This window comes from Petromyzon marinus, chromosome 80, assembly GCF_048934315.1.
Source record: "Petromyzon marinus isolate PM22_M1 ecotype Great Lakes invasive population chromosome 80, UKy_Petmar_22M1.pri1.0, whole genome shotgun sequence".
In the NCBI taxonomy this organism is placed as follows: domain Eukaryota; kingdom Metazoa; phylum Chordata; class Hyperoartia; order Petromyzontiformes; family Petromyzontidae; genus Petromyzon; species Petromyzon marinus.
The window spans coordinates 2,139,302-2,208,043 of NC_133746.1; the positions used below are offsets into that span (position 1 = coordinate 2,139,302).

Below are 68,742 nucleotides of genomic sequence, written 5' to 3' on the forward strand. Positions count from 1 at the left end.
TGTGGGTCTCTGTGTGAAGTTAGTTTGTGGGTCTCTGTGTGAGGTGAGTTTGTGGGTCTCTGTGTGAGGTCTGTCTGTGGGTCTCAGTGTGGTTAGTATGTGGGTCACAGTGTGATGAGTATGTGGGTATCTGTTTGGTGAGTCTGTGGGTTTCTGTGTGAGGTGAGTCTGTGGGTCTCTGTGTGTGTCTGTGTGTGGTGAGTCTGTGAGTCTCTGTGTGAGGTGAGTTTGTGGGTCTCTGTGTGGTGAGTGTGTTGGTCTCTGTGTGAAGTGAGATTGTCGGTTTCTGTGTGAGGTGAGTTTGTGGGTCTCTGTGTGAGGTGAGTTTGTAGGTCTGTGTGTGGTGATTGTGTGGGTCTCTGTGTGAAGTGATTTTTGGGTCTTTGTGTGTGGTATGTTTGTGGATCTCTGTGTGAGGAGTTTTTGGGTCTCTGTGTGGTGAGTTTGTGGTGCTCTGTGTGGTGAGTCTGTGGGTCTGTGTGTGGTGAGTGTGGGTGTCTGTGTATAGTGAGTCTGTGGGTCTCTGTGTGTGTCTCTGTGTGGTGAGTCTGTGGGTCTCTGTGTGAGGTGAGTTTGTGGGTCTCTGTGTGTGTCTGTGTGGTGAGTCTGTGTTTCTCTGTGTGAGGTGAATCTGTTAGTCTGTGGTGTCTGTGTGAGGTGAGTGTGGGTGTCTGTGTGTAGTGGAGTCTGTGGGTCTCTGTGTGTGTGTGTGAGGTGAGTCTGTGGATCTCCGTGTGTGTCTGTGTAGTGAGTCTGTGTTTCTCTGTGTGAGGTGAGTCTGTGAGTCTGTGGGTGTCTGTGTGAGCTGAGTGTCTGTGTGTGGTGAGTTTGTGGGTCTCTGTATTTGTCTGTGTGTGGTTAGTCTGTGGGTCTCTGTGTGAGGTGAGTTTGTGGGTCTCTGTTTGGTGAGTGTGTGGGTCTCTGTGTGAAGTGGGTCTGTGGGTCTGTGTGGTGATTATGGGTGTCTGTGTATGCTGAGTCTGTTGGTCTCTGTGTGTGTCTGTGTGTGGTGAGTCTGTGGGTCTCTGTGTGAGGTGAGTCTGTGGGTCTCTGTTTGGTGAATTTGTGGGTCTCTGTGTGTGTCTGTGTGTGGTGAGTCTGTGAGTCTCTGTGTGAGGTGAGTTTGTGGGTCTCTGTGTGGTGAGTGTGTTGGTCTCTGTGTGAAGTGAGATTGTCGGTTTCTGTGTGAGGTGAGTTTGTGGATCTCTGTGTGAGGTGAGTTTGTGGGTCTGTGTGTGGTGATTGTGTGGGTCTTTGTGTGAAGTGATTTTTGGGTCTTTGTGTGTGGTATGTTTGTGGATCTCTGTGTGAGGAGGTTTTGGGTCTCTGTGTGGTGAGTTTGTGGTGCTCTGTGTGGTGAGTCTGTGGGTCTGTGTGTGGTGAGTGTGGGTGTCTGTGTATAGTGAGTCTGTGGGTCTCTGTGTGTGTCTCTGTGTGGTGAGTCTGTGGGTCTCTGTGTGAGGTGAGTTTGTGGGTCTCTGTGTGTGTCTGTGTGGTGAGTCTGTGTTTCTCTGTGTGAGGTGAATCTGTTAGTCTGTGGTGTCTGTGTGAGGTGAGTGTGGGTGTCTGTGTGTAGTGGAGTCTGTGGGTCTCTGTGTGTGTGTGTGAGGTGAGTCTGTGGATCTCCGTGTGTGTCTGTGTAGTGAGTCTGTGTTTCTCTGTGTGAGGTGAGTCTGTGAGTCTGTGGGTGTCTGTGTGAGCTGAGTGTCTGTGTGTGGTGAGTTTGTGGGTCTCTGTATTTGTCTGTGTGTGGTTAGTCTGTGGGTCTCTGTGTGAGGTGAGTTTGTGGGTCTCTGTTTGGTGAGTGTGTGGGTCTCTGTGTGAAGTGGGTCTGTGGGTCTGTGTGTGGTGATTATGGGTGTCTGTGTATGCTGAGTCTGTTGGTCTCTGTGTGTGTCTGTGTGTGGTGAGTCTGTGGGTCTCTCTGTGAGGTGAGTCTGTGGGTCTCTGTTTGGTGAGTTTGTGGGTCTCTGTGTGTGTCTGTGTGTGGTGAGTCTGTGAGTCTCTGTGTGAGGTGAGTTTGTGGGTCTCTGTGTGGTGAGTGTGTTGGTCTCTGTGTGAAGTGAGATTGTCGGTTTCTGTGTGAGGTGAGTTTGTGGGTCTCTGTGTGAGGTGAGTTTGTGGGTCTGTGTGTGGTGAGTGTGTGGGTCTCTGTGTGAAGTGAGTTTTTGGGTCTTTTTGTGTGGTATGTTTGTGGATCTCTGTGTGAGGAGTCTTTGGGTCTCTGTGTGGTGAGTTTGTGGTGCTCTGTGTGGTGAGTCTGTGGGTCTGTGTGTGGTGAGTGTGGGTGTCTGTGTATCGTGAGTCTGTGGGTCTCTGTGTGTGTCTCTGTGTGGCGAGTCTGTGTGTCTCTGTGTGAAGTGAGTTTGTCGGTCTCTGTGTGAGGTGAGTCTGTGGTTCTCTGTGTGAAGTGAGTGTGTGGGTCTCTGTGTGTTTGAGTTTATGGTTCTCTGTGTGGTGAGTCTGTGGGTCTGTGTGTGGTGAGTGTGGGTGTCTGTGTGTGCTGAGTCTGTGGGTCTCTATGTGTGTCTGTGTGTGGTGAGTCTGTGGGTCTCTGTGTGAGGTGAGTTTGTGGGTATCTGTGTGTCTGTGTGGTGAGTCTGTGTTTCTCTGTGTGAGGTGAGTCTGTGAGTCTGTGGGTGGCTGTGTGAGGTGAGTGTGGGTGTCTGTGTGTGGTGAGTCTGTGGGTCTCTGTGTGTGTCTGTGTGTGGTGAGTCTGTGGGTCTCTGTGTGAGGTGAGTTTGTGGGTCTCTTTCTGGTGAGTGTGTGGGTCTCTGTGTGAAGTTAGTTTGTGGGTCTCTGTGTGAGGTGAGTTTGTGGGTCTCTGTGTGAGGTCTGTCTGTGGGTCTCAGTGTGGTTAGTATGTGGGTCACAGTGTGATGAGTATGTGGGTATCTGTTTGGTGAGTCTGTGGGTTTCTGTGTGAGGTGAGTCTGTGGGTCTCTGTGTGTGTCTGTGTGTGGTGAGTCTGTGAGTCTCTGTGTGAGGTGAGTTTGTGGGTCTCTGTGTGGTGAGTGTGTTGGTCTCTGTGTGAAGTGAGATTGTCGGTTTCTGTGTGAGGTGAGTTTGTGGGTCTCTGTGTGAGGTGAGTTTGTAGGTCTGTGTGTGGTGATTGTGTGGGTCTCTGTGTGAAGTGATTTTTGGGTCTTTGTGTGTGGTATGTTTGTGGATCTCTGTGTGAGGAGTTTTTGGGTCTCTGTGTGGTGAGTTTGTGGTGCTCTGTGTGGTGAGTCTGTGGGTCTGTGTGTGGTGAGTGTGGGTGTCTGTGTATAGTGAGTCTGTGGGTCTCTGTGTGTGTCTCTGTGTGGTGAGTCTGTGGGTCTCTGTGTGAGGTGAGTTTGTGGGTCTCTGTGTGTGTCTGTGTGGTGAGTCTATGTTTCTCTGTGTGAGGTGAATCTGTTAGTCTGTGGTGTCTGTGTGAGGTGAGTGTGGGTGTCTGTGTGTAGTGGAGTCTGTGGGTCTCTGTGTGTGTGTGTGAGGTGAGTCTGTGGATCTCCGTGTGTGTCTGTGTAGTGAGTCTGTGTTTCTCTGTGTGAGGTGAGTCTGTGAGTCTGTGGGTGTCTGTGTGAGCTGAGTGTCTGTGTGTGGTGAGTTTGTGGGTCTCTGTATTTGTCTGTGTGTGGTTAGTCTGTGGGTCTCTGTGTGAGGTGAGTTTGTGGGTCTCTGTTTGGTGAGTGTGTGGGTCTCTGTGTGAAGTGGGTCTGTGGGTCTGTGTGGTGATTATGGGTGTCTGTGTATGCTGAGTCTGTTGGTCTCTGTGTGTGTCTGTGTGTGGTGAGTCTGTGGGTCTCTGTGTGAGGTGAGTCTGTGGGTCTCTGTTTGGTGAATTTGTGGGTCTCTGTGTGTGTCTGTGTGTGGTGAGTCTGTGAGTCTCTGTGTGAGGTGAGTTTGTGGGTCTCTGTGTGGTGAGTGTGTTGGTCTCTGTGTGAAGTGAGATTGTCGGTTTCTGTGTGAGGTGAGTTTGTGGATCTCTGTGTGAGGTGAGTTTGTGGGTGTGTGTGTGGTGATTGTGTGGGTCTTTGTGTGAAGTGATTTTTGGGTCTTTGTGTGTGGTATGTTTGTGGATCTCTGTGTGAGGAGGTTTTGGGTCTCTGTGTGGTGAGTTTGTGGTGCTCTGTGTGGTGAGTCTGTGGGTCTGTGTGTGGTGAGTGTGGGTGTCTGTGTATAGTGAGTCTGTGGGTCTCTGTGTGTGTCTCTGTGTGGTGAGTCTGTGGGTCTCTGTGTGAGGTGAGTTTGTGGGTCTCTGTGTGTGTCTGTGTGGTGAGTCTGTGTTTCTCTGTGTGAGGTGAATCTGTTAGTCTGTGGTGTCTGTGTGAGGTGAGTGTGGGTGTCTGTGTGTAGTGGAGTCTGTGGGTCTCTGTGTGTGTGTGTGAGGTGAGTCTGTGGATCTCCGTGTGTGTCTGTGTAGTGAGTCTGTGTTTCTCTGTGTGAGGTGAGTCTGTGAGTCTGTGGGTGTCTGTGTGAGCTGAGTGTCTGTGTGTGGTGAGTTTGTGGGTCTCTGTATTTGTCTGTGTGTGGTTAGTCTGTGGGTCTCTGTGTGAGGTGAGTTTGTGGGTCTCTGTTTGGTGAGTGTGTGGGTCTCTGTGTGAAGTGGGTCTGTGGGTCTGTGTGTGGTGATTATGGGTGTCTGTGTATGCTGAGTCTGTTGGTCTCTGTGTGTGTCTGTGTGTGGTGAGTCTGTGGGTCTCTCTGTGAGGTGAGTCTGTGGGTCTCTGTTTGGTGAGTTTGTGGGTCTCTGTGTGTGTCTGTGTGTGGTGAGTCTCTGAGTCTCTGTGTGAGGTGAGTTTGTGGGTCTCTGTGTGGTGAGTGTGTTGGTCTCTGTGTGAAGTGAGATTGTCGGTTTCTGTGTGAGGTGAGTTTGTGGGTCTCTGTGTGAGGTGAGTTTGTGGGTCTGTGTGTGGTGAGTGTGTGGGTCTCTGTGTGAAGTGAGTTTTTGGGTCTTTGTGTGTGGTATGTTTGTGGATCTCTGTGTGAGGAGTCTTTGGGTCTCTGTGTGGTGAGTTTGTGGTGCTCTGTGTGGTGAGTCTGTGGGTCTGTGTGTGGTGAGTGTGGGTGTCTGTGTATCGTGAGTCTGTGGGTCTCTGTGTGTGTCTCTGTGTGGCGAGTCTGTGTGTCTCTGTGTGAAGTGAGTTTGTCGGTCTCTGTGTGAGGTGTGTCTGTGGTTCTCTGTGTGAAGTGAGTGTGTGGGTCTCTGTGTGTTTGAGTTTATGGTTCTCTGTGTGGTGAGTCTGTGGGTCTGTGTGTGGTGAGTGTGGGTGTCTGTGTGTGGTGAGTCTGTGGGTCTCTATGTGTGTCTGTGTGTGGTGAGTCTGTGGGTCTCTGTGTGAGGTGAGTTTGTGGGTATCTGTGTGTCTGTGTGGTGAGTCTGTATTTCTCTGTGTGAGGTGAGTCTGTGAGTCTGTGGGTGGCTGTGTGAGGTGAGTGTGGGTGTCTGTGTGTGGTGAGTCTGTGGGTCTCTGTGTGTGTCTGTGTGTGGTGAGTCTGTGGGTCTCTGTGTGAGGTGAGTTTGTGGGTCTCTTTCTGGTGAGTGTGTGGGTCTCTGTGTGAAGTTAGTTTGTGGGTCTCTGTGTGAGGTGAGTTTGTGGGTCTCTGTGTGAGGTCTGTCTGTGGGTCTCAGTGTGGTTAGTATGTGGGTCACAGTGTGATGAGTATGTGGGTATCTGTTTGGTGAGTCTGTGGGTTTCTGTGTGAGGTGAGTCTGTGGGTCTCTGTGTGTGTCTGTGTGTGGTGAGTCTGTGAGTCTCTGTGTGAGGTGAGTTTGTGGGTCTCTGTGTGTGTCTGTGTGGTGAGTCTGTGTTTCTCTGTGTGAGGTGAATCTGTTAGTCTGTGGTGTCTGTGTGAGGTGAGTGTGGGTGTCTGTGTGTAGTGGAGTCTGTGGGTCTCTGTGTGTGTGTGTGAGGTGAGTCTGTGGATCTCCGTGTGTGTCTGTGTAGTGAGTCTGTGTTTCTCTGTGTGAGGTGAGTCTGTGAGTCTGTCGGTGTCTGTGTGAGCTGAGTGTCTGTGTGTGGTGAGTTTGTGGGTCTCTGTATTTGTCTGTGTGTGGTTAGTCTGTGGGTCTCTGTGTGAGGTGAGTTTGTGGGTCTCTGTTTGGTGAGTGTGTGGGTCTCTGTGTGAAGTGGGTTTGTGGGTCTGTGTGTGGTGATTATGGGTGTCTGTGTATGCTGAGTCTGTTGGTCTCTGTGTGTGTCTGTGTGTGGTGAGTCTGTGGGTCTCTGTGTGAGGTGAGTCTGTGGGTCTCTGTTTGGTGAGTTTGTGGGTCTCTGTGTGAGGTGAGTTTGTGGGTCTGTGTGTGGTGAGTGTGTGGGTCTCTGTGTGAAGTGAGTCTGTGGGTCTCTGTGTGTGGTATGTTTGTGGATCTCTGTGTTAGGAGTCTTTGGGTCTCTGTGTGGTGAGTTTGTGGTTCTCTGTGTGGTGAGTCTGTGGGTTTGTGTGTGGTTAGTGTGGGTGTCTGTGTATAGTGAGTCTGTGGGTCTCTGTTTGGTGAGTTTGTGGGTCTCTGTGTGTGTCTCTGAGTGGTGAGTCTGTGAGTCTCTGTGTGAGGTGAGTTTGTGGGTCTCTGTGTGGTGAGTGTGTTGGTCTCTGTGTGAAGTGAGATTGTCGGTTTCTGTGTGAGGTGAGTTTGTGGATCTCTGTGTGAGGTGAGTTTGTGGGTCTGTGTGTGGTGATTGTGTGGGTCTTTGTGTGAAGTGATTTTTGGGTCTTTGTGTGTGGTATGTTTGTGGATCTCTGTGTGAGGAGTTTTTGGGTCTCTGTGTGGTGAGTTTGTGGTGCTCTGTGTGGTGAGTCTGTGGGTCTGTGTGTGGTGAGTGTGGGTGTCTGTGTATAGTGAGTCTGTGGGTCTCTGTGTGTGTCTCTGTGTGGTGAGTCTGTGGGTCTCTGTGTGAGGTGAGTTTGTGGGTCTCTGTGTGTGTCTGTGTGGTGAGTCTGTGTTTCTCTGTGTGAGGTGAATCTGTTAGTCTGTGGTGTCTGTGTGAGGTGAGTGTGGGTGTCTGTGTGTAGTGGAGTCTGTGGGTCTCTGTGTGTGTGTGTGAGGTGAGTCTGTGGATCTCCGTGTGTGTCTGTGTAGTGAGTCTGTGTTTCTCTGTGTGAGGTGAGTCTGTGAGTCTGTCGGTGTCTGTGTGAGCTGAGTGTCTGTGTGTGGTGAGTTTGTGGGTCTCTGTATTTGTCTGTGTGTGGTTAGTCTGTGGGTCTCTGTGTGAGGTGAGTTTGTGGGTCTCTGTTTGGTGAGTGTGTGGGTCTCTGTGTGAAGTGGGTTTGTGGGTCTGTGTGTGGTGATTATGGGTGTCTGTGTATGCTGAGTCTGTTGGTCTCTGTGTGTGTCTGTGTGTGGTGAGTCTGTGGGTCTCTGTGTGAGGTGAGTCTGTGGGTCTCTGTTTGGTGAGTTTGTGGGTCTCTGTGTGAGGTGAGTTTGTGGGTCTGTGTGTGGTGAGTGTGTGGGTCTCTGTGTGAAGTGAGTCTGTGGGTCTCTGTGTGTGGTATGTTTGTGGATCTCTGTGTTAGGAGTCTTTGGGTCTCTGTGTGGTGAGTTTGTGGTTCTCTGTGTGGTGAGTCTGTGGGTTTGTGTGTGGTTAGTGTGGGTGTCTGTGTATAGTGAGTCTGTGGGTCTCTGTTTGGTGAGTTTGTGGGTCTCTGTGTGTGTCTGTGTGTGGTGAGTCTGTGAGTCTCTGTGTGAGGTGAGTTTGTGGGTCTCTGTGTGGTGAGTGTGTTGGTCTCTGTGTGAAGTGAGATTGTCGGTTTCTGTGTTTGGTGAGTTTGTGGGTCTCTGTGTGAGGTGAGTTTGTGGGTCTGTGTGTGGTGAGTGTGTGGGTCTCTGTGTGAAGTGAGTTTTTGGGTCTTTGTGTGTGGTATGTTTGTGCATCTCTGTGTGAGGAGTCTTTGGGTCTCTGTGTGGTGAGTTTGTGGTACTCTGTGTGGTGAGTCTGTGGGTCTGTGTGTGGTGAGTGTGGGTTTCTGTGTGTAGTGAGTCTGTGGGTCTCTCTGTGTGTCTGTGTGTGGTGAGTCTGTGGGTCTCTGTGTGAGGTGAGTTTGTGGGTCTCTGTGTGTGTCTGTGTGGTGAGTCTGTGTTTCTCTGTGTGGGGTGAGTCTGTGAGTCTGTGGTATCTGTGTGAGGTCAGTGTGGGTGTCTGTGTGTGGTGGAGTCTGTGGGTCTCTGTGTGTGTCTGTGTGAGGTGAGTCTGTCGGTCTCCGTGTGTGTCTGTGTAGTGAGTCTGTGTTTCTCTGTGTGAGGTGAGTCTGTGAGTCTGTGGGTGTCTGTGTGAGCTGAGTGTCTGTGTGTGGTGAGTCGGTGGGTCTCTGTGTTTGTCTGTGTGTGGTTAGTCTGTGGGTCTCTGTGTGAGGTGAGTTTGTGGGTCTCTGTTTGGTGAGTGTGTGGGTCTCTGTGTGAAGTGGGTCTGTGGGTCTGTGTGTGGTGATTGTGGGTGTCTGTGTATGCTGAGTCTGTTGGTCTTTGTGTGTGTCTGTGTGTGGTGAGTCTGTGGGTCTCTGTGTGAGGTGAGTTTGTGGGTCTCTGTGTGAAGTGAGTTTGTGGGTTTCTGTGTGAGGTGAGTTTGTGTGTCTCTGTTTGGTAAGTTTTTGGGTCTTTGTGTGTGGTGAGTCTGTGGGTCTCTGTGTGAGGTGAGTTTGTGGGTCTCTGTGTGCTGAGTTTGTGGGTTTCAGTGTGGTGAGTGTGTGGGTATCTGTTTGGTGAGTCTGTGGGTTTTTGTGTGATGAGTTTGTAGGTCTCTGTGTCGTGAGTGTGTGGGTCTCTGTGTGTGTCTGTGTGAGGTCCGTTTGTGGGTCTCTGTGTGTGTCTGTGTGTGTTGAGTCTGTGGGTGTCTGTGAGGTGAGTGTGGGTGTCTGGGTGTGGTGAGTCTGTGTGTCTCTGTGTGAGGTGAGTCTGTGAGTCTTTGTGTGGGGTGAGTTTGTGGGTCTCTGTGTGTGTCTTTTTGTTTTGAGTCTGTGGGTCTCTGTGTGAGGTGAGTTTGTGGGTCTCTGTGTGGTGAGTGTGTGGGTCTCTATGTGAAGTGAATTTGTCGGTCTCTGTGTGAGGTGAGTTTGTGGGTCTCTGTGAGTTGAGTGTGTGGGTCTCTGTGTGAAGTTAGTTTGTGGGTCTCTGCGTGAGTTGAGTTTGTGGATCTCTGTGTGAGGTCTGTCTGTGGGTCTCTGTTTGGTGAGTTTGTGGGTCTCTGTATGCTGAATTTGTGGGTCTCAGTGTGGTGAGTATGTGGGTCACAGTGTGATGAGTATGTGGGTATCTTTTCTAGATTTAAAGCTTTCGTGACTGCAAGGATCCATACTCTTTGGTTCTATTCGGTAAAGTCACGTAGGTAAAAAATGAAACAACAAAAATCAGACCCACAAACTCATCACACAGAGATGCATAAACATACCACACACAGAGACCCAAAACTTCACTTCACACAGAGACCCACAAACTCACCTCACACAGAGACCCACAAACCCACCTCACACAGAGACCGACAATCTTACTTCACACAGAGACAAACACACTCACCACACAGAGACTCACAGACTCACCTCACACAGAGACAAACACACTCACCACACAGAGACCTACAGACTCATCATACAGAAACCCACAGACTCACCAATCAGATACCCACATACTCTTTGGTTCTATTCGGTAAAGTCACGTAGGTAAAAAATAAACAACAAAAAATTACGACGTTTCGGCCACAACACAATCGGCCTTCATCAGGTGAAGGGATCAGGCTGTCTCGAGGACAGCGCTGGAGTAGAACACAGCCACGCTCAGACAGCGACCTTTAAGCTGTGTGCGAGGAAACAAGGTGCCTTGACAAAGGAATTAGCATCATAAATTAGCATTTGATTGCCCAACTTAGCATAGAAGTGGTGTACATGCAAGTGCACATGCCGGTTGGCGTGGGGGGGGGGGGGAGTTTCCCTATTGATGGTATGAAAAGGGAATTTAAGAGCTGCGAAAGTTTTGGGTACCACTACTTGAAAAATATACTGTAGCATTGAAAATTAGTTTAATGTTTGGTTCGATTTAGAACATCTTTCCAATGGTTGCTTAATTTGAAACCATCTTCTCGGTTGAAATTATGTCTGTCCTTGTAGATCTGAATTGCCTCGTGAACAAATCTCTGATAAAAACCCGTGGGTTTGCAAAGAACCTTGGTATCGGAGAAAATTATATCGTGATCACCCACAGCGTTGTAACAATGATCAGTTACGGCAGCAGAATTTGTTTTACCGTGTTTGAAATCTGATTTGTGCTCGCGAATTCGGTCAGAGACATGTCGCTTTGTCTCCCCGATATAGCAATCACCGCAGGTACAACTCAATTTGTAAACCCCTCGGTACTGTAAGTCAAAAATGACATCCTTCACGGATGGGATCAGATCACGAATTGTGTGTACTGTATTGAACCGGACCTGCATCTTGTGTTTGTTTAGAATTTTGGAAATCCTTTTAGTAACGCCTGCTATATACGGTAGTGTGATGGTTTTGACCGGAGTATCAAGTGGTTGTTTCTGTATGGAGGGAGAAACAGCTTGGCGGATATTACGGTCAGAGTATCCATTCCTTTTGAAGGCCAGGTGTACATGTGTAGTGTAGTAAAAGATACGCATGGGTAAATTGGCCATATACAGTACATACAGACATACAAACAGTGTGGGTCACATAAGATCGAGCAGGTGGTGAAGTCACGGTTGGCGTAAACAAACCAAAGTAATTAAGGGAGTCAAGGCACGAGGGCTGTGATTGGTCGAGAGGCTGTTAGCGTTGTGGCGGCGTCACGAAGTCTGGGCCGTTGGACAGGTGCGAGCTGGCGGGAAAATGCTAGCGAAGCACGTGGCAATTAATTAAGGCTGATTGGAAAGAGGATAAAACGCTAGGTGATTTGGACGGGGAGTTGAGTTGTTGTTGTGGAGTTGTTGGCGAGAGGTGGAGAGAGCAGCGAGAGATGCGAAGAGGGGAGCCGGCAAATGTTAGTGAAGAATATATTGAGAGCCGAACCCAGAGGACAGTAAATACCGATAGGGAGAGTTAGCGTTAGCAGAGTGGTAGTTACGGTAGAGATAGGTACAGGGAGAGTTAGAGATAGATAAGTCACTGTGTGTGAAGAGATAGACAAGTCACTGTGTGTGAAGAGATAGACAAGTCACTGTGTGTGAAGAGATAGACGAGTCACTGTGTGTGAAGAGATAGACGAGTCACTGTGTGTGAAGAGATAGACGAATCACTGTGTGTGAAGAGATAGACGAGTCACTGTGTGTGAAGAGATAGACGAGTCACTGTGTGTGAGGAGATAGAGAGAGAACCCCTGTGTGTGCGGGGAGTGAAGAAGAGACCGTGTGGGGAGACAAGGAGTATGAGCGGACGGTGCTGAGGGGAATTCGTGTGTTTGAGTTGGCGGAGTGTGGAGAGGAGGAATTATAGTGTGTGTGTGTGAAATTATAGTCTGTGTGTGTGTGCGGAACGATGGAAATAAAAGTGACAGTGGAAGAAAGGCGATTGTCGTCCGAGTGAACCCACGACACTACACATGTTTTAATTCACTGGTCAGGTGGTGTTGGTCCGAAATGCAATGAGCCCTATGGTATAAAGTTTTGATGAGATAATTCTTCTGGGCTGGGTGGTGGTGGGAATCAGGTTTCAAGTAGGAATCCGTGTTGGGTGGGTTTCCTGTAGACAGAATGCCCCAATGAGCCATCAGGTCTCCTCTCAAACAGAACATCCAAGAATGGTAGCTTGCCATCTTTCTCCACCTCCATGGTGAATTTGATGGCGGGATGTCTGGAATTGATGTGGTGTAGGAAAAGGTTCAGAGCTGGGAGGCCATGTGGCCAAATGACGAAAGTGTCATCCACATATCTCTTCCACAGGGAAGGTCTGAGGGTGGAAGTCTAGATGGCGTCTGATTCAAATTTCTCCATGAAAATATTGGCTATCACTGGTGACAAGGGGGATCCCATGGGGGTACCCTCATTTTATTTGTAGAAGGAACCATTCCAGATAAAGTAGGTATTGTTGAGGCAGTGCCTAACCAGTGCAGGTGTATCGGGGTCTAGTCCATGTTGGACCAAATTTTCAATTATTTCAATGGTATCAGGCACTGGGACCTTGGTGAACAAAGAGACCACATCGAAGCTGACAATGATATCGTCAGGGGACAGTACAACGTCTTTGACCATAGAGACCAATTGGGCTGAGTTAAGTACTGCTGAGGAGGTCTTGCCAGTGAAAGGCAGCAAGGTATCTGACAGAAAACGGGCCAGTCTATAGGTAGGGGAGTTGATCGTGGATACGATGGGTCATAGTGGGGTGCCTTCTTTATGAATCTTGGGAAAACCATAGAATCTAGGGGGTCTTGCAGCAGAAGGTTTTAGGGAGGGACGTTTAGTTGGGTCGATTAGGGAGGTCGAATTTGTGATGATCTTGTTGGTTTTTATCGCTAGGCTATTGATAGGGTAATTTTTAATTTTTGAGTACCTTCCATCATTGAGCAGATTCTGGATTTTGTTGTTGTATTAATCTTTATCCATAATTACAGTAGCGTTGCCTTTATCGGCTGAGAGGATGACTATATCACTTCTGTTTTTTTTTAAATTCGCGAGTTCAGAGCGTTCATTTTTGCTGATGTTACTAATGGGTTTCTTAGCATTCTTAATAATAGTGGCTATTTCAGCTCTCGCAACGTCTGCTTGGATGTGTCCCACGCCTTTGAGGGCTACATCGACCTGAGAGATGATATCATCTACTGGTAAGTGTTTTGGGGTGACAGCAAAATTCAATCCCCTAGCCAGTACTGTTTTCTGATTGTCCGAAATCGGGGTGCTACTCTGATTTATGACGATTTTGTTAATGTCTAGTTTTGTTATATGTGGAACTGGGTTTTTCTTTGATAGGTGATTGAATTTAGAAATCAGGTTAGCTTTACAATTGACTGACAGTGAATCAGCAGAAGAAGCAGTCATGTTGTCTACGTGATTCCAATCAGAAGGTGAGATTTTTTGTGTTAACATTAAATGAGCTTGTAGGAGAGTCCTGTCTAAAGTATCGAGTTCAAATCAGAGTAGCCTTATCCTCTCTGAGATTAAAGATAGGCTGGCCTTAAACAGAATCTGTTTAGAATTCGGAGAAGATACAGCAGCAGAAGTGAGTGTGAAAGCGATGGGTATTACCTTGTGATCGCGGCATCTTTTGAGGAAGGTCAGCGTCTCAATGAGCTGTGACTTCTTGTCCCGTTGTCTGTTAAAAGCTCTAACAGATAGGTGAAAGCCCTCCCCGTAGAGGTTATCAATTCTAGATTTAAAGCTGTCGTGACTGCAAGGATCCATACTCGTTGGTTCTATTCGGTAAAGTCACGTAGGTAAAAATTAAAACAACAAAAAATCACGACGTTTCGGCCACAACACAAGCGGCCTTCATCAGGTGAAGGGATCAGGCTGTCTCGAGGACAGCGCTGGAGTGGAACACAGCCACGCTCAGACAAGGTGCCTTGATAAAGGAATACGATTTTGATTTAAAGCTTTCGTGACTGCAGCAATTCATATTATTAGCTCTTTCGGTAAAGTCACGTTGAAGTGAAACAATAAAATAATAAAATATATATAACAATACAAATTCTCACTACGTTTCGACCATGACACAAACGGTCGTCATCAGGTGTGTCGGTTTGCATTAATTTATTTATTTTTTAACGGTGTATTTATTCATTTATATAAAAAAAACGTCAGCACCACGCGCAGCGATTTGGCAGTTTATTTAGAAGGACTAGTCCATCTATGTTCTGAAAAGAGGAGGGGGGAGACGAAAAATTATTGTATGCTGTCTGAAAGCCACGATAAGCGTGAACAATCAAGACCTGAAATGGTTAATCAAATCTTTCCAATGATTGCTAAGCTAGAATCCATCTTCTCGGTTGAAATTGTCTCTGTGCTTGTATATGTGGATAGCCTCATGAACGAATCTCTCATGGTAGCCAGATGGCTTACAAAGAACCTCTGTCTTGGAAAAGTCAATGTCATGTGAGCCTACTGAATTCTAACAATGATCTGCCACGGCCGAGGTGTTGGTCCTACCGTGTTTAAGGTCTGCTTTGTGTTCACGAATGCGGTCCGAGACATGGCGTTTTGTTTCTCCAATGTAACCACTACCACAGAGGTAACATAGTTTGTAGACACCAGGGTACTGTATGTCTGGAATCACATCTTTTACAGATGGAACCAGATCACGGATTTTATGTAATGTGTTGAAACGAACCTGGATCTTGTGTTTATTCAAGATTTTGGAGATCTTTTTGTGATCCCCGCAATGTAGGGTAAAGTGATGGTTTTGAAAGGCTCCTCAAGAGGGTCCTTCTTCATGGTTTTAGTGATAGCTTTGCGTATTGTATAGTCGGAGTAACCATAAGCCTTAAGAGCTTGGTATACATGCTTGAGTTCACTGCCTATGTGTTCCTGGTCGGATATGCATTGGGCTCTATGGTACAGAGTCTTGATGAGAGAATTCTTCTGTGATGGATGGTGGTGGGAATCCAGTTTTAGATAAGCATCCGTATGGGTAGCTTTCCTGTAGACAGAGTGGCTCATTGAACCATCAGGTCTTCTTTTAATTAAGACATCCAAAAAAGGTAGCTTGCCATCTTTTTCGACTTCCATGGTAAATCTGATGGCTGGGTGTATGGAATTGATGTGGTCGAAGACTTGGTCTAGAGCAGGCCGGCCATGTGGCTGGATGACAAAAGTGTCATCCACGTACCTCTTCCATAAGGTAGGGTGCAGAGTGGCAGTCTGGATGGCGTCAGTCCCAAATTTCTCCATGAAAATGTTAGCTATAACCGGAGATAGGGGGGAGCCCATTGGGGTGCCCTCAGTTTGTTTGTAGAAAGTTCCATTCCAAGTAAAGTATGTATTGGTTAAAGTGTCTCACCAGGGAGGGTACCTCAGTGTTTAGTCCTTGATGAACCAAGTCTTCAATGATTGCGATGGTGTCAGGTACAGGAACCTTGGTGAATAAGGAAACTACATCAAAACTGACAAGCAGGTCGTCTGGGGACAGGGAAACACCCTTGATTGTCGATATCAGGTGAGTAGAATTTTGTACCGCAGAGGTGTTTTTTTTCCAGTGAAAGGACGCAGGATTTCAGACTTAGCATAGAAGTGGTGTACATGCAAGTGCACATGCCGGTTGGCGCTGGGGGGGGGAGATCCCGATTGATGGTGTGAAAAGGGAATTTAAGAGCTGCGAAAGTTTGGGGTACCACCACTTGAAAAATATACTGTACCTTTGAAAATTAGTTTAATGCTTGGTTCGATTTAGAACATCTTTCCAATGGTTGCTTAATTTGAAACCATCTTCTCGGTTGAAATTGTGGCTGTGCTTGGAGATCTGAATTGCCTCGTGAACAAATCTCTGATAAAAACCCATGGGTTTGCAAAGAACCTTGGTATCGGCATGTGCACTTGCATGTACACCACTTCTATGCTAAGTCGGGCAATCAAATGCTAATGTTTAATGCTAATTCCTTTGTCAAGGCACCTTGTTTCCTCGCACACAGCTTAAAGGTCGCGGTCTGAGCGTGGCTGTGTTCAACTCCAGCGCTGTCCTCGAAGGCCGCTCGTGTTGTGGCCGAAACGTCGTGATTTTTTGATGTTTCATTTTTTACCTAGGTGACTTTACCGAATAGAACCAAAGAGTATGTGGGTATCTGTTTGGTGAGTCTGTGGGTTTCTGTGTGATGAGTCTGTGGGTCTCTGTGTGAGGTGAGTCTGTGGGTCTCTGTGTGTGTCTGTGTGTCTCTGTGTGAGGTGAGTTTGTGGGTCTCTGTGTGAGGTGAGTTTGTGGGTCTGTGTGTGGTGAATGTGTGGGTCTCTGTGTGAAGTGAATTTTTGGGTCTCTGTGTGATGAGTTTGTGGGTCTGTGTGTGGTGAGTGTGTGCGTCTCTGTGTGAGGTGAGTTTGTAGGTATCTGGTGTGTCTGTGTGGTGAGTCTGTGTTTATCTGTGTGAAGTGAGTCTGTGAGTCTGTGTGTCTGTGTGGTGAGTCTGTGTTTCTCTGTGTGAAGTGAGACTGTGAGTCTGTGGGTGTCTGTGTGAGGTGAGTGTGGGTGTCTGTGTGTGGTGAGTCTGTGGGTCTCTGTGTGTGTCTGTGTGTGGTGAGTCTGTGGGTCTCTGTGTGAGGTGAGTTTGTGGGTCTCTGTCTGGTGAGTGTGTGGGTCTCTGTGTAAAGTTAGTTTGTGGGTCTCTGTGTGAGGTGAGTTTGTGGGTCTCTGTGTGAGGTCTGTCTGTGGGTTTCTGTTTGGTGAGTTTGTGGGTCTCTGTATGCTGAATTTGTGGGTCTCAGTGTGGTGAGTATGTGGGTCACAGTGTGATGAGTATGGGGGTATCTGTGTGGTGAGTCTGTGGGTTTCTGTGTGATGAGTCTGTGGGTCTCTGTGTGAGGTGAGTCTGTGGGTCTCTGTGTGTGTCTGTGTGTCTCTGTGTGAGGTGAGTCTGTGAGTCTCTGTGTGAGGTGAGTTTGTGGGTCTGTGTGTGGTGAGTGTGTGGATCTGTGTGTGGTGAGTTTGCGGTTCTCTGTGTGGTGAGTCTGTGGGTCTGTGTGTGGTGAGTGTGGGTGTCTGTGTGTAGTGAGTCTGTGGGTCTCTGTGTGTGTCTGTGTGTGGTGAGTCTGTGGGTCTCTGTGTGAGGTGAGTTTGTGGGTCTCTGTGTGTGTCTGTGTGGTGAGTCTGTGTTTCTCTGTGTGAGGTGAGTCTGTGAGTCTGTGGTGTCTGTGTGAGGTGAGTGTGGGTGTTTGTGTGTGGTGGACTCTGTGGGTCTCTGTGTGTGTCTGTGTGAGGTGAGTCTGTGGGTCTTTATGTGTGTCTGTGTGGTGAGTCTGTGTTTCTCTGTGTGAGGTGAGTCTGTGAGTCTGTGGGTGTCTATGTGAGTTGATGGTCTGTATGTGGTGAGTCTGTGGGTCTCTGTGTGTGTCTGTGTGTGGTTAGTCTGTGGGTCTCTGTGTGAGGTGAGTTTGTGGGTCTCTGTGTGAAGTGAGTTTGTGGGTCTCTGTGTGAGGTGAGTTTGTGTGTCTCTGTTTGGTGAGTGTTTGGGTCTCTGTGAGAAGTGAGTTTGTGGGCCTCTGTGTGAGGTGAGTTTTTGGGTCTCTGTGTGAGGTGAGTGTGTGTATCTCTGTGTGAAGTGAGTCTGTGGGTCTCTGTGTGAGGTAAGTTTGTGGATCTCTGTGTCATGAGTCTGTGGGTCTCTGTTTGGTGAGCTTGTGGGTCTCTGTGTGCTGAGTTTGTGGTTCTCAGTGTGGTGAGTGTTTGGGTCTCTGTGTGTGTCTGTGTGAGGTCCGTCTGTGGGTCTCTGTGTGTGTCTGTGTGTGGTGAGTCTGTGGGTGTCTGTGAGGTGAGTGTGGGTGTCTATGTCTGGTGAGTCTGTGGGTCTCTGTGTGAGGTGAGTCTGTGGGTCTCTGTGTGTGTCTGTGTGTCTCTGTGTGAGGTGAGTTTGTGGGTCTCTGTGTGGTGAGTGTGTGGGTCTCTATGTGAAGTGAGTTTGTGGGTCTCTGTGTGGTGAGTTTGTCGGTCTCTGTGTGTTGAGTTTGTGGGTCTCTGTGTGGTGAGTTTGTGGTTCTCTGTTTGGTGAGTCTGTGGGTCTGTGTGGGTCTCTCTGGGTGTCTGTGTGTGCTGAGTCTGTGGGTCTCTGTGTGTGTTTGTGTGTGGTGAGTCTGTGTGTCTCTTTGTGAGGTGAGTTTGTGGGTCTCTGTGTGAAGTGAGTCTGTGGGTATCTGTGTGAGGTGAGTGTGTGGGTCTGTGTGTGGTGAGTGTGTGGGTCTCTGTGTGAAGTGAGTTTGTCTGTCTATGTCTGAGGTAAGTTTGTGGATCTCTGTGTGATGAATCTGTGGGTCTCTGTTTGGTGAGTTTGTGGGTCTCTGTGTGCTGTATTTGTGGGTCTCTGTGTGGTGAGTCTGTGGGTCTGCGTGTGGTGAGTGTTTGGGTATCTGTGTGGTGAGTCTGTGTGTCTCTGTGTGAGGTGAGTCTGTGAGTCTGTGGGTGTCTGTGTGAGGTTAGTGTGGGTGTCTGTGTTTGGTGAGTCTGTGGGTCTCTGTGTGTGTCTGTGTGTGCTGAGTATGTGGGTCTTTGTGTGTGTCTGTGTGTGGTGAGTCTGTGGGTTCTCTGTGTGAGGTGAGTTTGTGGGTCTCTGTGTGAGGTGAGTTTGTGGGTCTCTGTCTGAGGTGAGTGTGTGGCTCTCTGTGTGAAGTGAGTTTGTCTGTCTCTATGTGAGGTAAGTTTGTGGATATCTGTGTGATTAGTCTCTGGGTCTCTGTTTGGTGAGTTTGTGGGTCTCTGTGTGCTGTGTTTGTGGGTCTCTGTGTGGTGCGTCTGTGGGTCTGTGTGTGGTGAGTGTGGGTGTCTGTGTGTGGTGAGTCTGTGGGTCTCTGTGTGTGTCTGTGTGTGGTGAGTCTGTGGGTCTCTGTGTGAGGTGAGTTTGTGGGTCTCTGTGTGTGTCTGTGTGGTGAGTCTGTGTTTCTCTGTGTGAGGTGAGTCTGTGAGTCTGTGGTGTCTGTGTGAGGTGAGTGTGGGTGTCTGTGTGTGGTGGAGTCTGTGGGTCTCTGTGTGTGTCTGTGTGAGGTGAGTCTGTGGGTCTTCATGTGTGTATGTGTGGTGAGTCTGTGTTGCTCTGTTTGAGGTGAGTCTGTGAGTCTGTGGGTGTCTATGTGAGTTGATGGTCTGTATGTGGTGAGTCTGTGGGTCTCTGTGTGTCTCTGTGTGTGGTTAGTCTGTGGGTCTCTGTGTGAGCTGAGTTTGTGGGTCTCTGTGTGAAGTGAGTTTGTGGGTCTCTGTGTGAGGTGAGTTTGTGTGTCTCTGTTTGGTGAGTGTTTGGGTCTCTGTGAGAAGTGAGTTTGTGGGCCTCTGTGTGAGGTGAGTTTTTGGGTCTTTGTGTGAGGTGAGTGTGTGTATCTCTGTGTGAAGTGAGTTTGGGGGTCTCTGTGTGAGGTACGTTTGTTGATCTCTTTGTGATGAGTCTGTGGTTTTCTATGTGATGAGTCTGTGGGTCTCTGTGTGGTGAGTGTGTGGGTCTATGTGTGTGTCTGTGTGAGGTTCGTCTTTGGGTCTTCGTGTGTGTCTGTGTGTGGTGAGTCTGTGGGTGTCTGTGAGGTGAGTGTGGGTGTCTATGTCTGGTGAGTCTGTGGGTCTCTGTGTGAGGTGAGTCTGTGGGTCTCTGTGTGAGGTGAGTTTGTGGGTCTCTGTGTGGTGAGTGTGTGGGTCTCTGTGTGTGTCTGTGTGAGGTCCGTCTGTGGGTCTCTGTGTGTGTCTGTGTGTGGTGAGTCTGTGGGTGTCTGTGCGGTGAGTGTGGGTGTCTATGACTGGTGAGTCTGTGGGTCTCTGTGTGAGGTGAGTCTGTGGGTCTCTGTGTGTGTCTGTGTGTCTCTGTGTGAGGTGAGTCTGTGAGTCTCTGTGTGAGGTGAGTTTGTGGGTCTTTGTGTGAGGTGAGTTTGTGGGTCTCTATGTGTGTCTGTGTGTGGTGAGTCTGTGGGTCTCTGTGTGAGGTGAGTTTGTGGGTCTCTGTGTGGTGAGTGTGTGGGTCTCTGTGTGAAGTGAGTTTGTGGGTCTCTGTGTGGTGAGTTTGTGGTTCTCTGTGTGAGGTCAGTTTGTCGGTCTCTGTGTGTTGAGTTTGTGGGTCTCTGTGTGGTGAGTTTGTGGTTCTCTGTGTGGTGAGTCTGTGGGTCCGTGTGGGTCTCTGTGGGTGTCTGTGTGTGCTGAGTCTGTGGGTCTCTGTGTGAGGTGAGTTTGTGGGTCTCTGTGTGAAGTGAGTCTGTGGGTATCTGTGTGAGGTGAGTTCGTGGGTCTCTGTGTGGTGAGTGTGTGGGTCTCTGTGTGAAGTGAGTTTGTCTGTCTCTGTCTGAGGTAAGTTTGTGGATCTCTGTATGATGAGTCTGTGGGTCTCTGTTTGGTGAGTTTGTGGGTCTCTTTGTGCTGTATTTGTGGGTCTCTGTGTGGTGAGTCTGTGGGTCTGCGTGTGGTGAGTGTGTGGGTATCTGTGTGGTGAGTCTGCGTCTCTGTGTGAGGTGAGTCTGTGAGTCTGTGAGTGTCTGTGTGAGGTTAGTGTGGGTGTCTGTGTTTGGTGAGTCTGTGGGTCTCTGTGTGTGTCTGTGTGCTGAGTCTGTGGGTCTCTGTGTGTGTCTGTGTGTGGTGAGTCTCTGGGTTCTCTGTGTGAGGTGAGTTTGTGGGTCTCTGTGTGAAGTGAGTTTGTGGGTCTCTGTGTGAGATGAGTTTGTGGGTCTTTGTCTGAGGTGAGTGTGTGGCTCTCTGTGTGAAGTGAGTTTGTCTGTCTCTGTGTGAGGTAAGTTTGTGGATATCTCTGTGATGAGTCTGTGGGTCTCTGTTTGGTGTGTTTGTGGGTCTCTGTGTGCTGTGTTTGTGGGTCTCTGTGTGGTGAGTCTGTGGGTCTGCATGTGGTGAGTGTGTTGGTATCTGTGTGGTGAGTCTGTGTGTCTCTGTGTGAGGTGAGTCTGTGAGTCTGTGGGTGTCTGTGTGAGGTTAGTGTGGGTGTCTGTGTTTGGTGAGTCTGTGGATGCGTGCAAAACAACGCCCTACCTCCTTGCGGTGCCGGACGGGCAACTTTTTCTTGGACAGTGCTGTGGGGGGAGGTCCAATTCCGATTGGCTCCTCCCCTCATGGCGTCTGTGACCACCACAGGCGCTAAACGGGGGCTCTGGACGGGTACGAGGTGCTGGTAACCCCTCCACCTTCAAAAATTTACAACTAAACCACGTCTAAAATATCTAACTAATAAGCTTGTGCCGGAGGCCCTGGGGGAGACAGGCATCTATGACATCTCCTGGCCAAACCCCAATTGGCGGAGCCAGGAGATTGAATCTCTACCATCAGGGCTCCTCCCGAAACAACTAAAAGCCATTACGTGTGGCTACGTGGAATGTTCGAACGCTCACTGTGGAGGAGAGGCTTCCACTCCTCTGTCAGGAGCTGGACCGGGACCGCCTTGATCTCTGTGGCATTCAGGAGGTCCCGTGGACCGGTTGTGACTCCTGTCACCATGAGGGGTGGGTAGTCCTCTACTCGGGGCAGCAGACTGCCAAACAACAGGGTGTGGCTCTTCTTATGAACAAAATAATGAAGGGGGCGTGGGAGCGTGGCGGTGGGAAGCTGTAAGCCCCAGGCTACTTCGGGCTCACTTTCCCATCAATCGGAGGCGAGGAGTGGTGGTCGTGGTTACTTATGCCCCCACCGAAGACGAACATCCGTGGAGGGATGCAGGCAAAGCCGATGAGTCAGATGCCTTCTATAACCTCCTGTCACAGGTGCTGGCTAAAGTGGCCCTTCAGAATAGAGTCATCTTGTTGGGTGACTTCAATGCCCGAGTTGGTCATGATGCTGGCACCTTGTCTGGAGTAATTGGAGGGCATGGGCCAGATCAGCTCAATAACAACGGTGGGAGGCTGCTAGAATTTTGTGCAGCCCATGGGCTTGTAATTACCAACACGCTGTTCCGGCATCGGCGCATCCACACAACATCATGGATGCATGCCGGGTCCAAGCAAGAACATCTGCTGGAATACATAGTGAGGGACCAGCAGATGCGAGCCCATGTCCTTGACACCAGGACTTACCATGGAGCTGATCTGCCCTCTGACCATCGACTTGTCATCCGTAAGATGCGCCTGCCATTCTTCCGCTCCGGTGGTGGGTGTACACTCAGGACCCCATTCCAACCTAAAGTGGCCTGGTCTCAGTTATCTGATGAAAGTTGCAAGTTAGAATTACAACATTGCCTGCGGCTGAGGTTGGCATCGTCCTCCACTCCTCCTGATGTCGAGGGTAAATGGGCGAGGTTTAGGACTGTCACTCATGCAGCTGCATTGGCTGCTTTGGGTACGCGGTCTAGACCTCCCCAGAGACCCTGGCGACAAAGGAGGTGATCAGGATAGTTGAGAAAAAGCGACAGGCCCACTGTCATCGGCTACAGAAGCCCACGTCAGAAAATGAGGAGACTTTCCGCAGCCTTCGCTCGGAGGTTCGGAGAGCCGTGAGGCGCTGCAAGGATTGGTGGTGTTCGCGAGTTGCTGAGGAGATGGAGTCTGCCTCAGTAGCCCGCGATCACAAATCTCTATTTAACTCCATCAAAAAAGTAACTTGCAGCGCCACACCTATTACCATCATTCGGGGAAAAAACGGTGATCCAATCTCCGACCCCCAGGAACAGGTTTGCAGATTTGCTGAGCATTTCTGTGAGGTCCTCAGCCAGGAAAACATCGTGGCACAAAGTGAGGATGACCCTGCTGAGGCTGCGGTGCCTCAAATATTGTAAGAAGTCACCCCCTGTGAGTGGCTAGCTGAAGTGCCATCTTTTGAGGAAGGGCTGAATGCGATCCAGAGTCTGAGACCAGGAAAGGCAGCGGGCAGAGATGATGTCCCAAGCGAAATGCTGAGGGAGGGTGGCGTTTGTGCACAGACTGCCCTATATGAAATCATAACAACAGTCTGGACCACTGGACGGGTTCCGCCCTGGTGGTCCCCCTCTTTTAGAAGGGGGACCGCAGAGACTGTAACAACGACAGGGGCATCTCACTCCTCAGTGTGCCGGGAAAGGTCCTGGCAAGGATTATTCAACATCGCGTTGCCACGCACGCTGAGGAGAGGCTTGCGGAGCCCCAATGCGGTTTCAGAAAAGGGCGGTCCTGCACAGATGCCATATTTCATGTCCGTCTGCTACAGCAGAGGTGTATGGAATTCCAGCAAAACCTACATCTCTGCTTCATTGACCTGGTAAAGGCCTATGATACCATCAATAGGCCTGGGCTCTGGGTTGTTTTTCTTGCTTTTGGAGTACCTGACCCTCTGCTCACGATCATTAAGGACCTTCATGATGGTGAGCGTGCCGGGTAAAACTACGTGGCCGGGAGTCAGAGCCATTCCCTGTACACCTTGGGGTGCGACAGGGATGTCCTCTGGCTCCCACACTATTTAACATTTATTTTGACGACGTAGTTCGTGAAGCCTTCAATAGCTGTACCGGGGGAATCTCCATATGGGGGAGATATAATGGGAGGCTGATCGATGCCCGGGTGCGGTCAAGGGATGGCTCGCTATTGCTCAACCACGTTATGTATGCCGATGATTTTGTAATAGCTGCTCATTCAGAGGAGGAGTTGGAGATGCTGCTGCTGAGACTGGAGTGTGCCACTAAGAGATGGGGTCTTACCATCAGCCCCACCAAAACGAAGCACCTGCCTGGGTATTTTGTACCATCGGACACTCCACCCCCACAACTCCCAATCAGTGATGGGGCAGTTGTGGAGAGAGTGGAAAATTTCCCATACCTAGGCAGTGTGCTTATGACCGGCACTAGTTTAACAGCAGAGGTCTCACTCCGAATAAGTCGAGCGACAATATATTTTCATCGGTTGCGTAACGCTGTGTGGAAGCTACCTGGTCTGTCGCTCCGCACTAAGCTTCAGGTCTTCTCGGCCACGTTCATTCCCTCCCTTCTCTACGCTTGCGAAACGTGGACCCCCCTAATGTTGTGAGTCTGTGGGCCTCTAGCTGTGTGTCTCTATTGGTCTCTATGTATCTCTATGGGTCTCTATGTAACTCTCTGGTTTTCTATGGGTCCTGGATCTCTGTGTGTCTCTATCGGTCTCTATGTATCTCGATGGGTCTCTATGTGTCCCTGTCAGTCTCTGTGTATCTCTATGGGTCTCTGTGTTTCATTATGGGTCTCTGTGTATCCCTGGATCTCTGTGTGTCTCTATGGGTCTCTATCTATCTCTATGGGTCTCTATGTATCTTTATGGGTCTCTATGTATCACTATGTCAGTTTGAAAGGGGACCTGACCAACATAATCTTCTGTCATAGCTTCATGAAGATGGTGACCATGCGCAAGAATTGCACGAAGATTTCAAGCTTCCCTGTATGTTTGAAAGGGCAGGGGTCTTGATGGGGGTGAGGTAGCTCAGCACTGATCAATGTGTAGTGTTGTAAGGACGAGCAGACTTCTTTAGGAGGCACACTCTGTTTATTGTATTATTTCCTTATACAACGCTTAACACACACAGAGGGATATTCGGTCCCCTCACCCGATACCCTAGGGAGGTACAGCCTCCGGACCTGGCGGAACTCACATGCCTACCGCTAACCTCCTTGATACCTAAGGAGGTCCACAGCCTCCGGACTTGGCGGGACTCACACGTCTACCGCTAACCTCCTTGATACCTAAGGAGGTACAACCTCCGGACTTGGCGGGACTCACACGTCTACCGCTATCCTAGTCCTCCGGCTAGGACCTAAGGGAGGCTATCTGACCCACCGCTGGCCCGGGGGGTCCTGACCACTGGGTATGCCGAGCCTTAGCCCTTAGAAGGGCTGAAAGGCTGGTCCAGGGTCCTAGCTAGGCTTCAGCCCAGTCTTCTATCTTCGTGCAGGGAGAGAATTCCCCGAGGTCCGTTGGGTCACCCGTCTTATACCCCTTCGTGGCCAGGTAGAACCAATCATACATTCCCACGTGGAACCGTCTGATTGGTTCGCACCAAACCCTGGCCACGATCCGTTTCACCTCGACTGACCCCAACCGTTGTACCCAGGGGTAATGCTGCACTGCCCTGGTGGCAATGCAGGTTACGCAACAGTGCATAGTTAACACCTCTACATCACCCCCTCCTTCGGAAGCTCCAGCCGTCCCGGCTGCAACGATGGGAAACTCCGAAATTACCAACGGTAGAATAATTGAGAGTGTGCCTCACGAACAACAAGAACAAGAACAATAAAACCCCTATAAATACCATCCTTAACAACATAACGTATGTACAAGGCACTAGACATGCCAAAAAAACATTATAACAACCGGCGAGATTTCGCGCGCGTGTGTTTCGCGGGACCATCGTAGGGGATGGCAGGCTTTGTCGGCGGCACAAGGGAAGGAGGAGGATGAGCCAGAGCATCCGGTGGGCCTTTAGGCATCTCCATGGGGACACCTGCTGCTCCACGGTCCATTGAGGCCGAACGTGGCCTGCATGGAGCTGTCACTCCAGCTTCATCTGCAGGAGGAATGACACGCCTGCGCTGTGGGTTAGGCACCAATGGGGCAACATCCGGCTCGTCGGACGCGTCGCACACTCGGCCCCCGTGTCGTGTGTGTTGTGGAGGGACGCGTGGCGTGACGAAGGGTTTTAACTGAGAGGGGTGAACGCACCAGCGACGCCGTCCCCAGCTAATTTTAACACATTGGGGACGCAGGACTTCCACTACCTCAACCGGGCCTCGCCATGGTCTGAGGAGTTTGGCCGACGTGGACACCGGCACCTGGGGGCAGTGGAGCCATGCCCTGTCTCCCGGTGCCCACCGATGCGTGTACGTCCGAGGGTCACGCAGTCGCAAATTCGCCCGTTGGCGGGAAGCCGAATTTTCAATGGCGGCCTCCCGTGCCTCGGCCAACTTACGGAGGTTGAATCGCAAGTGGTCAACGAGCTTTGACTTTTGCGGTGGCTGTTCGATTTCCAGCCGAACGTCCGCGGGAGGAAAGGCATCCCTGCCGTACATTAGAAAGAACGGGGAAAATCCCGTTGCCGCGTGAGGTGCCATACGGTATGCGGCAAGGACCCCCGGAACCTGCAAGTCCCAATTGAGGTGGGATTCATCGACCTGATGGCATAACATAGCGGTGAGAGTTCTATGAAGGCGACCATAACACAAACGGTCGTCGAAACGTCGTGAGAATTTTTATTGTTTCATATATATTTTATTATTTTATTGTTTCCCTTCAACGTGACTTTACCGAAAGAACTAAGATTATGAGCCACCAACTAATTTATACAAGAGACCGAAATGGGTTGCAGGGGTGGACATGCCAGTTTAGCCGGCGGTTTACGTTGCGCACAATGGGTGCATCCCAGCAAAATGTCAGTGACGTCGCGCAGCATGCCCGGCCAGAAAAATTGCAACCGCAACAACCCAATGGTCTTATTAACACCCAGGTGCAATAAACGCTCATGCGCCGCCCATACGGCCTTGCATCGCAAGGCGGATGGCACGACGATTTTATGTTGACACGAGTCAGCATCCCAATGCATCAACAAGCCGTGCTTCATGACAAATGAATTAAATTTGCCCTGTCTTGGAACCGCATTATTCGCGTGGCGACGCAACCTCAATAACGACATGTCCTCGCTCTGGTGCCGACCCCATTCGGCCAAAGTTAGCCCCAGCAAATCGTCACTGGCCATTGGATCTGCAGGATCCAACATCGGCGCTGAGGCGGCGGGAAGTGCGGCTGACACCGTTGTGAGAGGCGCGACCTGCGCAGGCAGTGGCGGCTTACAATGGCCCGAGCCCAAAAAACACGCACATTTTTGAGCCGGCGGGAGGCGAGACAACGCATCGGCATTCGTGTGTTGTGCACCCCTACGGTAAGTGACATTGAAATCGTAGTCCTGAAGGACTTCGAGCCACTGAGAAAGCTGCCCGGACGGTTGGTCAACCCGCAGAGCGTACTGTAAAGCCGAATGATCAGATCGCACGGTAAAATGCTGACCATACAGGTACGGCCTGTATTGCTGAATAAAAAAAACAATGGCCAGCAGCTCACGTCTGGTCACACCGTATCTTTGTTCAACAAGAGACAAGACTCTGCTACCATAGGCAACAACCCTTTCAATGCCATCAACTTTTTGGGACAGAACACCCCCAATCCCCGTATTGCTAGCGTCGGTGTCCAACACGAATGGCACGGGAAAATCGGGGTACGCAAGGGACGGTGCCGTCACGAGCGCGTTCCGCAAGGAGTCGAACGCAGCCTGTTCTGCGTCCCCCCAATGAAACGCCACCCCTTTTGACGTAAGGGCGTGAAGCGGCTTGGCAATCGTCGCGAAGCCAGCAACAAACCGGCGGTAGTACGACGCAAAACCAATAAAACTACGAACATCGCCCGCAGATGTAGGGGTCGGCCAATGTTGAACACATTTGGTTTTTTCAGGGTCGGTAGAGATGCCCGAGCGGCTAACTATGTGGCCCAGATAACGCACAGACTCACTCAGGTGACACTTCTGCGGCTTGAATTTCAAGTTAGCGGCCCGCATTTTCAAGAAGACAGCACGCAACCGTTCGATGTGTTCGCCGAACGTGCGGCTAAAGATGATGACGTCGTCAAGATAAATGAGACATGAGTCCCACTGGAGCCCAGCGAGGACCAGCTCCATGAGCCTCTGGAACGTCGCTGCGGCCGAGTGGAGACCCATGGGCAATCTATTAAACTCGAAAAGGCCCTGTGGTGTCCGAAAAGCAGTCTTAGGTTTTGACGATTCGTCGAGGGGGAGTTGCCAAAACCCCGACAGAAGGTCCAAGGTGGAGAAATAGTGCGCCTCTGCCAGGGCATCCAATGACTCGTCCATACGAGGGAGAGGGTAGGCGTCCGCTACCGAGATTTTATTTAGGCGCCGAAAATCAACGCAAAAACGGAGACTGCCATCGTGCTTTTTGACCAGCACTATTGGAGCACCCCAGGGACTAGTGGAGGGGGAAATTATATCGGCCTCCAGCATGTCATCCACAGCCGATTTAACATGCTGTTTCTCCGCCGGGCTAAGCCGAAACGGGTTTTGTCGAATCGGGGCAGCGTCACCAGTATCAATGTGGTGACGCAGCAGCTTGGTGCAGCCAATATCAAATTTAGATTTACTGAAGACATCGGAAAATTCTCGCAGAAGAGCGAGCAATTTAATTCGCTGCGAATGAGACAGATCACCCGTGTCTGTGCAGAGTGCGTCCAACCATCTCTCATCCAATTCGGAAGGAGGTGGGACCTGCGGCGTGTCATGCACGTGTTCCGCGACTCCGGTCCCCAACGGCACCGGGGTCGCGTGAGCGAGCACAGTTCCTTGCGGAATGACGGTTGTGGACAATCCGACATTCAAAAGCTGCAAGAACGGCTCCCTGTCGGCTGCTACGAAGGTCTGTGCAGCCACCAAATCTAAAACCTTAACAGCTGCGTTTGAAGGCCCCAGCAAAATGCCATGTGCCGAGGCCTCCGGGGCTAGCGGTTTTTTAAGTTGCAAGGGCACGAGCATTTGTGTCCCTGGCGGAATGCGGACTGTGCTCGCGACAAACGCCTGCACCGAGGCACTAGCCATGCGCGGATGTGAAGGTGTGGGCAAGAACACCATCCGTCGACCCGACGGGAGTTCGATGCAGCCTTGATCTACAAGGATCTTAATAGGCATTTTCGCGAGAAAATCAGTGCCTAACAAACACGGCACGGCGAGGGAAGAAGAGACCAAAATAGGCCCTGCCAATTTAATGTCTCCAATCGAAATTTGCGCCCGAATTTGCCCAATAATGCCCAGTGAACTGCCATTAGCGGCGAAACACGGGATAGAAACCCGTTCCAAGGGGCGGCATCGTACGGGCAGTATATTGTAAATCAAATCCGAAATGATCGTAGCCGACGCACCAGTATCGACCAACACGCGAAATTCCACACCCTCGATTGATCCTACAACCACGGACGAACCTGCCGTCGCCGCGACTATCCTATGGGCCAACTCAGACCACTGCGCAGGTCCGAGTGGCCGCGAACAAACGCCAGAATACCCCCCATCACACGCCGAATCGCGAGCCCTTCTTATGGTGCGTTGCAGTGTGTATGGTGTGAATGAGGGCTGAGCGTGAGAGGCGTCGCGACTTGCCTGGTTTTGCCGCGATGCCGTGGACGTCCTGTAGTCCTGGCCCCGGGATGCGGAGGGGCGTTGTCGAGGCGCACGGCAGTCAGAGGAGATGTGGCCTCGTCGGCCACAGTTGAAGCACGTCACGTCGCCGCGTGGAGAAGGCCGTCCCCGCTGCTGGTCGTTGTGGCGACCAGCGTGGTCGAACGATCGCCGGCCTGTTGACCTGGTCGCCATGAAGGCCCGGTCGGGGGAGAACTCGACGTCCCTGCTGGCAGGCTCCGACGTCGAAGCCGAGGCGACGATGGTCGATTCCGTGTGGAGCAGCAGATGTGCGTGGATGCACCGAGCGGCTCGTAGCGAGCACATACTGTCGTCGTCCACTGCTTTGATGACGACGCGCAGCTCGCGCGCCAGCTCCAGCATCTTCTGGAGAACGATGGCGTCGATGGCCTCGTCGTCCATGCGAGGGTAACCCGCTCTTGCCATCGCCAGTAGAGCGGTCCGGAATGCCAATGGAGACTCTTTAGGGCGGCGTCGCCTGTCGCAAAATCGGCTGCAGACGTCGGATGGAGGCTCGTAGACGTCGGACATCCGTCGGAGGGCCGATTGAAGAGTCGCCCTTTTGTGCCTGGGGATGGTGAGGAGCAAGGCGAGAGCGTCGTCGTCCAGAGTGGCCGGTAGCACTCGGAGCGCCTGTGCGTCCGACCAGCCCACCATCTCTTGGTGGCTCAGGAAGCGACGCTGGAACGCCGCCCAGTCACCCCCTTCAGATGTGAATTCCCGGAAGATGGGCAGGCGTTGTTGGAGGGCGGACGTCGTCTCCCCTTCAGCTTGCACCATCTCGAGCCAGAGATCGGTGATTTCCCGGCCGATAGAGTCTACTGTACCATGTCGGTACAGTGATGACGCGGCGTCCGCTGAGGAACTTGAATTCGCAGCGTCGCGTGCTGATGACGTTGCGGGTTGTGTTTGGCCCCCCGCGTTCCCAGGATGCCCCTCGCTTCCGCTACCAGCGGGATCACGTGGTTCTTCGGCGGGAAAATCAAAATGTCCGCCCTGGCCGATGGCGGGAACGTATGCCGGCGGTTGACTCGGCCTGCCCGCGACCTCCAAGTTGATCTCTTCGAGAATGGAGGCCGCGGCATGTAGGAGTTGAGCGAGATGGCCGTGTGCTGCCCTGAGTCCGTCCTCCATGGCACGGGGAGCGACCGGCTGCTCAACCGGTGGCTGGGCGGCTGTCAACGTGGCAGCGTTTTCAGCGGAGCTGGCGGTGCTTGCAGGTGAGGCAGCGTTGTCTTCGTTCTGGCTCCGCGCGTGGGCTGAACTTCTGGTTTCCATTTCCAACCACTTCTGACACCAGTTGTAGTGTTGTAAGGACGAGCAGACTTCTTTAGGAGGCACACTCTGTTTATTGTATTATTTCCTTATACAACGCTTAACACACACAGAGGGATATTCGGTCCCCTCACCCAATACCCTAGGGAGGTACAGCCTCCGGACCTGGCGGGGCTCACACGCCTACCGCTAACCTCCTTGATACCTAAGGAGGTACACAGCCTCCGGACTTGGCGGGACTCACACGTCTACCGCTAACCTCCTTGATACCTAAGGAGGTACAGCCTCCGGACTTGGCGGGACTCGCACGTCTACCGCTATCCTAGTCCTCCGGCTAGGACCTAGGGGAGGCTATCTGACCCACCGCTGGCCCGGTGGGTCCTGACCACTGGGTATGCCGAGCCTTAGCCCTTAGAAGGGCTGAAAGGCTGGTCCAGGGTCCTAGCTAGGCTTCAGCCCAGTCTTCTATCTTCGTGCATGGAGAGAACTCCCCGAGGTCCGTTGGGTCACCCGTCTTATACCCCTTCGTGGCCAGGTAGAACCAATCATACATTCCCACGTGGAACCGTCTGATTGGTTCGCACCAAACCCTGGCCACGATCCGTTTCACCTCGACTGACCCCAACCGTTGTACCCAGGGGTAATGCTGCACTGCCCTGGTGGCAATGCAGGTTACGCAACAGCGCGTAGTTAACACCTCTACAAATGTGTCAATGAGACCTACATGAATGGTTTCTCTCATCCATAGGGAATGGTGAGCATGAGGAAGACGACGTTTTTGCCACCCAATGGTGTGCAAGGTGCTGCTTGTCCATTCAAAGACGCCGCCTTTGTTGGTCGTAATGCGCATCTCATGATGCTGTGGCTTGCAACGTTTGGTCGTACATGTCACGTATATCGTTTATTGTTAAATTGGAAATCACAGTTCCTGTGATCACTGTTACATTGTTTTTAGAACTTTATTTTGTTGATTTCGAAAAGGTTCTGGTTTAGCCATATTTGTTTGTTATAGTACACAGAGTTAGACTGGTAACTGTATTCTAAATTGTCTTATGGTTGTTATTGTTTGACTTGCATCCCACTGGGATTTTTGCACACAGCGTTGAAACGCGGTGCTTTTTCTGGAAGACTGCATTTTTTCCTGGATTTTCTGTTGCGCGTAGTCACTTTAAGACGTTTATTGTTCATGTTTTGGTTTGTTGTGGTTGCACCCGATTCAAGAATCGAATGCCTCACAGGGCTAGACCTAATAAATGAACTGAACTATGGGTCTCTGTGTCTCTATGGATAAGCGTGGTTTCTTATGCGAACTGGGGAATTTGGTGGGCGCTTAACATGGGAGCCTATGGGAGCTCTATGGGAGTTTGCCGGCGAGGGCGATTGTAATGTGCAGTGCGGATAGGTAGTGAAGCTTACGTCATGTAGGGAATGTGGAGGGAGGGTAACGTGAGAGCCTATGGGAGCTCAATGTGTCGCTGCTGGCAGGAGGTCACGGGACAGACCCAGCAGGTGCCATGGGTCGACTGCTGTGCCAGGCTAGGTACAGGAGGAGGTCACGGGACAGACCCAGCAGGTGCCATGGGTTGACCGCTGTGCCAGGCTAGGTGGAGGAAGAGGTCACGGGACACACCCAGCAGGTGCCATGGGTTGACTGCTGTGCGAGGCTACGTGCAGGAGGTCACGTGACAGACCCAGCAGGTGCCATGGGTTGACTGCTGTGCCAGGCTAAGTGCATGTGACGACAAACATCTGGGTAGTTGCTTCTGCTGATGAGACACGGAGCTGGGCCGACTCCAAATATACAGCAGCAGGCATGGTCAGGGTCAGGATCGAACCAACGACCTCCTGTACACCAGGCGAGGTAGATAACATCTCATCAGGGTCGGAATTGAGCCCACGACCTCCAGCGTACCAGGCGAGGTAGTTAACATCTCATCAGGGTCGGAATTGAGCCCACGACCTCCTGCGTACCAGGCGGGGTAGTTAACATCTCATCAGGGTCGGAATTGAGCCCACGACCTCCTACGTACCAGGCGAGGTAGTTAACATCTCATCAGGGTCGGAATTGAGCCCACGACCTCCTGCGTACCAGGCGAGGTAGTTAACATCTCATCAGGGTCGGAATTGAGCCCACGACCTCCTGCGTACCAGGCGAGATAGTTAACATCTCATCAGGGTCGGAATTGAGCCCACGACCTCCTATGTACCAGGCGAGGTAGTTAACATCTCATCAGGGTCGGAATTGAACCCACGCCCTCCTTTATACCAGGCAAATCACCTGAGACCCTAGGCAGCAGCAACTCGCCACAACAAACACAACTGCAACGTTCTGTTGAGTCCGCTTATTTATTAACAACAACAATCGATAAACAATGGTCTAGATATATATGTACACATTCTTCACACGCGCACGTGGCTAGGCTGGCTGTAGTCCATTGTGTGGTGAGTGCGGGTGGTGAGTGTGGGTGGTGAGTGTGGGTGGTGAGTATGGGTTGTGTGGGTGGTGAGTGTGGGTGGTGAGTGTGGTGAGTGTGGGTGGTGAGTGTGGGTGGTGAGTGAGTGTGGGTGGTGAGTGAGTGTGGGTGGTGAGTGTGGGTGGTGTGGGTGGTGAGTGAGTGTGGTGATTGTGGGTGGTGAGTGAGTGTGGTGAGTGTCAGTGGTGAGTGTGGGTGGTGAGTGTGGGTGGTGAGTGTGGGTGGTGAGTGGGTGGTGAGTGTGGTGAGTGTGGGTGGTGAGTGTGGGTGGTGAGTGTGGTGAGTGTGGGTGGTGAGTGAGTGCGGTGAGTGTGGTGGTGGTGGTGCTGCTGCTGCTGCTGCTGCTGCTCGTGGTGGTGGTTGCACCGATTCCACCACCACCACTCCGCTACTCTGCCGTGGGCCGTCCACCACAGAGGAGCAGGCGGCTGAAGAGCGAGCGGAGTGAGCGGAGCGCCTTGCCCACACGCGCCAGGACCCCTCGCTCCCTCTCCTCCTCCTCTTCCTTCTCCTCTTCCTCCTCCTTCTCTTCCTCCTCTTCATCCTTCTCCTCTTCATCCTCCTTCTCCTCTTTATCCTCCTCCTCGTTCTCGTCATCCTCCTCCTGCGTCTCCACCACCTCCGTCCTCTCTCCAAAAGTCTGGGTGAGCAGTGACGATGGTGATGGGAGCTTCTCCTCCGGCTCCGCTCTGTGGAGAGAGGCAGCAACACCACAGCAGCGCATCATCGTCATCATCATCGTCGTCATCATCATCATCGTCATCATCATCATCGTCGTCATCAACATCGTCTTCATCATCATCATCGTCATCATCATCGTAATCATCATTGTCATCGTCGTCATCATCATCGTCATCATACCCACAGAGACCCATAGACCTACAGAGACACATACTCATAGCGACCCATACAGACCCATACTCATAGAGACCCATCCTCATAGAGACCCATACATACCCACAGAGACCCATAGACCTACAGAGACCCATACTCATAGCGACCCATACAGACCCATACTCATAGAGACCCATCCTCATAGAGACCCATACATACCCACAGAAACCCATACTCATAGAGACCCATACAGACCAATGCTCATACAGACCCATAGACCTACAGAGACCCATACTCATGTAATGAGAGCACCATCTCCTTTATTACGTGGGGTGTGGTGTGATATGCAGTTATGGGTTATCTCGGGGAAAGATTACATCGAGGCCAAAGGTAATGGGGCGGAGCCACCCGGGAAGCCTCTGGAACGCTCCCAAAGGTTCCATGAGGGACGTGGCCAGAGGCGGGGTTTAGTCGCCGGGGAGAGAATATAAGCGGGGGCCGGAGCAAGGTGCGGGGTCGGTGTGTGAAGAATCAAGAGGAGCTTCCTGTCGCCACCGCTGCTCCGCCATCACCATCGGCCACGTGGCGGCTCGACCTTCAGCCAATCAGCCGCTCCCTAGCCAGCGCCGTCAGCCAGCGGCGTGCTAGAGAGTGGGGTGAGCGCCACGTGGCGCAGGGCAGCGAAGCCGCTTGGGGGGCCATGCATCCGTGGTGCGAGTGACAAGAGATGAGTAGACGGCCAACTGTACCGAAGTTTTATTAATAAACGTTTCAAGTTCTTATCGTGTTGGAGCCACTCATTACATTCACAGAGACCCATACTCATAGAGACCCATACAGACCAATACTCATACAGACCCATACAGATCTACAGAGACCCATACTAATAGAGACCTATACAGACCCATACTCATAGACCCATATTAAGAGACGCACAGAGACCCATACTAATAGAGCCTATACAGACCCCAGAAACCCATACTCATAGAGACCCATACAGACCCCTGAGGCCCATAATCACAGAGACGCATAGACCCACAGAGACCCATAGACCCACTTAGACCAGAAACGACTTGGCCATCTCGAATGATAGCCGAATCAAGTGGGCAGATAACATCATCATCATCTTCATCGCGTGGACATTCATAGCGGCAGTCAAATACTCGAAGTTCGTGACGCCGATTCTCAACGTGGAGGGGAAAATCCTGAGGACCCTGAGAAGAATCCACGCGGTGACCACGGGGACAGAAACGCAGACTGCAAATATACAGCAGCAGCTGGCATCGTCAGGGTCGGGATCGAGCCCACGACCTCCTGTAGACCAGGCGAGGTAGTTAACATCTCATCAGGGCCGGGATCGAACCCACGACCTCCTGCGTACCAGGCGAGGTAGTTGACGTCTCATCAGGGTCGGGATCGAACCCACGACGTCCTGCGTACCAGGCGAAGTAGTTAACGTCTCATCAGGATCGGGATTGAACCCAGGACCTCCTGCGTATCAGGCGAGGTGGTTAAAATCTCATCAGGGTCGGGATCGAACTCACGACTTCCTGCGTACCAGGCGAGGTACACAGAGAGAGGCTCACCGTGGCTCAGCAGCTGCAGATCCCTGCACAGGAGTGGTGCCACCGCTGCTGCTGATGGTGATGGTGGCCCAGTTGGTGGTGTCGGCCCAGCTGGTGGTGGTGGCTCGGATGGTGATGGTTGTGGGGGTGGCCTCGCTGGCAGTGGGGGTGGCCTCGCTGGTGGTGGTGGCCCGAGTGACGGTGGTGGCCCGGATGGTGGTGGTGGTGGGGTTGGCCTCGCTGCCAGTGGGGGTGGCCTTGCTGCTGGTGGTGGCCTCGCTGGCGGTGGTGGCCAGGATGGTGGTGGTGGTGGCCCGAATGGTGGTGGTGGTGGGGTTGGCCTCGCTGGCAGTGGGGGTGGCCTTGCTGCTGGTGGTGGCCTCGCTGGTGGTGGTGGCCAGGATGGTGGTGGTGGTGGTGGCCCGAATGGTGGTGGTGGTGGGGTTGGCCTCGCTGGCAGTGGGGGTGGCCTTGCTGCTGGTGGTGGCCTCGCTGGCGGTGGAGGTGCCCCTGATGGTGGTGGTGGTGGTGGCCCGGATGGTGCCATTGGTGGGGGTGGCCTCGCTGACGGTGGGGGTGGCCCTTCTGGTAGTGTCCCGGGTGGTCGTGGTGGTGGTGGTTTGGAGCCAGCTGTGAGCCAGCGCCTGCTCAGGCGTCATCCGGAGATTCGGATCCCATCTGTTGGGAGACGCACGGGGAGGGAGGGGAGGGATGGGGGGAGACACACACGTGGTGAGAGTGGCATGGTGAGATGATTTGACAGGGTGGGAGGTGGGGGGAGAGTGGGGAGATAGTGGCGTGGGGGGAGAGATGGAGAGGGTGGGAGGGAGTGGTGGTGGGTGGTGAGTTGGTGGCAGAGCTGTCAAACCGTATGGTTTATTCCGTATTCTTGTGCAGGGAAATTGTGTTTTCAGGTCCGTACGGAGTGCAGCCGTTTCAATTCTGGGCAACAACAATAATTCGTGTCTATTTGTTTGTTTGTCCCTTGTGATGGGACTTTGCAGGATGAACGTTGAGATTTATAAGGGTCACGGGGTGACCAATAATGTTGTGTCTGTAGTAAGGTAGGGCAGTGATAAGGTGATGACAGGTATGGGGTGGTGAGTGGGGGTGAGTGAGTGGGGTTGAGTGGTGTGGGGATGAGTGGGGGTGAGCGAGGGGTGAGTGTGGTTCGTACTGCAGGCAACGTCTGACGAAGTCCACCAGCTGAGGGTGTTGGCCTTGCAGAGCGCGGTGCAGAGGGAGGCTTCCCGGTGCCACCTGCTTGGACAGGTTGTAGGGGAGGCCCTCAGGGTCTGCAGAAACAGAGAGACGCACGCAGAGTCACCAACCACCACGTCGCCCACATACCCGCTCATCCACTTACCTACCCACCTACCTATAGACCTACATACCCACCAACTCACTCACCTGCCCACTTACCCACCTACGCTCACACCGACCAACTCACCCACCCACCTATGCACTTACCCACCTACCTATCCAGTCGCCCACATACCTACCTACATATCCACTCACCCACCTACATACCCACTCTCCCACTCACTAACCCACCCACCCACTCACCGACCCACTCACCTCCACACCCACCTACCCACCCACTCGCTCACCCACCCACCTATGCTTCCTAACGACTGTTACAAAGATCCCCAACCCCCACCCCCCACCTCCGGGATAATCAGAGCCCCCCCCCCCCCAATAGAACCCTATAAGAGCCTCACTGCCACCCCCCCCATCTAACAAAACGGAATGGGTCACGTCACTGGCGCCAGCCTGCCCGAGCCTTCGACTCACCAAAGTAAGTTGTCTTGTTAGGTGCTTCGTCCACCATCTTTTTCGGGGGCATGCCCAGGATCTGCGCACGGTTTCGGACAAAGAAAAAAGGAGGAGGGGAGGGGTTACAGCCGGTGTAGCCTCAGCGGGCCTATTAGGGCAAGTGCCGTCTGTCAGCGGTGAGTAGTGGTGGAGGCAGTGCCTGTCGAGGCCGGCACTGTGTACAAAGACAACAATCCCTCCCTCTCCTTATTAGACTCATCTCATTGCTAGGGCAAGTGCTGTTAGTAGCGAGCAGCACCTATGAAGGCCAGCACTGCGTACAAATACAACAATCTCCCCTTCCCCGTATTAGCCTCATCCCATTGCTGGGGCAAGTGCTGATTCATCGCAAGCAGCACCTATAAAGGCCAGCACTTTGTACAAAGACAACAATCCTCCCCCCCTTCCACGTCTAAGCCTTATCTGATTGCTGGGGCAAGTGCTGTTAGTCGCGCACAGCACCTATGAAGGCCGGCACTGTGTACAAAGACAACAATCCCACCCTCTCCTTATTAGCCTCATCTCATTGCTAGGGCAAGCACTGTTAGTCGCGAACAGCACTTATGAAGGCCGGCACTGTGTACAAAGACAACAATCCCCCCCTCCCTATATTAGCCTCATCTCATTGCTGGGGCAAGTGCTGTTAGCAGCGAGCAGCACCTTTGAAGGCCGGAATGGCACACAAGGGGGTGGGTGCCCAGCACCACGCCCGGCCACCTTTGTCTCCCCCAGTGGAAATGTTTACTACACACCGTTACACCAAGTACTCGTTTGAGGCTGCGTGGACCTATGAGAGGTCCAGGACCAGGTTAGATATTCCTCGCCGGTTGTTTGTGGCCGCCAGACGAATCAAACTCTATTAGTATTCGTATCTGTGGGTCACCATGGGTCTCTATGTGTATGGGTCTCTGTGCAGACCCACAGAGACCCATATCCATAGAGACCTGCCCGCCCACCCACCCACCATACCCACCGTACCCACCCACCATACCCACCGTACCCACCCACCGACCGTACCTTGATGCAGTAGAGCAGGTGTTTTGTGAAGGTCCGTGAATCAAAGAGATACTTGCGGGTGGCCATCTCGGCCACGGTGCAGCCCAGGGCCCACATGTCCACAGCACCGGTGACATAGTAGCCCAGCAGCAGCTCCGGGGCCATGTAGGGCAACGTCCCGCACACGTGTTGGGCTGCACAGCAACAACAACAACAATAACAACAACGACGATGAATATAAAATAGCCCCTCCATCAACAGCGACGTGGGTTGAACAGGTTTCTTTTTTCGGTCGGTTAAATGCCAAGTCGGCTTCTGCGACCGATATTTCACGGCGGAGGCGAGTTTTTGGGTTGGACCACGTACTCTGGCTACCCGCCCGATGATGATGCTCAGCTGTAATCGCTCGAATTGTAAACGTCGTAGTGGGTTTACATCTCCAGCACACCGGCTAGTGATGTGCAAGTGGCGATTTGGAGCGTCCTGTTTACGTGACGCTGAACCTCACTTACTGGCTGCGTCAGATGGCGGCGGGTTTGACGACGCAACGTTTACGTTGACGCGAGCTAACCCTGAAAAAAGAAACTCCACGCACGCAAAGCCACTCACTTTTATGCTTCAGGTAGGAGCTCCACCCGAAGTCGGTGACCCTGACTTTGCCGGCCGCGGTGAGCAGAATGTTATCCTGGACAAAGGGGAGAGACAGAGAAGGAATTCCACGCTCTGAGGTTACGGCAAGAGTGTCCAGCCAGCAGTGGGTCGATCACGCAAAGTGACGCATTTACACCCACACAGGCAGCCCCCCCCCCCTCCCACTTTCGGCATAGGCTATGTGCCTGAGACTCGTTCAAAGTCGTTTTAATAAACTACTAAACCTATTTGTTTTATGTTACTACCAGGGTGTAAGGCCCCGCTGAGCTGCTGTGTAGCTATTCTATCAGAAACGACCTGGCCATCACGTAATAACATCATCATCATCATCATTGCGTGGACATTTATAGCAGCAGCCAAACACTCTAAACACATGTTTCAACAGGCCCATAGAGACCCATACACACCCACAGAGACCCATACTCATAAAGACCCACACAGATATAGAGACCCATTCTCATAGAGACCTACACAGACCAACAGAGACCCATTCTCATCGAGACCCACACAGACCAACAGAGACCCATACTCATAGAGACCCATAAAGACCTACAGAACCCCATACTCATAGAGACCCATAAAGACTGAAATAGTCCCATACTCATAGAGACTCACACAGACTTAGAGAGACTCATACTCATAGAGACTCACACAGACTTAGAGAGACCCATACTCATAGAGACCCACACAGACATAGAGAGACCCAAACTAAAACTAAGCTATGTTTTACTTTACTAGGTGTAAGGCCCCACTCTGTGCTGCTGTGCAGCTGTTTTGTCAGAAGCGACCTGGCCATCACAAACGATAGCTCAACCAAGTGGGCTGATATCATCATCATCATCACGCGGAAATGTTAAAGCAGCGGTCAAATACTCTAAACGCTTGGTGATGTTGATTCTGAACGTGGAGGGAAAAACCGGAGGACCCGGAGTAAAATCCACGTGACCACCACGGGGAGAGAGAGACGCAGACTCCAAACATACAGCAGGCGTCAGGGTCGGGATCGAACCCACGACCTCCTGTATACCTGGCGAGGTAGTTAACATCTCCTGCTACCTCCTCCATCTGGAAGGAGGAGGTGGCAGAGTCACAGTAGAAGGACGGAGCCAGCGCATTGACCCTGCGATCAACCATGGCCGGCCTGCCTCTACGGTACGAGTGTCCACCTCGTCCCGGATCGTCTTCACCGGAGGTAAAGTGACCCCACTACCACTGCCACCACCTCCCTCCAGATGGACGGAGCCACCGCATCGACCCCGCGATCAACAGTGGCCGGGCTGCCTCCGCGCCAGCTAACCGAGCGCCCCGATGAGAGGGCGCGACCACCGCGCCCGCTCCGCTCACCGGCTTGATGTCCCCGTGGATGATGCCCCGCCCCTTGGCGTACAACAGGAAGTCGAGGATGGCCCTGGTGTACTCCCTCAACCGCCTCATGTAGATTCGCCCGATGCTCCCTTTGCTCATGACATCGTAGAGGCTCTTCCTGGCACGACAACAATGACGACGACGTTAAAACCCCTTTCCCGTTCCGATGACGTCCGCAGGGCGACCCACAACCCGGACCCCAAACCGACTGTGCCACTTGGTTAGTTTTGGCGGGGGAGGGGGGGCAGGTATTAAATAAAGCTATTGGGGAACAAATTAGAAAATTAATCCCCCGCCCAACTTTACCGCACAGAAGTGTGGTCACCACATCTGTGCCTCTTTATAAGGAACGGAACAGGTGGAATTCTCCACAAAATCTGGCTGTCGCCTGATGAAGCTGGTTGTAATTACTGGCGAAACGTCGTACTCAGAGATCGTAAATGCTGTGGCTTGGCTGTCCAACACACCGTTGGGCTGAACCATTATACTACACTATACACTACACTACTATACACTACACACTAGTGCTGTACTAGTGTGTACAGCACTAGTGTGTGACAACCCTTACTAGTTGGCTGTGTCGGGTGGTGGCGGGTTAAACGACACAACATTTATATTTTTAAGCGATCTAACCCAAAAATACCTCTATTATGGATTGTATTGGTCGCAAAAGCCCTGCATGTAAAACTCAATTAATAAATGTGATAAAGCGATCAATCTAGTTGCTTGATCAAATATTAAATAAATATTAATTCCGAAATAAATCAACTATCAAACGGAGCAATGGACACGCACGTGGGTGGTGGAGGGGGGGGGGGTGGGAAGGTTCACGTACTTCAAGAGCTCGACGACGAGGCAATTGTGGCCACGGAATTCGAACGTGTCCAGGACCCGGATGACTCCGTAGCGCTCATCGCTGTCCCTGCCCTGCAGCTCCTTGGCCACCTCCAGCTCCGTCCTCTGACGGACCAGTGTCGAGGAGCTGGGCAGCGGGAGGGGGAAGGCCACGAAATCAACGGTGACTATGTGTGGGTGCGTCTGTGTGGGTGACTCTGTGTGGGTGACTCTGTGTGGGTGACTCTGTGGGTGACTCTGTGTGGGTGACTCTGTGTGGGTGACACTGTGTGGGTGACTCTGTGGGTGACTCTGTGGGTGACTCTGTGTGGGTGATTCTGGATGGGTGTCTCAGTGTGGGTGACTCTGTGTGTGTGTCTCTGTGTGGGTGACTCTGGGTGGGTGTCTCCGTGTGTGTGACTCCGTGTGTGTGTCTCTGTGTGGGTGTCTCTGTGTGGGTGTCTCTGTGGGTGACTGTGTGTGTGTCTCTGTGTGGGTGACTCTGTGTGTGTGACTCTGTCTGGGTGACTCTGTCTGGGTGACTCTGTCTGGGTGACTCTGTGTGGGTGTCTCTGTGGGTGACTGTGTGGGTGACTCTGTGGGTGACTCTGTGGGTGACTCTGTGTGGGTATCTCTGTGTGGGTGACTCTGTGTGGGTGACTTTGTGTGGGTGACTCTGTGAAGGTCTCTGTGTAGGTTACTCTGTGGGTGACTCTGTGTGGGTGTCTCTGTGTGCGTGACTCTGCGTGGGTGATTCTGTGTGGGTGTCTCTGTGTGGGTGACTATGTGTGGGGGTCTCTGTGGGTGACTGTGTGGGTGACTCTGTGGGTGACTCTGTGAGGGTCTCTGTGTGGGTGTTTCTGTGGGTGATTTTGTGTGGGTGACTCTGTGTGGGTGACTCTGTGTGGGTGACTCTGTGGGTGACTCTGTGTGGGTGACTCTGTGTGGGTGACTCTGTGTGGGTGACTCTCTGTGTGGGTGTCTCTGTTTGGGTGACTCTGTGTGGGTGTCTCTGTGGGTCACTCTGTGTAGGTGACGCTGTGGGTGACTTTGTGTGGGTGTCTCTGTGTGGGTGACTCTGTGGGTGGCTCTGTGTGGGGGACTCTGTGTGGGTGACTCTGTGGGTGTCTCTGTGTGGGTGACTCTGTGTGGGTGACTCTGTGGGTGTCTCTGTGTGGGTGACTATGTGGGTGACTCTGTCTGGGTGACTCTGTCTGGGTGACTCTGTCTGGGTGATTCTGTGGGGGTGACTTTGTGTGGGTGACTCTGCGTGGGTGACTCTGTGTGGGTGACTCTGTGTGGGTGTCTGTGTGGGTGACTCTGTGTGGGTGACTTTGTGTGGGTGACTCTGTGAAGGTCTCTGTGTAGGTTACTCTGTGGGTGACTCTGTGTGGGTGTCTCTGTGTGCGTGACTCTGCGTGGGTGATTCTGTGTGGGTGTCTCTGTGTGGGTGACTATGTGTGGGGGTCTCTGTGGGTGACTGTGTGGGTGACTCTGTGGGTGACTCTGTGAGGGTCTCTGTGTGGGTGTTTCTGTGGGTGATTTTGTGTGGGTGACTCTGTGTGGGTGACTCTGTGGGTGACTCTGTGTGGGTGACTCTGTGTGGGTGACTCTGTGTGGGTGACTCTCTGTGTGGGTGTCTCTGTTTGGGTGACTCTGTGTGGGTGTCTCTGTGGGTCACTCTGTGTAGGTGACGCTGTGGGTGACTTTGTGTGGGTGTCTCTGTGTGGGTGACTCTGTGGGTGGCTCTGTGTGGGGGACTCTGTGTGGGTGACTCTGTGGGTGTCTCTGTGTGGGTGACTCTGTGTGGGTGACTCTGTGGGTGTCTCTGTGTGGGTGACTATGTGGGTGACTGTGTGTGGGTGTCTCTGTCTGGGTGACTCTGTCTGGGTGACTCTGTCTGGGTGATTCTGTGGGGGTGACTTTGTGTGGGTGACTCTGCGTGGGTGACTCTGTGTGGGTGACTCTGTGTGGGTGACTCTGTGTGGGTGACTCTGTGTGGGTGACTCTGTGTGGGTGATTCTGTGTGTGGGTGACTCTGTGGGTGACTCTGTGTGGGTGACTCTGTGTGGGTGACTCTGTGTGGGTGATTCTGTGGGGGTGACTTTGTGTGGGTGACTCTGTGTGGGTGACTCTGTGTGGGTGACACTGTGTGGGTGACTCTGTAGGTGTCTCTGTGTGGGTGACTCTGTGTGGGTGTCTCTGTGTGGGTGACTCTTTGGGTGACTCTGTGAGGGTCTCTGTGTGGGTGACTCTGTGTTGGGGTCTCTGTGGGTGACTCTGTGTGGGTGATTCTGGGTGGGTGTCTCTGTGTGGGTGACTCTGTGTGTGTGTCTCTGTGTGGGTGTCTCTGTGTGGGTGTCTCTGTGGGTGACTGTGTGTGTGTCTCTGTGGGTGACTCTGTGGGTGACTGTGTGGGTGACTCTGTGGGTGACTCTGTGGGTGACTCTGTGTGGGTATCTCTGTGTGGGTGACTCTGTGTGGGTGACTTTGTGTGGGTGACTCTGTGAAGGTCTCTGTGTAGGTTACTCTCTGGGTGACTCTGTGTGGGTGTCTCTGTGTGCGTGACTCTGCGTGGGTGATTCTGTGTGGGTGTCTCTGTGTGGGTGACTATGTGTGGGGGTCTCTGTGGGTGACTCTGTGGGTGACTCTGTGGGTGACTCTGTGAGGGTCTCTGTGTGGGTGTTTCTGTGGGTGATTTTGTGTGGGTGACTCTGTGTGGGTGACTCTGTGTGGGTGACTCTGTGGGTGACTCTGTGTGGGTGACTCTGTGTGGGTGACTCTCTGTGTGGGTGTCTCTGTTTGGGTGACTCTGTGTGGGTGTCTCTGTGGGTCACTCTGTGTAGGTGACGCTGTGGGTGACTTTGTGTGGGTGTCTCTGTGTGGGTGACTCTGTGGGTGGCTCTGTGTGGGGGACTCTGTGTGGGTGACTCTGTGGGTGTCTCTGTGTGGGTGACTCTGTGTGGGTGACTCTGTGGGTGTCTCTGTGTGGGTGACTATGTGGGTGACTGTGTGTGGGTGTCTCTGTCTGGGTGACTCTGTCTGGGTGACTCTGTCTGGGTGACTCTGTCTGGGTGATTCTGTGGGGGTGACTTTGTGTGGGTGAATCTGTGTGGGTGACTCTGTGTGGGTGACTCTGTGTGGGTGTCTGTGTGGGTGACTCTGTGTGGGTGACTCTGTGTGGGTGATTCTGTGTGGGTGATTCTGTGTGTGGGTGACTCTGTGGGTGACTCTGTGTGGGTGACTCTGTGTGGGTGACTCTGTGGGGGTGACTTTGTGTGGGTGACTCTGTGTGGGTGACTCTGTGTGGGTGACACTGTGTGGGTGACTCTGTAGGTGTCTCTGTGTGGGTGACTCTGTGTGGGTGTCTCTGTGTGGGTGACTCTTTGGGTGACTCTGTGAGGGTCTCTGTGTGGGTGACTCTGTGTTGGGGTCTCTGTGGGTGTCTCTGTGTGGGTGACTCTGTTTGGGTGACTCTGTGTGGGTGACTCTGTGTGGGTGACGCTGTGGGTGACTCTGTGTGGGTGACTCTGTGTGGGTGTCTCTATGTGGGTGACGCTGTGTGGGTGACGCTGTGTGGGTGACGCTGTGTGGGTGACTCTGTGTGGGTGACTCTGTGGAGGTGACTCTGTGTGGGTGACTTTGTGTGGGTGACTCTGTGAGGGTGACTCTGTGAGGGTCTCTGTGTGGGGGTCTCTGTGTGGGTGACTCTGTGTGGGTGACTCTGTGTGGGTGACTCTGTGGGTGACTCTGTGTGGGTGACTCTGTGTGGGTGACTCTGTGGGTGTCTCTGAGTGGGTGACTCTGTGTGGGTGACTCTGTGTGGGTGACTCTGTGGGTGACTCTGTGTGGGTGACTCTGTGTGGGTGACTCTGTGTGGGTGTCTCTTTGGATGACTCTGTGTGGGTGACTCTTTGTGGGTGACTCTGTGTGGGTGTCTCTGTGTGGGTGACTCTGTGTGGGTGTCTCTGTCTGGGTGACTCTGTCTGGGTGACTCTGTCTGGGTGACTCTGTGTGGGTGTCTCTGTCTGGGTGACTCTGTCTGGGTGACTCTGTCTGGGTGACTCTGTGTGGGTGTCTCTGTGGGTGACTGTGTGGGTGACTCTGTGGGTGACTCTGTGGGTGACTCTGTGTGGGTATCTCTGTGTGGGTGACTCTGTGTGGGTGACTTTGTGTGGGTGACTCTGTGAAGGTCTCTGTGTAGGTTACTCTGTGGGTGACTCTGTGTGGGTGTCTCTGTGTGGGTGACTCTGTGGGTGACTCTGTGTGGGTGACTCTGTGTGGGTGACTGTGTGGGTGACTCTCTGTGTGGGTGACTCTGGGTGGGTGTCTCCGTGTGTGTGACTCCGTGTGTGTGTCTCTGTGTGGGTGTCTCTGTGTGGGTGTCTCTGTGGGTGACTGTGTGTGTGTCTCTGTGTGGGTGACTCTGTCTGGGTGACTCTGTCTGGGTGACTCTGTCTGGGTGACTCTGTCTGGGTGACTCTGTGTGGGTGTCTCTGTGGGTGACTCTGTGGGTGACTCTGTGGGTGACTCTGTGTGGGTATCTCTGTGTGGGTGACTCTGTGTGGGTGACTTTGTGTGGGTGACTTTGTGAAGGTCTCTGTGTAGGTTACTCTGTGGGTGACTCTGTGTGGGTGTCTCTGCGTGCGTGACTCTGCGTGGGTGATTCTGTGTGGGTGTCTCTGTGTGGGTGACTATGTGTGGGGGTCTCTGTGGGTGACTGTGTGGGTGACTCTGTGGGTGACTCTGTGAGGGTCTCTGTGTGGGTGTTGCTGTGGGTGATTTTGTGTGGGTGACTCTGTGTGGGTGACTCTGTGTGGGTGACTCTGTGGGTGACTCTGTGTGGGTGACTCTGTGTGGGTGACTCTGTGTGGGTGACTCTCTGTGTGGGTGTCTCTGTTTGGGTGACTATGTGTGGGTGTCTCTGTGGGTCACTCTGTGTAGGTGACACTGTGGGTGACTTTGTGTGGGTGTCTCTGTGTGGGTGACTCTGTGGGTGGCTCTGTGTGGGGGACTCTGTGTGGGTGACTCTGTGGGTGTCTCTGCGTGGGTGACTCTGTGTGGGTGACTCTGTGTGGGTGTCTGTGTGGGTGACTCTGTGTGGGTGACTTTGTGTGGGTGACTCTGTGAAGGTCTCTGTGTAGGTTACTCTGTGGGTGACTCTGTGTGGGTGTCTCTGTGTGCGTGACTCTGCGTGGGTGATTCTGTGTGGGTGTCTCTGTGTGGGTGACTATGTGTGGGGGTCTCTGTGGGTGACTGTGTGGGTGACTCTGTGGGTGACTCTGTGAGGGTCTCTGTGTGGGTGTTTCTGTGGGTGATTTTGTGTGGGTGACTCTGTGTGGGTGACTCTGTGGGTGACTCTGTGTGGGTGACTCTGTGTGGGTGACTCTGTGTGGGTGACTCTCTGTGTGGGTGTCTCTGTTTGGGTGACTCTGTGTGGGTGTCTCTGTGGGTCACTCTGTGTAGGTGACGCTGTGGGTGACTTTGTGTGGGTGTCTCTGTGTGGGTGACTCTGTGGGTGGCTCTGTGTGGGGGACTCTGTGTGGGTGACTCTGTGGGTGTCTCTGTGTGGGTGACTCTGTGTGGGTGACTCTGTGGGTGTCTCTGTGTGGGTGACTATGTGGGTGACTGTGTGTGGGTGTCTCTGTCTGGGTGACTCTGTCTGGGTGACTCTGTCTGGGTGATTCTGTGGGGGTGACTTTGTGTGGGTGACTCTGTGTGGGTGACTCTGTGTGGGTGACTCTGTGTGGGTGACTCTGTGTGGGTGACTCTGTGTGGGTGATTCTGTGTGTGGGTGACTCTGTGGGTGACTCTGTGTGGGTGACTCTGTGTGGGTGACTCTGTGTGGGTGATTCTGTGGGGGTGACTTTGTGTGGGTGACTCTGTGTGGGTGACTCTGTGTGGGTGACACTGTGTGGGTGACTCTGTAGGTGTCTCTGTGTGGGTGACTCTGTGTGGGTGTCTCTGTGTGGGTGACTCTTTGGGTGACTCTGTGAGGGTCTCTGTGTGGGTGACTCTGTGTTGGGGTCTCTGTGGGTGACTCTGTGTGGGTGATTCTGGGTGGGTGTCTCTGTGTGGGTGACTCTGTGTGTGTGTCTCTGTGTGGGTGTCTCTGTGTGGGTGTCTCTGTGGGTGACTGTGTGTGTGTCTCTGTGTGGGTGACTCTGTGTGTGTGACTCTGTGTGGGTGACTCTGTCTGGGTAACTCTGTCTGGGTGACTCTGTGGGTGACTGTGTGGGTGACTCTGTGGGTGACTCTGTGGGTGACTCTGTGTGGGTATCTCTGTGTGGGTGACTCTGTGTGGGTGACTTTGTGTGGGTGACTCTGTGAAGGTCTCTGTGTAGGTTACTCTGTGGGTGACTCTGTGTGGGTGTCTCTGTGTGCGTGACTCTGCGTGGGTGATTCTGTGTGGGTGTCTCTGTGTGGGTGACTATGTGTGGGGGTCTCTGTGGGTGACTCTGTGGGTGACTCTGTGGGTGACTCTGTGAGGGTCTCTGTGTGGGTGTTTCTGTGGGTGATTTTGTGTGGGTGACTCTGTGTGGGTGACTCTGTGTGGGTGACTCTGTGGGTGACTCTGTGTGGGTGACTCTGTGTGGGTGACTCTCTGTGTGGGTGTCTCTGTTTGGGTGACTCTGTGTGGGTGTCTCTGTGGGTCACTCTGTGTAGGTGACGCTGTGGGTGACTTTGTGTGGGTGTCTCTGTGTGGGTGACTCTGTGGGTGGCTCTGTGTGGGGGACTCTGTGTGGGTGACTCTGTGGGTGTCTCTGTGTGGGTGACTCTGTGTGGGTGACTCTGTGGGTGTCTCTGTGTGGGTGACTATGTGGGTGACTGTGTGTGGGTGTCTCTGTCTGGGTGACTCTGTCTGGGTGACTCTGTCTGGGTGACTCTGTCTGGGTGATTCTGTGGGGGTGACTTTGTGTGGGTGAATCTGTGTGGGTGACTCTGTGTGGGTGACTCTGTGTGGGTGTCTGTGTGGGTGACTCTGTGTGGGTGACTCTGTGTGGGTGATTCTGTGTGGGTGATTCTGTGTGTGGGTGACTCTGTGGGTGACTCTGTGTGGGTGACTCTGTGTGGGTGACTCTGTGGGGGTGACTTTGTGTGGGTGACTCTGTGTGGGTGACTCTGTGTGGGTGACACTGTGTGGGTGACTCTGTAGGTGTCTCTGTGTGGGTGACTCTGTGTGGGTGTCTCTGTGTGGGTGACTCTTTGGGTGACTCTGTGAGGGTCTCTGTGTGGGTGACTCTGTGTTGGGGTCTCTGTGGGTGTCTCTGTGTGGGTGACTCTGTTTGGGTGACTCTGTGTGGGTGACTCTGTGTGGGTGACGCTGTGGGTGACTCTGTGTGGGTGACTCTGTGTGGGTGTCTCTATGTGGGTGATGCTGTGTGGGTGACGCTGTGTGGGTGACGCTGTGTGGGTGACTCTGTGTGGGTGACTCTGTGGAGGTGACTCTGTGTGGGTGACTTTGTGTGGGTGACTCTGTGAGGGTGACTCTGTGAGGGTCTCTGTGTGGGGGTCTCTGTGTGGGTGACTCTGTGTGGGTGACTCTGTGTGGGTGACTCTGTGGGTGACTCTGTGTGGGTGACTCTGTGTGGGTGACTCTGTGGGTGTCTCTGAGTGGGTGACTCTGTGTGGGTGACTCTGTGTGGGTGACTCTGTGGGTGACTCTGTGTGGGTGACTCTGTGTGGGTGACTCTGTGTGGGTGTCTCTTTGGATGACTCTGTGTGGGTGACTCTTTGTGGGTGACTCTGTGTGGGTGTCTCTGTGTGGGTGACTCTGTGTGGGTGTCTCCGTCTGGGTGACTCTGTCTGGGTGACTCTGTCTGGGTGACTCTGTGTGGGTGTCTCTGTGGGTGACTGTGTGGGTGACTCTGTGGGTGACTCTGTGGGTGACTCTGTGTGGGTATCTCTGTGTGGGTGACTCTGTGTGGGTGACTTTGTGTGGGTGACTCTGTGAAGGTCTCTGTGTAGGTTACTCTGTGGGTGACTCTGTGTGGGTGTCTCTGTGTGGGTGACTCTGTGGGTGACTCTGTGTGGGTGACTCTGTGTGGGTGACTGTGTGGGTGACTCTCTGTGTGGGTGACTCTGGGTGGGTGTCTCCGTGTGTGTGACTCCGTGTGTGTGTCTCTGTGTGGGTGTCTCTGTGTGGGTGTCTCTGTGGGTGACTGTGTGTGTGTCTCTGTGTGGGTGACTCTGTCTGGGTGACTCTGTCTGGGTGACTCTGTCTGGGTGACTCTGTCTGGGTGACTCTGTGTGGGTGTCTCTGTGGGTGACTCTGTGGGTGACTCTGTGGGTGACTCTGTGTGGGTATCTCTGTGTGGGTGACTCTGTGTGGGTGACTTTGTGTGGGTGACTTTGTGAAGGTCTCTGTGTAGGTTACTCTGTGGGTGACTCTGTGTGGGTGTCTCTGCGTGCGTGACTCTGCGTGGGTGATTCTGTGTGGGTGTCTCTGTGTGGGTGACTATGTGTGGGGGTCTCTGTGGGTGACTGTGTGGGTGACTCTGTGGGTGACTCTGTGAGGGTCTCTGTGTGGGTGTTGCTGTGGGTGATTTTGTGTGGGTGACTCTGTGTGGGTGACTCTGTGTGGGTGACTCTGTGGGTGACTCTGTGTGGGTGACTCTGTGTGGGTGACTCTGTGTGGGTGACTCTCTGTGTGGGTGTCTCTGTTTGGGTGACTATGTGTGGGTGTCTCTGTGGGTCACTCTGTGTAGGTGACGCTGTGGGTGACTTTGTGTGGGTGTCTCTGTGTGGGTGACTCTGTGGGTGGCTCTGTGTGGGGGACTCTGTGTGGGTGACTCTGTGGGTGTCTCTGTGTGGGTGACTCTGTGTGGGTGACTCTGTGGGTGTCTCTGTGTGGGTGACTATGTGGGTGACTGTGTGTGGGTGTCTCTGTCTGGGTGACTCTGTCTGGGTGACTCTGTCTGGGTGATTCTGTGGGGGTGACTGTGTGGGTGACTCTGTGGGTGACTCTGTGGGTGACTCTGTGTGGGTATCTTTGTGTGGGTGACTCTGTGTGGGTGACTTTGTGTGGGTGACTCTGTGAAGGTCTCTGTGTAGGTTACTCTGTGGGTGACTCTGTGTGGGTGTCTCTGCGTGCGTGACTCTGCGTGGGTGATTCTGTGTGGGTGTCTCTGTGTGGGTGACTATGTGTGGGGGTCTCTGTGGGTGACTGTGTGGGTGACTCTGTGGGTGACTCTGTGAGGGTCTCTGTGTGGGTGTTTCTGTGGGTGATTTTGTGTGGGTGACTGTGTGGGTGACTCTGTGTGGGTGACTCTGTGGGTGACTCTGTGTGGGTGACTCTGTGTGGGTGACTCTGTGTGGGTGACTCTCTGTGTGGGTGTCTCTGTTTGGGTGACTCTGTGTGGGTGTCTCTGTGGGTCACTCTGTGTAGGTGATGCTGTGGGTGACTTTGTGTGGGTGTCTCTGTGTGGGTGACTCTGTGGGTGGCTCTGTGTGGGGGACTCTGTGGGTGTCTCTGTGTGGGTGACTCTGTGTGGGTGACTCTGTGGGTGTCTCTGTGTGGGTGACTATGTGGGTGACTGTGTGTGGGTGTCTCTGTCTGGGTGACTCTGTCTGGGTGACTCTGTCTGGGTGACTCTGTCTGGGTGATTCTGTGGGGGTGACTCTGTGTGGGTGACTCTGTGTGGGTGACTCTGTGTGGGTGTCTGTGTGGGTGACTCTGTGTGGGTGACTCTGTGTGGGTGACTCTGTGTGGGTGATTCTGTGAGTGGGTGACTCTGTGGGTGACTCCGTGTGGGTGACTCTGTGTGGGTGACTCTGTGTGGGTGATTCTGTGGGGGTGACTTTGTGTGGGTGACTCTGTGTGGGTGACTCTGTGTGGGTGACACTGTGTGGGTGACTCTGTAGGTGTCTCTGTGTGGGTGACTCTGTGTGGGTGTCTCTGTGTGGGTGACTCTTTGGGTGACTCTGTGAGGGTCTCTGTGTGGGTGACTCTGTGTTGGGGTCTCTGTGGGTGACTCTGTGTGGGTGATTCTGGGTGGGTGTCTCTGTGTGGGTGACTCTGTGTGTGTGTCTCTGTGTGGGTGACTCTGGGTGGGTGTCTCCGTGTGTGTGACTCTGTGTGTGTGTCTCTGTGTGGGTGTCTCTGTGTGGGTGTCTCTGTGTGTGTGTCTCTGTGTGGGTGATTCTGTGTGTGTGACTCTGTGTGGGTGACTCTGTCTGGGTGACTCTGTCTGGGTGACTCTGTGTGGGTGACTCTGTGTGGGTGACTCTGTGTGATTGACTCTGTGTGGGTTTCTCTGTGCGTGAGTCTGTGTGGATGACTCTGTGTGGGTGACTATGTGTGGGTGACTCTGTGTGGGGGTCTCTGTGGGTGACTCTGTGTGGGTGACTCTGTGGGTGACTCTGTGAGGGTCTCTGTGTGGGTGTTTCTGTGTGGGTGATTTTGTGTGGGTGACTCTGTGTGGGTGACTCTGTGTGGGTTTCTCTGTGTGGATGACTCTGTGTGGGTGACTCTGTGGGTGATTCTGTGTGGGTGACTCTGTGTGGGTGACTCTGTGTGGGTGACTCTGTGTGGGTGACTCTGTGGGTGACTCTGTGTGGGTATCTCTGTGTGGGTGACTCTGTGTGGGTGACTTTGTGTGGGTGACTCTGTGAAGGTCTCTGTGTAGGTTACTCTGTGGGTGACTCTGTGTGGGTGTCTCTGTGTGGGTGACTATGTGTGGGGGTCTCTGTGGGTGACTGTGTGGGTGACTCTGTGGGTGACTCTGTGAGGGTCTCTGTGTGGGTGTTTCTGTGGGTGATTTTGTGTGGGTGACTCTGTGTGGGTGACTCTGTGTGGGTGACTATGTGGGTGACTCTGTGTGGGTGACTCTGTGTGGGTGACTCTGTGTGGGTGACTCTCTGTGTGGGTGTCTCTGTTTGGGTGACTCTGTGTGGGTGTCTCTGTGGGTCACTCTGTGTAGGTGACGCTGTGGGTGACTTTGTGTGGGTGTCTCTGTGTGGGTGACTCTGTGGGTGGCTCTGTGTGGGGGACTCTGTGTGGGTGACTCTGTGGGTGTCTCTGTGTGGGTGACTCTGTGTGGGTGACTCTGTGGGTGTCTCTGTGTGGGTGACTATGTGGGTGACTGTGTGTGGGTGTCTCTGTCTGGGTGACTCTGTCTGGGTGATTCTGTGGGGGTGACTTTGTGTGGGTGACTCTGTGTGGGTGACTCTGTGTGGGTGACTCTGTGTGGGTGTCTGTGTGGGTGACTCTGTGTGGGTGACTCTGTATGGGTGACTGTGTGGGTGATTCTGTGAGGGTGATTCTGTGTGTGGGTGACTCTGTGTGGGTGACTCTGTGTGGGTGACTCTGTGTGGGTGATTCTGTGGGGGTGACTTTGTGTGGGTGACTCTGTGTGGGTGACTCTGTGTGGGTGACACTGTGTGGGTGACTCTGTAGGTGTCTCTGTGTGGGTGACTCTGTGTGGGTGTCTATGTGTGGGTGACTCTTTGGGTGACTCTGTGAGGGTCTCTGTGTGGGTGACTCTGTGTTGGGGTCTCTGTGGGTGTCTCTGTGTGGGTGACTCTGTGTGGGTGACTCTGTGTGGGTGACTATGTGTGGGTGACGCTGTGGGTGACTCTGTGTGGGTGACTCTGTGTGGGTGTCTCTATGTGGGTGACGCTGTGTGGGTGACGCTGTGTGGGTGACGCTGTGTGGGTGACTCTGTGTGGGTGACTCTGTGGAGGTGACTCTGTGTGGGTGACTCTGTGTGGGTGACTCTGTGAGGGTGACTCTGTGAGGGTCTCTGTGTGGGGGTCTCTGTGTGGGTGACTCTGTGTGGGTGACTCTGTGTGGGTGACTCTGTGGGTGACTCTGTGTGGGTGACTCTGTGTGGGTGACTCTGTGGGTGACTCTGTGTGGGTGACTCTGTGTGGGCGACTGTGTGGGTGACTCTCTGTGTGGGTGACTCTGGGTGGGTGTCTCCGTGTGTGTGACTCCGTGTGTGTGTCTCTGTGTGGGTGTCTCTGTGTGGGTGTCTCTGTGGGTGACTGTGTGTGTGTGTCTCTGTGTGGGGAGCGGTGGTGTAGCGGTTAGCGCGCTGCGCTATGAACCTGGCGACCCGGGTTCGATTCCCGCTCACGGCCAACACCAGTGACGATTATCTGAACCGGTCCCGGGCCTCCCCTAGGTCGACTCAGCCTCAAATGAGTACCTGGCGCGGTGTGTAAACATCGCCACTAGGGAGACAAAGGCGGTCGGGCGTGGTGTTGGCCACCCACCCCCTCGTGTACCGTTCCGGCCTTCATAGGTGCTCGCTAACAGCACTTGCCCCTACAGTCTGTTAAGGCTATATGGGGGATCTTTGTCTTTGTCTTTGTGTCTCTGTGTGGGTGACTCTGTGTGGGTGTCTCTGTCTGGGTGACTCTGTCTGGGTGACTCTGTCTGGGTGACTCTGTCTGGGTGACTCTGTCTGGGTGACTCTGTGTGGGTGTCTCTGTGGGTGTCTCTGTGGGTGACTGTGTGGGTGACTCTGTGGGTGACTCTGTGGGTGACTCTGTGGGTGAATCTCTGTGTGGGTATCTCTGTGTGGGTGACTCTGTGTGGGTGACTTTGTGTGGGTGACTCTGTGAAGGTCTCTGTGTAGGTTACTCTGTGGGTGACTCTGTGTGGGTGACTCTGTGTGGGTGTCTCTGTGTGGGTGACTCTGTGGGTGACTCTGTGTGGGTGACTCTGTGTGGGTGACTCTGTGTGGGTGACTGTGTGGGTGACTCTCTGTGTGGGTGACTCTGGGTGGGTGTCTCCGTGTGTGTGACTCCGTGTGTGTGTCTCTGTGTGGGTGTCTCTGTGTGGGTGTCTCTGTGGGTGACTGTGTGTGTGTCTCTGTGTGGGTGACTCTGTCTGGGTGACTCTGTGAGGGTCTCTGTGTGGGGGTCTCTGTGTGGGTGACTCTGTGTGGGTGACTCTGTGTGGGTGACTCTGTGGGTGACTCTGTGTGGGTGACTCTGTGTGGGTGACTCTGTGGGTGACTCTGTGTGGGTGACTCTGTGTGGGTGACTGTGTGGGTGACTCTCTGTGTGGGTGACTCTGGGTGGGTGTCTCCGTGTGTGTGACTCCGTGTGTGTGTCTCTGTGTGGGTGTCTCTGTGTGGGTGTCTCTGTGGGTGACTGTGTGTGTGTGTCTCTGTGTGGGTGACTCTGTGTGGGTGTCTCTGTCTGGGTGACTCTGTCTGGGTGACTCTGTCTGGGTGACTCTGTGTGGGTGTCTCTGTCTGGGTGACTCTGTCTGGGTGACTCTGTCTGGGTGACTCTGTGTGGGTGTCTCTGTGGGTGACTGTGTGGGTGACTCTGTGGGTGACTCTGTGGGTGACTCTGTGTGGGTATCTCTGTGTGGGTGACTCTGTGTGGGTGACTTTGTGTGGGTGACTCTGTGAAGGTCTCTGTGTAGGTTACTCTGTGGGTGACTCTGTGTGGGTGTCTCTGTGTGGGTGACTCTGTGGGTGACTCTGTGTGGGTGACTCTGTGTGGGTGACTGTGTGGGTGACTCTCTGTGTGGGTGACTCTGGGTGGGTGTCTCCGTGTGTGTGACTCCGTGTGTGTGTCTCTGTGTGGGTGTCTCTGTGTGGGTGTCTCTGTGGGTGACTGTGTGTGTGTCTCTGTGTGGGTGACTCTGTCTGGGTGACTCTGTCTGGGTGACTCTGTCTGGGTGACTCTGTCTGGGTGACTCTGTGTGGGTGTCTCTGTGGGTGACTCTGTGGGTGACTCTGTGGGTGACTCTGTGTGGGTATCTCTGTGTGGGTGACTCTGTGTGGGTGACTCTGTGTGGGTGACTCTGTGTGGGTGACACTGTGTGGGTGACTCTGTAGGTGTCTCTGTGTGGGTGACTCTGTGTGGGTGTCTCTGTGTGGGTGACTCTTTGGGTGACTCTGTGAGGGTCTCTGTGTGGGTGACTCTGTGTTGGGGTCTCTGTGGGTGACTCTGTGTGGGTGATTCTGGGTGGGTGTCTCTGTGTGGGTGACTCTGTGTGTGTGTCTCTGTGTGGGTGACTCTGGGTGGGTGTCTCCGTGTGTGTGACTCTGTGTGTGTGTCTCTGTGTGGGTGTCTCTGTGTGTGTGTCTCTGTGTGGGTGACTCTGTGTGTGTGACTCTGTGTGGGTGACTCTGTCTGGGTGACTTTGTGTGGGTGACTCTGTGAAGGTCTCTGTGTAGGTTACTCTGTGGGTGACTCTGTGTGGGTGTCTCTGTGTGGGTGACTCTGTGGGTGACTCTGTGTGGGTGACTCTGTGTGGGTGACTGTGTGGGTGACTCTCTGTGTGGGTGACTCTGGGTGGGTGTCTCCGTGTGTGTGACTCCGTGTGTGTGTCTCTGTGTGGGTGTCTCTGTGTGGGTGTCTCTGTGGGTGACTGTGTGTGTGTCTCTGTGTGGGTGACTCTGTCTGGGTGACTCTGTGAGGGTCTCTGTGTGGGGGTCTCTGTGTGGGTGACTCTGTGTGGGTGACTCTGTGTGGGTGACTCTGTGGGTGACTCTGTGTGGGTGACTCTGTGTGGGTGACTCTGTGGGTGACTCTGTGTGGGTGACTCTGTGTGGGTGACTGTGTGGGTGACTCTCTGTGTGGGTGACTCTGGGTGGGTGTCTCCGTGTGTGTGACTCCGTGTGTGTGTCTCTGTGTGGGTGTCTCTGTGTGGGTGTCTCTGTGGGTGACTGTGTGTGTGTGTCTCTGTGTGGGTGACTCTGTGTGGGTGTCTCTGTCTGGGTGACTCTGTCTGGGTGACTCTGTCTGGGTGACTCTGTGTGGGTGTCTCTGTCTGGGTGACTCTGTCTGGGTGACTCTGTCTGGGTGACTCTGTGTGGGTGTCTCTGTGGGTGACTGTGTGGGTGACTCTGTGGGTGACTCTGTGGGTGACTCTGTGTGGGTATCTCTGTGTGGGTGACTCTGTGTGGGTGACTTTGTGTGGGTGACTCTGTGAAGGTCTCTGTGTAGGTTACTCTGTGGGTGACTCTGTGTGGGTGTCTCTGTGTGGGTGACTCTGTGGGTGACTCTGTGTGGGTGACTCTGTGTGGGTGACTGTGTGGGTGACTCTCTGTGTGGGTGACTCTGGGTGGGTGTCTCCGTGTGTGTGACTCCGTGTGTGTGTCTCTGTGTGGGTGTCTCTGTGTGGGTGTCTCTGTGGGTGACTGTGTGTGTGTCTCTGTGTGGGTGACTCTGTCTGGGTGACTCTGTCTGGGTGACTCTGTCTGGGTGACTCTGTCTGGGTGACTCTGTGTGGGTGTCTCTGTGGGTGACTCTGTGGGTGACTCTGTGGGTGACTCTGTGTGGGTATCTCTGTGTGGGTGACTCTGTGTGGGTGACTCTGTGTGGGTGACTCTGTGTGGGTGACACTGTGTGGGTGACTCTGTAGGTGTCTCTGTGTGGGTGACTCTGTGTGGGTGTCTCTGTGTGGGTGACTCTTTGGGTGACTCTGTGAGGGTCTCTGTGTGGGTGACTCTGTGTTGGGGTCTCTGTGGGTGACTCTGTGTGGGTGATTCTGGGTGGGTGTCTCTGTGTGGGTGACTCTGTGTGTGTGTCTCTGTGTGGGTGACTCTGGGTGGGTGTCTCCGTGTGTGTGACTCTGTGTGTGTGTCTCTGTGTGGGTGTCTCTGTGTGTGTGTCTCTGTGTGGGTGACTCTGTGTGTGTGACTCTGTGTGGGTGACTCTGTCTGGGTGACTCTGTCTGGGTGACTCTGTGTGGGTGACACTGTGTGGGTGACTCTGTAGGTGTCTCTGTGTGGGTGACTCTGTGTGGGTGTCTCTGTGTGGGTGACTCTTTGGGTGACTCTGTGTGGGTGACTCTGTCTGGGTGTCTCTGTGTGGGTGACTCTGTGGGTGACTCTGTGTGGGTGACTCTGTGTGGGTGACTCTGTGTGGGTGACTCTGGGTGGGTGTCTCCGTGTGTGTGACTCCGTGTGTGTGTCTCTGTGTGGGTGTCTCTGTGTGGGTGTCTCTGTGGGTGACTGTGTGTGTGTCTCTGTGTGGGTGACTCTGTCTGGGTGACTCTGTGAGGGTCTCTGTGTGGGGGTCTCTGTGTGGGTGACTCTGTGTGGGTGACTCTGTGTGGGTGACTCTGTGGGTGACTCTGTGTGGGTGACTCTGTGTGGGTGACTCTGTGGGTGACTCTGTGTGGGTGACTCTGTGTGGGTGACTGTGTGGGTGACTCTCTGTGTGGGTGACTCTGGGTGGGTGTCTCCGTGTGTGTGACTCCGTGTGTGTGTCTCTGTGTGGGTGTCTCTGTGTGGGTGTCTCTGTGGGTGACTGTGTGTGTGTGTCTCTGTGTGGGTGACTCTGTGTGGGTGTCTCTGTCTGGGTGACTCTGTCTGGGTGACTCTGTCTGGGTGACTCTGTGTGGGTGTCTCTGTCTGGGTGACTCTGTCTGGGTGACTCTGTCTGGGTGACTCTGTGTGGGTGTCTCTGTGGGTGACTGTGTGGGTGACTCTGTGGGTGACTCTGTGGGTGACTCTGTGTGGGTATCTCTGTGTGGGTGACTCTGTGTGGGTGACTTTGTGTGGGTGACTCTGTGAAGGTCTCTGTGTAGGTTACTCTGTGGGTGACTCTGTGTGGGTGTCTCTGTGTGGGTGACTCTGTGGGTGACTCTGTGTGGGTGACTCTGTGTGGGTGACTGTGTGGGTGACTCTCTGTGTGGGTGACTCTGGGTGGGTGTCTCCGTGTGTGTGACTCCGTGTGTGTGTCTCTGTGTGGGTGTCTCTGTGTGGGTGTCTCTGTGGGTGACTGTGTGTGTGTCTCTGTGTGGGTGACTCTGTCTGGGTGACTCTGTCTGGGTGACTCTGTCTGGGTGACTCTGTCTGGGTGACTCTGTGTGGGTGTCTCTGTGGGTGACTCTGTGGGTGACTCTGTGGGTGACTCTGTGTGGGTATCTCTGTGTGGGTGACTCTGTGTGGGTGACTCTGTGTGGGTGACTCTGTGTGGGTGACACTGTGTGGGTGACTCTGTAGGTGTCTCTGTGTGGGTGACTCTGTGTGGGTGTCTCTGTGTGGGTGACTCTTTGGGTGACTCTGTGAGGGTCTCTGTGTGGGTGACTCTGTGTTGGGGTCTCTGTGGGTGACTCTGTGTGGGTGATTCTGGGTGGGTGTCTCTGTGTGGGTGACTCTGTGTGTGTGTCTCTGTGTGGGTGACTCTGGGTGGGTGTCTCCGTGTGTGTGACTCTGTGTGTGTGTCTCTGTGTGGGTGTCTCTGTGTGTGTGTCTCTGTGTGGGTGACTCTGTGTGTGTGACTCTGTGTGGGTGACTCTGTCTGGGTGACTCTGTCTGGGTGACTCTGTGTGGGTGACTCTGTGTGGGTGACTCTGTGTGATTGACTCTGTGTGGGTTTCTCTGTGCGTGAGTCTGTGTGGATGACTCTGTGTGGGTGACTATGTGTGGGTGACTCTGTGTGGGGGTCTCTGTGGGTGACTCTGTGTGGGTGACTCTGTGGGTGACTCTGTGGGGGTCTCTGTGTGGGTGTTTCTGTGTGGGTGATTTTGTGTGGGTGACTCTGTGTGGGTGACTCTGTGTGGGTTTCTCTGTGTGGATGACTCTGTGTGGGTGACTCTGTGGGTGATTCTGTGTGGGTGACTCTGTGTGGGTGACTCTGTGTGGGTGACTCTGTGTGGGTGACTCTGTGGGTGACTCTGTGTGGGTATCTCTGTGTGGGTGACTCTGTGTGGGTGACTTTGTGTGGGTGACTCTGTGAAGGTCTCTGTGTAGGTTACTCTGTGGGTGACTCTGTGTGGGTGTCTCTGTGTGGGTGACTATGTGTGGGGGTCTCTGTGGGTGACTGTGTGGGTGACTCTGTGGGTGACTCTGTGAGGGTCTCTGTGTGGGTGTTTCTGTGGGTGATTTTGTGTGGGTGACTCTGTGTGGGTGACTCTGTGTGGGTGACTATGTGGGTGACTCTGTGTGGGTGACTCTGTGTGGGTGACTCTGTGTGGGTGACTCTCTGTGTGGGTGTCTCTGTTTGGGTGACTCTGTGTGGGTGTCTCTGTGGGTCACTCTGTGTAGGTGACGCTGTGGGTGACTTTGTGTGGGTGTCTCTGTGTGGGTGACTCTGTGGGTGGCTCTGTGTGGGGGACTCTGTGTGGGTGACTCTGTGGGTGTCTCTGTGTGGGTGACTCTGTGTGGGTGACTCTGTGGGTGTCTCTGTGTGGGTGACTATGTGGGTGACTGTGTGTGGGTGTCTCTGTCTGGGTGACTCTGTCTGGGTGATTCTGTGGGGGTGACTTTGTGTGGGTGACTCTGTGTGGGTGACTCTGTGTGGGTGACTCTGTGTGGGTGTCTGTGTGGGTGACTCTGTGTGGGTGACTCTGTGTGGGTGATTGTGTGGGTGATTCTGTGAGGGTGATTCTGTGTGTGGGTGACTCTGTGTGGGTGACTCTGTGTGGGTGACTCTGTGTGGGTGATTCTGTGGGGGTGACTTTGTGTGGGTGACTCTGTGTGGGTGACTCTGTGTGGGTGACACTGTGTGGGTGACTCTGTAGGTGTCTCTGTGTGGGTGACTCTGTGTGGGTGTCTATGTGTGGGTGACTCTTTGGGTGACTCTGTGAGGGTCTCTGTGTGGGTGACTCTGTGTTGGGGTCTCTGTGGGTGTCTCTGTGTGGGTGACTCTGTGTGGGTGACTCTGTGTGGGTGACTATGTGTGGGTGACGCTGTGGGTGACTCTGTGTGGGTGACTCTGTGTGGGTGTCTCTATGTGGGTGACGCTGTGTGGGTGACGCTGTGTGGGTGACGCTGTGTGGGTGACTCTGTGTGGGTGACTCTGTGGAGGTGACTCTGTGTGGGTGACTCTGTGTGGGTGACTCTGTGAGGGTGACTCTGTGAGGGTCTCTGTGTGGGGGTCTCTGTGTGGGTGACTCTGTGTGGGTGACTCTGTGTGGGTGACTCTGTGGGTGACTCTGTGTGGGTGACTCTGTGTGGGTGACTCTGTGGGTGACTCTGTGTGGGTGACTCTGTGTGGGTGACTGTGTGGGTGACTCTCTGTGTGGGTGACTCTGGGTGGGTGTCTCCGTGTGTGTGACTCCGTGTGTGTGTCTCTGTGTGGGTGTCTCTGTGTGGGTGTCTCTGTGGGTGACTGTGTGTGTGTGTCTCTGTGTGGGTGACTCTGTGTGGGTGTCTCTGTCTGGGTGACTCTGTCTGGGTGACTCTGTCTGGGTGACTCTGTGTGGGTGTCTCTGTCTGGGTGACTCTGTCTGGGTGACTCTGTCTGGGTGACTCTGTGTGGGTGTCTCTGTGGGTGACTGTGTGGGTGACTCTGTGGGTGACTCTGTGGGTGACTCTGTGTGGGTATCTCTGTGTGGGTGACTCTGTGTGGGTGACTTTGTGTGGGTGACTCTGTGAAGGTCTCTGTGTAGGTTACTCTGTGGGTGACTCTGTGTGGGTGTCTCTGTGTGGGTGACTCTGTGGGTGACTCTGTGTGGGTGACTCTGTGTGGGTGACTGTGTGGGTGACTCTCTGTGTGGGTGACTCTGGGTGGGTGTCTCCGTGTGTGTGACTCCGTGTGTGTGTCTCTGTGTGGGTGTCTCTGTGTGGGTGTCTCTGTGGGTGACTGTGTGTGTGTCTCTGTGTGGGTGACTCTGTCTGGGTGACTCTGTCTGGGTGACTCTGTCTGGGTGACTCTGTCTGGGTGACTCTGTGTGGGTGTCTCTGTGGGTGACTCTGTGGGTGACTCTGTGTGGGTATCTCTGTGTGGGTGACTCTGTGTGGGTGACTTTGTGTGGGTGACTTTGTGAAGGTCTCTGTGTAGGTTACTCTGTGGGTGACTCTGTGTGGGTGTCTCTGCGTGCGTGACTCTGCGTGGGTGATTCTGTGTGGGTGTCTCTGTGTGGGTGACTATGTGTGGGGGTCTCTGTGGGTGACTGTGTGGGTGACTCTGTGGGTGACTCTGTGAGGGTCTCTGTGTGGGTGTTGCTGTGGGTGATTTTGTGTGGGTGACTCTGTGTGGGTGACTCTGTGTGGGTGACTCTGTGGGTGACTCTGTGTGGGTGACTCTGTGTGGGTGACTCTGTGTGGGTGACTCTCTGTGTGGGTGTCTCTGTTTGGGTGACTATGTGTGGGTGTCTCTGTGGGTCACTCTGTGTAGGTGACGCTGTGGGTGACTTTGTGTGGGTGTCTCTGTGTGGGTGACTCTGTGGGTGGCTCTGTGTGGGGGACTCTGTGTGGGTGACTCTGTGGGTGTCTCTGTGTGGGTGACTCTGTGGGTGACTCTGTGGGTGTCTCTGTGTGGGTGACTATGTGGGTGACTGTGTGTGGGTGTCTCTGTCTGGGTGACTCTGTCTGGGTGACTCTGTCTGGGTGATTCTGTGGGGGTGACTGTGTGGGTGACTCTGTGGGTGACTCTGTGGGTGACTCTGTGTCGGTATCTTTGTGTGGGTGACTCTGTGTGGGTGACTTTGTGTGGGTGACTCTGTGAAGGTCTCTGTGTAGGTTACTCTGTGGGTGACTCTGTTTGGGTGTCTCTGCGTGCGTGACTCTGCGTGGGTGATTCTGTGTGGGTGTCTCTGTGTGGGTGACTATGTGTGGGGGTCTCTGTGGGTGACTGTGTGGGTGACTCTGTGGGTGACTCTGTGAGGGTCTCTGTGTGGGTGTTTCTGTGGGTGATTTTGTGTGGGTGACTGTGTGGGTGACTCTGTGTGGGTGACTCTGTGGGTGACTCTGTGTGGGTGACTCTGTGTGGGTGACTCTGTGTGGGTGACTCTCTGTGTGGGTGTCTCTGTTTGGGTGACTCTGTGTGGGTGTCTCTGTGGGTCACTCTGTGTAGGTGATGCTGTGGGTGACTTTGTGTGGGTGTCTCTGTGTGGGTGACTCTGTGGGTGGCTCTGTGTGGGGGACTCTGTGGGTGTCTCTGTGTGGGTGACTCTGTGTGGGTGACTCTGTGGGTGTCTCTGTGTGGGTGACTATGTGGGTGACTCTGTCTGGGTGACTCTGTCTGGGTGACTCTGTCTGGGTGATTCTGTGGGGGTGACTCAGTGTGGGTGACTCTGTGTGGGTGACTCTGTGTGGGTGACTCTGTGTGGGTGACTCTGTGTGGGTGACTCTGTGTGGGTGATTCTGTGAGTGGGTGACTCTGTGGGTGACTCCGTGTGGGTGACTCTGTGTGGGTGACTCTGTGTGGGTGATTCTGTGGGGGTGACTTTGTGTGGGTGACTCTGTGTGGGTGACTCTGTGTGGGTGACACTGTGTGGGTGACTCTGTAGGTGTCTCTGTGTGGGTGACTCTGTGTGGGTGTCTCTGTGTGGGTGACTCTTTGGGTGACTCTGTGAGGGTCTCTGTGTGGGTGACTCTGTGTTGGGGTCTCTGTGGGTGACTCTGTGTGGGTGATTCTGGGTGGGTGTCTCTGTGTGGGTGACTCTGTGTGTGTGTCTCTGTGTGGGTGACTCTGGGTGGGTGTCTCCGTGTGTGTGACTCTGTGTGTGTGTCTCTGTGTGGGTGTCTCTGTGTGGGTGTCTCTGTGTGTGTGTCTCTGTGTGGGTGACTCTGTGTGTGTGACTCTGTGTGGGTGACTCTGTCTGGGTGACTCTGTCTGGGTGACTCTGTGTGGGTGACTCTGTGTGGGTGACTCTGTGTGATTGACTCTGTGTGGGTTTCTCTGTGCGTGAGTCTGTGTGGATGACTCTGTGTGGGTGACTATGTGTGGGTGACTCTGTGTGGGGGTCTCTGTGGGTGACTCTGTGTGGGTGACTCTGTGGGTGACTCTGTGAGGGTCTCTGTGTGGGTGTTTCTGTGTGGGTGATTTTGTGTGGGTGACTCTGTGTGGGTGACTCTGTGTGGGTTTCTCTGTGTGGATGACTCTGTGTGGGTGACTCTGTGGGTGATTCTGTGTGGGTGACTCTGTGTGGGTGACTCTGTGTGGGTGACTCTGTGTGGGTGACTCTGTGGGTGACTCTGTGTGGGTATCTCTGTGTGGGTGACTCTGTGTGGGTGACTTTGTGTGGGTGACTCTGTGAAGGTCTCTGTGTAGGTTACTCTGTGGGTGACTCTGTGTGGGTGTCTCTGTGTGGGTGACTATGTGTGGGGGTCTCTGTGGGTGACTGTGTGGGTGACTCTGTGGGTGACTCTGTGAGGGTCTCTGTGTGGGTGTTTCTGTGGGTGATTTTGTGTGGGTGACTCTGTGTGGGTGACTCTGTGTGGGTGACTATGTGGGTGACTCTGTGTGGGTGACTCTGTGTGGGTGACTCTGTGTGGGTGACTCTCTGTGTGGGTGTCTCTGTTTGGGTGACTCTGTGTGGGTGTCTCTGTGGGTCACTCTGTGTAGGTGACGCTGTGGGTGACTTTGTGTGGGTGTCTCTGTGTGGGTGACTCTGTGGGTGGCTCTGTGTGGGGGACTCTGTGTGGGTGACTCTGTGGGTGTCTCTGTGTGGGTGACTCTGTGTGGGTGACTCTGTGGGTGTCTCTGTGTGGGTGACTATGTGGGTGACTGTGTGTGGGTGTCTCTGTCTGGGTGACTCTGTCTGGGTGATTCTGTGGGGGTGACTTTGTGTGGGTGACTCTGTGTGGGTGACTCTGTGTGGGTGACTCTGTGTGGGTGTCTGTGTGGGTGACTCTGTGTGGGTGACTCTGTGTGGGTGACTGTGTGGGTGATTCTGTGAGGGTGATTCTGTGTGTGGGTGACTCTGTGTGGGTGACTCTGTGTGGGTGACTCTGTGTGGGTGATTCTGTGGGGGTGACTTTGTGTGGGTGACTCTGTGTGGGTGACTCTGTGTGGGTGACACTGTGTGGGTGACTCTGTAGGTGTCTCTGTGTGGGTGACTCTGTGTGGGTGTCTATGTGTGGGTGACTCTTTGGGTGACTCTGTGAGGGTCTCTGTGTGGGTGACTCTGTGTTGGGGTCTCTGTGGGTGTCTCTGTGTGGGTGACTCTGTGTGGGTGACTCTGTGTGGGTGACTATGTGTGGGTGACGCTGTGGGTGACTCTGTGTGGGTGACTCTGTGTGGGTGTCTCTATGTGGGTGACGCTGTGTGGGTGACGCTGTGTGGGTGACGCTGTGTGGGTGACTCTGTGTGGGTGACTCTGTGTGGGTGACTCTGTGTGGGTGACTCTGTGAGGGTCTCTGTGTGGGGGTCTCTGTGTGGGTGTCTCTGTGGGTGACTGTGTGTGTGTCTCTGTGTGGGTGACTCTGTCTGGGTGACTCTGTCTGGGTGACTCTGTCTGGGTGACTCTGTCTGGGTGACTCTGTGTGGGTGTCTCTGTGGGTGACTCTGTGGGTGACTCTGTGTGGGTATCTCTGTGTGGGTGACTCTGTGTGGGTGACTTTGTGTGGGTGACTTTGTGAAGGTCTCTGTGTAGGTTACTCTGTGGGTGACTCTGTGTGGGTGTCTCTGCGTGCGTGACTCTGCGTGGGTGATTCTGTGTGGGTGTCTCTGTGTGGGTGACTATGTGTGGGGGTCTCTGTGGGTGACTGTGTGGGTGACTCTGTGGGTGACTCTGTGAGGGTCTCTGTGTGGGTGTTGCTGTGGGTGATTTTGTGTGGGTGACTCTGTGTGGGTGACTCTGTGTGGGTGACTCTGTGGGTGACTCTGTGTGGGTGACTCTGTGTGGGTGACTCTGTGTGGGTGACTCTCTGTGTGGGTGTCTCTGTTTGGGTGACTATGTGTGGGTGTCTCTGTGGGTCACTCTGTGTAGGTGACGCTGTGGGTGACTTTGTGTGGGTGTCTCTGTGTGGGTGACTCTGTGGGTGGCTCTGTGTGGGGGACTCTGTGTGGGTGACTCTGTGGGTGTCTCTGTGTGGGTGACTCTGTGGGTGACTCTGTGGGTGTCTCTGTGTGGGTGACTATGTGGGTGACTGTGTGTGGGTGTCTCTGTCTGGGTGACTCTGTCTGGGTGACTCTGTCTGGGTGATTCTGTGGGGGTGACTGTGTGGGTGACTCTGTGGGTGACTCTGTGGGTGACTCTGTGTCGGTATCTTTGTGTGGGTGACTCTGTGTGGGTGACTTTGTGTGGGTGACTCTGTGAAGGTCTCTGTGTAGGTTACTCTGTGGGTGACTCTGTGTGGGTGTCTCTGCGTGCGTGACTCTGCGTGGGTGATTCTGTGTGGGTGTCTCTGTGTGGGTGACTATGTGTGGGGGTCTCTGTGGGTGACTGTGTGGGTGACTCTGTGGGTGACTCTGTGAGGGTCTCTGTGTGGGTGTTTCTGTGGGTGATTTTGTGTGGGTGACTGTGTGGGTGACTCTGTGTGGGTGACTCTGTGGGTGACTCTGTGTGGGTGACTCTGTGTGGGTGACTCTGTGTGGGTGACTCTCTGTGTGGGTGTCTCTGTTTGGGTGACTCTGTGTGGGTGTCTCTGTGGGTCACTCTGTGTAGGTGATGCTGTGGGTGACTTTGTGTGGGTGTCTCTGTGTGGGTGACTCTGTGGGTGGCTCTGTGTGGGGGACTCTGTGGGTGTCTCTGTGTGGGTGACTCTGTGTGGGTGACTCTGTGGGTGTCTCTGTGTGGGTGACTATGTGGGTGACTGTGTGTGGGTGACTCTGTCTGGGTGACTCTGTCTGGGTGACTCTGTCTGGGTGATTCTGTGGGGGTGACTCTGTGTGGGTGACTCTGTGTGGGTGACTCTGTGTGGGTGACTCTGTGTGGGTGACTCTGTGTGGGTGACTCTGTGTGGGTGATTCTGTGAGTGGGTGACTCTGTGGGTGACTCCGTGTGGGTGACTCTGTGTGGGTGACTCTGTGTGGGTGATTCTGTGGGGGTGACTTTGTGTGGGTGACTCTGTGTGGGTGACTCTGTGTGGGTGACACTGTGTGGGTGACTCTGTAGGTGTCTCTGTGTGGGTGACTCTGTGTGGGTGTCTCTGTGTGGGTGACTCTTTGGGTGACTCTGTGAGGGTCTCTGTGTGGGTGACTCTGTGTTGGGGTCTCTGTGGGTGACTCTGTGTGGGTGATTCTGGGTGGGTGTCTCTGTGTGGGTGACTCTGTGTGTGTGTCTCTGTGTGGGTGACTCTGGGTGGGTGTCTCCGTGTGTGTGACTCTGTGTGTGTGTCTCTGTGTGGGTGTCTCTGTGTGGGTGTCTCTGTGTGTGTGTCTCTGTGTGGGTGACTCTGTGTGTGTGACTCTGTGTGGGTGACTCTGTCTGGGTGACTCTGTCTGGGTGACTCTGTGTGGGTGACTCTGTGTGGGTGACTCTGTGTGATTGACTCTGTGTGGGTTTCTCTGTGCGTGAGTCTGTGTGGATGACTCTGTGTGGGTGACTATGTGTGGGTGACTCTGTGTGGGGGTCTCTGTGGGTGACTCTGTGTGGGTGACTCTGTGGGTGACTCTGTGAGGGTCTCTGTGTGGGTGTTTCTGTGTGGGTGATTTTGTGTGGGTGACTCTGTGTGGGTGACTCTGTGTGGGTTTCTCTGTGTGGATGACTCTGTGTGGGTGACTCTGTGGGTGATTCTGTGTGGGTGACTCTGTGTGGGTGACTCTGTGTGGGTGACTCTGTGTGGGTGACTCTGTGGGTGACTCTGTGTGGGTATCTCTGTGTGGGTGACTCTGTGTGGGTGACTTTGTGTGGGTGACTCTGTGAAGGTCTCTGTGTAGGTTACTCTGTGGGTGACTCTGTGTGGGTGTCTCTGTGTGGGTGACTATGTGTGGGGGTCTCTGTGGGTGACTGTGTGGGTGACTCTGTGGGTGACTCTGTGAGGGTCTCTGTGTGGGTGTTTCTGTGGGTGATTTTGTGTGGGTGACTCTGTGTGGGTGACTCTGTGTGGGTGACTATGTGGGTGACTCTGTGTGGGTGACTCTGTGTGGGTGACTCTGTGTGGGTGACTCTCTGTGTGGGTGTCTCTGTTTGGGTGACTCTGTGTGGGTGTCTCTGTGGGTCACTCTGTGTAGGTGACGCTGTGGGTGACTTTGTGTGGGTGTCTCTGTGTGGGTGACTCTGTGGGTGGCTCTGTGTGGGGGACTCTGTGTGGGTGACTCTGTGGGTGTCTCTGTGTGGGTGACTCTGTGTGGGTGACTCTGTGGGTGTCTCTGTGTGGGTGACTATGTGGGTGACTGTGTGTGGGTGTCTCTGTCTGGGTGACTCTGTCTGGGTGATTCTGTGGGGGTGACTTTGTGTGGGTGACTCTGTGTGGGTGACTCTGTGTGGGTGACTCTGTGTGGGTGTCTGTGTGGGTGACTCTGTGTGGGTGACTCTGTGTGGGTGACTGTGTGGGTGATTCTGTGAGGGTGATTCTGTGTGTGGGTGACTCTGTGTGGGTGACTCTGTGTGGGTGACTCTGTGTGGGTGACTCTGTGTGGGTGACTCTGTGTGGGTGACACTGTGTGGGTGACTCTGTAGGTGTCTCTGTGTGGGTGACTCTGTGTGGGTGTCTATGTGTGGGTGACTCTTTGGGTGACTCTGTGAGGGTCTCTGTGTGGGTGACTCTGTGTTGGGGTCTCTGTGGGTGTCTCTGTGTGGGTGACTCTGTGTGGGTGACTCTGTGTGGGTGACTATGTGTGGGTGACGCTGTGGGTGACTCTGTGTGGGTGACTCTGTGTGGGTGTCTCTATGTGGGTGACGCTGTGTGGGTGACGCTGTGTGGGTGACGCTGTGTGGGTGACTCTGTGTGGGTGACTCTGTGTGGGTGACTCTGTGTGGGTGACTCTGTGAGGGTGACTCTGTGAGGGTCTCTGTGTGGGGGTCTCTGTGTGGGTGACTCTGTGTGGGTGACTCTGTGTGGGTGACTCTGTGGGTGACTCTGTGTGGGTGACTCTGTGTGGGTGACTCTGTGGGTGTCTCTGAGTGGGTGACTCTGTGTGGGTGACTCTGTGGGTGACTCTGTGTGGGTGACTCTGTGTGGGTGACTCTGTGTGGGTGTCTCTTTGGATGACTCTGTGTGGGTGTCTCTGTGTGGGTGTCTCTGTCTGGGTGACTCTGTATGGGTGTCTCTGTGTGGGTGACTCTGTGTGGGTGACTCTTTGTGGGTGACTCTGTGTGGGTGTCTCTGTGTGGGTGACTCTGTGTGGGTGTCTCTGTGGATGACTCTGTGTGGGTGACGCTGTGGGTGACTCTGTGTGGGTGACTCTGTGTGGGTGACTCAGTGTGGGTGACTCAGTGTGGGTGACTCTGTGTGGGGGACTCTGTGGGTGACTCTGTGTGGGTGACTCTGTGTGGGTGACTCTGTGGGTGTCTCTGAATGGGTGACTCTGTGTGGGTGACTCTGTGTGGGTGATTCTGTGGGTGACTCTGTGTGGGTGACTCTGTGTGGGTGACTCTGTGTGGGTGACTGTGTGGGTGTCTCTGTGGATGACTCTGTGTGGGCGTCTCTGTGTGTGTGTCTCTGTGTGGGTGACTCTGTATGGGTGTCTCTGTGTGGGTGACTCTGTGGGTGTGACTCTGCGTGGGTGGCTCTGTGTGGGTGACTCTGTGTGGGTGACTCTGTGTGATTGACTCTGTGTGGGTTTCTCTGTGCGTGAGTCTGTGTGGGTGACTCTGTGTGGGTGACTATGTGTGGGTGACTCTGTGTTGGGGTCTCTGTGGGTGACTCTGTGTGGGTGACTCTGTGGGTGACTCTGTGAGGGTCTCTGTGTGGGTGTTTCTGTGTGGGTGATTTTGTGTGGGTGACTCTGTGTGGGTGACTCTGTGTGGGTTTCTCTGTGTGGATGACTCTGTGTGGGTGTCTCTGTGTGGGTGACTCTGTGGGTGATTCTGTGTGGGTGACTCTGTGTGGGTGACTCTGTGTGGGTGACTCTGTGTGGGTGTCTCTGTGTGGGTGACTCTGTGTGGGTGTCTCTGTGTGGGTGACTCTGTGTGGGTGACTCTGTGTGGGTGACTCTGTGTGGGTGTCTCTGTGGGTGTCTCTGTGGGGGACTCTGTGTGGGTGACTGTGTGGGTGACTCTGTGTGGGTGTCTCTGTGTGGGTGACTCTGTGTGGGTGACTCTGAGGGTCTCTGTGTAGGTTACTCTCTGGGTGACTCTGTATGGGTGACTCTGCGTGGGTGTCTCTGTGGGTGACTGTGTGGGTGACTCTGTGTGGGTGTCTCTGTGGGTGACTCTGTGAGGGTGACTCTGTGGGTGACTCTGTGAGGGTCTCTGTGCGTGACTCTGTGGGTGACTCTGGGTGGGTGTCTCTGTGTGGGTGTCTCTGTGGGTGACTCTGTGTGGGTGACTCTGTGGGTGACCCTGTGGGTGTCTCTGTGTGGGTGACTCTGTGTGGGTGACTCTGTGGGTGACTCTGTGTGGGTGACTCTGTGTGGGTGACTCTGTGGGGGTCTCTGTGGGGGTCTCTGTGGGGGTCTGTGTGGGGGTCTCTGTGGGGGTCTCTGTGTGGGTGACTCTGTGTGGGTGACTCTGTGTGGGTGACTCGGTGGGTGACTCTGTGTGGGTGACTCTG

At 53.6% G+C, this 68,742-nt stretch overlaps 1 protein-coding gene across 1 annotated transcript; it reads right to left on the minus strand.

Moving 5' to 3' along the window:
• Window positions 1-34,514: 34,514 nt before the first annotated feature.
• On the minus strand, window positions 34,515-36,680 carry LOC142907664 (uncharacterized). The gene is made up of 3 exons (XM_076057275.1): window positions 36,629-36,680; window positions 36,012-36,129; window positions 34,515-35,512 (listed from the first exon to the last, which is right to left on the minus strand). The coding sequence occupies exons 1-3, from the start codon at window positions 36,678-36,680 to the stop codon at window positions 34,852-34,854; spliced, it is 831 nt and encodes a 276-aa protein (XP_075913390.1). The 3' UTR covers window positions 34,515-34,851.
• Between the last annotated feature and the right edge of the window lie 32,062 nt (window positions 36,681-68,742).

Coding starts and splice junctions, on each gene's coding strand:
- LOC142907664 (XM_076057275.1), bottom strand. CDS start 36,680: ATGCCCCCGAAAAAGATGGTGGACGAAGCACCTAACAAGACAACTTAC. Junction 36,130..36,628: donor TAACAAGACAACTTACTTTG/GTGAGTCGAAGG, acceptor CTGTTTCTGCAG/ACCCTGAGGGCCTCCCCTAC. Junction 35,513..36,011: donor TTCGTCAGACGTTGCCTGCA/GTACGAACCACA, acceptor GTCTCCCAACAG/ATGGGATCCGAATCTCCGGA.